The following is a 72,089-nucleotide window of genomic DNA, read 5'->3' as shown; positions in this document are numbered from 1 at the left end:
AATAAAGACAACACTTATGGACAATGTATAATGGACAATTGGAGCATAAAACTCATGTCCATTTAGCAAAAAGGAAATCGAGTAAGAAAAGCAAAAAATAAATAGAAAATATAAGTTTCCATATAATCTTTTCATTTAACAAACCACATCCACACTTCCCATTAAAGCAATTATAGCAATTTATCTGCACTAAAATGGTGAAAGGTAAAAAAAAAAAAAAGACAGAAAAAAGGATTAATATCTTTATATTGGAAAACCCAGCATAGGGTCTTTCCTGGGTATGCAGTCGGGAAGCCGGCGGACCTAATCCCGACAGCCGGCTTCACGACTGTCATATACCGGCAAGGGTCTAAAGAGAGGGGCCGATATACCGTCGCCTTTCATTAGACATACGCCAGGAGCCCGACGCCCGGCATCCCGATTGAATGGACGCCGGGTGCCGAGCGCGGATAGCCGCGTGTGGGGGGGAGGGTTAAGTTTAGGGTTTCCTGGGGGGATTTAGGGTTAGGCTAAGGGAAGAGGGGTTAGGTTTAGGCACTTATAGGGGGGGATTAGGGTTAGGCACCCCTAAGGGAGGCTTAGTGTTAGGGGGTAGAAATAGGTTAGTATATACTTACCTTTGACGATTGGGATTTCCTCCTCTGCCAGGATGCTGCTGTCAGGGATTCCAACCGCTGGGCATGGGTCCGGCAGTAAATCATACCGATTCCCATTCCTGCAGCCGCAAGATTTACCTATACAATATGAACAGAGAAAATCAGGCGCTGTAATTTCTATAAAAATGAAAGCAGCTTTTTTCTTGCAGCTTCATAGCAAGTCCACTTTTTCCTAAAATTTTTATTTTAAGGAAAAATTGTTGCCCCTGTAAGTGTGTGTGAGACCACTATCTCAGCATTGAAGCCCAGCATCTCTGGGTTGATCTGCTGGGGTAGCCGACCATAAGAGCCAGGTGGCTCTTTTGGTCGCTGCTGGGGCTGGGGACCAAGAAGCTCTGGCCCTCATTCAGAGCCGCTCACAAGATGCGATTGCTTGCTGGCAAAAAGGGGCCGGATATTTAATTGAAGCACTCACACTGCGTCGCGTAAGGACGCAAACTATGTTTTAGCAAGCTACGTCTAAAGCCAGATGATTAGCTGAGACCAGATCTTAAAATTAATATAGAGCGACGCCATTTTAGGTTGCCTCTGAGGACGCCATCTTGCATCGTCAGCATGAAACCATGGTGTGTGATGCTAATATGCTATTATTAGCATTGTGAGATCGCATTACCACTGCATACTGTTTAAAATCCTATCATACCCCATACGCACGGATACACATATAAATATATATATTTAGAGACTTCATATATTCAGTGATGACAGACTTGTCTTGTAGACATATCTGTGACAAATAATCAAGAATACACAAAGATACTGTTAGTGTTTACTTCAAATATATACACAGTATGTCTGTGGAAATTGAAATGTAACCCAGACACTGATATGCACAATTGAAGTGTCCTGAATGCAGATTTATAAACAATTGCCAGAAGTGTAGCTATTGTTAACAAATGTAGGCCTTGTATCCAATGCTGATGTATTTAAGTAGAACTAACAGTTGTATTAAGTGAGCCTTTTGTTAAAATGATCAGATTGTTTGCCAAAGCTTGCTCCATCCATGAACAGGACAAAACCCCATTGTCTCTCATTCTTTTAGTTCAGACAGAAGTAAAATAAATAATAACCAACCTGAGGATATATATATGTGGATATGTATATGTGAATGTATATATATATATAAATTATATATATATATATATATATATATATACACTTAAACTATCACATGGGTATCCACAATGCGTGCACATATATATATATATAGTTGCAATTATTAATAGAAACACACAGCGCACCTTTTCCACTGCATGTAGACACACAACGCATACTTACATATAATCATAAATATACACGCACTCAAAAAGGGTTCCTGCACATTATGGTTTATATTAAAGTTATTAATTATGATGTAAAATGCATGTATTTGATATTTATGGTATACAACATGATAGACATGGCATGTTTGGTACTAAACTGACACACTGTTTATTTCCAGATATCTGAACCTATCAGCGAGGGAGCCGCATCTTCCGCTCGATGGTTATGGAATATAGGAAATTATTGGTTAGAATGTATACACTGTAATGTAGTGTCTCTATCTAATTGGGACATACCCCTAGTGAACTGTCTTATGAACTACAGCGTACTACAAAGACCAAGAGCAAGAACCAATGGAATTATGTTTGTCTGTCTACATTGTTGTTATCATGATCTGTTAGGGTATATAGCCTGTGTCCCGGTCCTAGTAAGTAGCCATTCTCTTGGATGACCACAGACCTCTGGATTGATGACTGTAACTGGGACCGGTGCGCTTGCGCAATGTATCGACTATACCTTGTTTATGTATAAGCTTTTGCGCTAATAGTATTTAGATCACAGCGTGTAACTAAATGCTTTTTATGTGAATAATATCTTTTTGTGCTTTGGAACCACACTCAAAGTCTGGAAAGCAATTATTTCTTGGGCGTCTTAAAATGCTAAATAGCGACATTTAGGTATATAGATCATTAGGAATTCACAAACACCCCCTTGCCAATCGCAACACACGTCATCTCCGAGAAATTAAGGATTAATCAAGACCATCGTGAACCATCGGAGCTGCTCGCAGCCCTTTGGGTTGCCTTAGCCTGCCACAAGCACAGCGATCAGCGCGGGCTGAAATTCATGCAGGTGACGTGTACAATGATGCTACTTTGATAATTATGCACGCCCTTTAAATGCTGTTTTGGCGGCCAGACATGCCAGCGTTCGCACATCCACTACCATGTTTACAAGCACCTTCCCCTGTTACCACCCACAAACGGCACTATCTGTCACTCAAAGCAGCGACCTGATAGTGGCTTACGAGCTACCAAAATCAGATCGCAGTGAATGGCTTGCGCACGCGCACTGTGAATTATACGCATGCGCAGATGGGAGAAAATCGCTCAGAGCGAGCGATCTGAGCCTTAGCGAGCAGGTCTGAATCAGGTCCTCTGTCTGTACAATCAGACAGATGTGTTATATGCGGGGAGCCACACACAGACCAACACCAAGGGAGGGAGTACTCATCCTTGTGGTGCCATATTGGAGAGTTTCTGGGTACCTCCTGAAACTGCTGACAACCCTTCTGGAATTTTTCCTATTGGAGTAGGCTGCACCGCCAGCAGCCAAACAGCCAACAACAGTTGTGTCTTCGCTACTGATATTCTTTCTTTCCGCTTGTGAACTGCACTTTTGAGTGGTGGTATATATCATCCCTGTGAGTTAAAAAAACAATATATGGAGCGAAAGAGCTTACAGTATCTACTGATTCTTAAAGCGCTGGTAGAGAAGTATTCTTTGATTTGTATGTGCATCAACTACAGGGAGCACTGCATATGGGCACTAGAACAGGGGGCACTGCATATGGGCACTACTACAGGGGGCATTGCATAAAGGGCACTACTACAGAGGGCATTGCAAAAGAAGCACTACAACAGGGGGCATTGCATAAGGGGCACTGCTACAGGGGGCATTACATAAGGGGCACTGCTACAGGAGGCATTGCATAAGGGGCACTGCTACAGGGGGCATTGCATAAGAGGCACTGCAAAAGGGGGCCCTGCATAAGGGGCACTGCAAAAGGGGGCATTACATAAAGGGCGTATGCAACAGGGGGCATTACATAAGGGGCACTGCTACAGGAACCCCTGCATAAGGGGCATCTGCATAAGGGGCACTAGTATAGGGGACATTGCATAAGGTGCACAACTACAAGGGGACTACTACAGGGGCACTGTATAAGAGGCACTAACTTGATACATGCAGTTTACAGGTTAAAAGCTATGGCCCTCATTCATAGCCGCACGTTAACAACAGTACGCTCGTTGCGTTCCGATGTTGACTAACCGCGCATGCGTCGGTGTTACACCGCGCATGTGCGTACGGCAGATTGCAAGCTTTTTTTCTCTCGTTCCTAAAATAGCGTACAGGAAGTGACATGTCAAATGTGATTGACAGAACAGGGCGTTTTTGGGTGTTGACGGGGGTGGAGATGAAAAAACGCAGGCGTGGCGAGGCGTTTTTGGGGCGTACATACATTAGCAGATGCGAACGTCAAATGTGTTCGGACCGTCTCATACGTCACTGAAACATCCGCTTTCCCTTCAAAATGCTCGCACAGCTTAGGGTCAGGATTACTCGACCACATTGGCGATGGCCTTCTCCTCCGTCCCGGGACTCCACGATGGTGCAGCGATTAATCGCGGCTGGTCAGTAAAGTAATTAGTGTTGGATTGAAATCCGGCTTGGTATGTGTTTGGAAAGCAGTTTATTGGGATAGCACAAAAGCGTACGCAGGTGGAAATCAGAGCTGCTAATGTCATGATTACACAATCAATTAGCGTACATTTTTGTGGTTTTATTTTGGCCACAATTTGGTGGTTATGGCCTATTGTAACAATAATGTCATCATCTTTTAATTAGCTCCCCTTTGTTTTGGTTTACTGTGGAATTTGCATCGCTATGTGATTTTTTAAACGTTCCTTAAAGAGGCCTTTTTTTTTTTTAAAGAGGGTCAGTTTTTGCGTTTAAGGCCAGGATTAAATGTAACCCATTTGTACAATAATGTCACAATACAATGTCAGTGTTTTGTTTTTAATTTATTGTTTACACACAAACAAATTGGCCTAATATTGTATTGCCTTTTTTTGTGGCCAAGATATTTGATCCAAAAAAAAAAAAAACATAACTACTAACATAAGCGTAAATACAAAATTTAAAAACATTTCACAAGAAAGGAGAGGGAAGTTTTGACCAGAAAGGAATATGAGCCAAGCACAGAAGGAAAGTGGGAAAAGTCGCCATTGCTGTCACCGTTTTCTCGCCCGTTTGGCTGGGTGAGGGTGGGCGCCAGACCGGGTCCGGGATGCCATCGGGCTGGCCTGTCCAGAGGCAGATGTTGTGGCCTCTGGACTAGGCACAGGGCTAGGCACATTTGGAGGATTGCCTGATGTTGTGCCAGAGGTGGAGGATCCGGATGTTCCGGCAGGAAGGGAGGTCGGCTCCACCATGTGCTGGCGAACGAGCTGCTCCAGGGCATCGGTGATGCGGATGTTGGCCCTGGTATTTTCCACCAGGGCCTGACCAATGGTCACGTTGGCCGCAGCATTTTGCTCCAGGGCCTCAGCCACCCGTATCAGACTGGCGTCCATCCTCTGCAGAATCTCCGTATGGCAATCCGATTTAAAATTGAGTTCTGTGAGGAGGCCCACTGCCTGCGAGGGGGCACGCCCTGGACTGGCTTCTGCAGGGTCCTCAGCCGGATGTACTGGTTCCTCCCCTGCAGAGTCAGCAGAAATTCTGCGGCCAAGGCTCCCCTCTGGAGCAGACTCATCCGCCTCTGTCTCTGTTAGGAAATTGGAGAAAAGACTCACATTAGAATCTACATATTGGCACAATAGCATTTCTGAGTTGGTGACATCACAAGACTTACCTTGGCCAACATGAGGAGCCGCAAAGTCTGGCATGTCCGTATCCATGTTGGACACGCCAAACACCTCCACAGCCTGCACACACCCCTGTGCCATCTCTTCTAAGTCTGTCAACTCCAATGACACAGGGGTGGGACCCCCACCTGTCCCCCTTGCATGCCTAGCCCTGTCGGCAAGTTTTTGTTTGAGACGATATTTGAAGTCTGCCCATCTGTGGAATGAATTTGGAACCATTATCCTTTTTTTTACAATGGGGTTTGTTTATAGGATGGGAAAGTGTTTACTTACCGCCGTTTGACATCCCGGGCTAGACGGACATAATCACCCACCCTATTGACAGCAACGGCGACCTCCTCCCACATTCTCCACTTCTGGCTTTGGCTCATATTCCTGGCTGCCTGGGGCAGGATGTCAACGCACTTCTGGATCAAAACCTCCATCTCCTTGCTTGTGAAATGTGGCTGCCTTTTTTTTTTGGCAGCTTTGGCGGGTTGACTGGGGCCAGCAGTCTCTTCCATGTCATCCTCCTCACCTATTTGGGTAAATATGCAGATTTAGCCACTTCACAACTTGCACAATATTATGTTTTAAAAGAATCATTGACACAAAATGCATGAAGGCCTTACCGCCGCAATTTTGACCATTGTTTCCCTGGTTTGAAGCCATGTCTCTGCTTCCAGCATGAAATCATCCAGAAATTCTATGTGATTTTGTGACGTATTTATACATGCGTCCTTAGTTTGCGGCCGCATCATTGATTGTGCGTCCCTATGATTCATCCTTAATTTGTGCGGGAAAATAAACACTATTTATGGCTTGGTGTGTGTGGATTCGAGGTGGGGTTGTTGGAGTGTTGTCGGTTAAGTGGTTTGGATTTGGTTGGTTGGTTGCGTTTGGAGGATTTTGGAGAGTTGTTTTTTTGTTTGTTTTTGCTACATTTCTTTGGTTTTTCCGTTCGCTTTTTTTTCATTTTTTCAACATCCTTTCCTGATTTGGTAAGTTTTGTGCATTCAAATTTGTGGCCAATTGGTGTATTCTTCTGTTTTGTGGTTCGTTAATTTGTTTAACACTCATTTCATCTTTTTTAGTTTTTTTTTGTTTTCGGACCCAAAGAAGTTTTTTGTGGAAATCTTATATATTCGAGTTGGGTAAGTCCATTTTTTGTCTTGCATTTGCGAATGAATTACGGCATTTTTGACTGTTGGTGTAGTGACTTGCATTTGCGAATGAATTACCGCATTTTTGACTGTTGGTGTAGTGACTTGCATTTGCGAATTATTTACCGCATTTTTGACTGTTGGTGTAGTGACTTGCATTTGCGAATTAATGACCGCATTTTTGACTGTTGGTGTAGTGACTTGCATTTGCGAATTATTTACCGCATTTTTGACTGTTGGTGTAGTGACTTGCATTTGCGAATTAATGACCGCATTTTTGACTGTTGGTGTAGTGACTTGCATTTGCGAATTAATGACCGCATTTTTGACTGTTGGTGTAGTGACTTGCATTTGCGAATTATTTACCGCATTTTTGACTGTTGGTGTAGTGACTTGCATTTGCGAATTAATGACCGCATTTTTGACTGTTGGTGTAGTGACTTGCATTTGCGAATTAATGACCGCATTTTTGACTGTTGGTGTAGTGACTTGCATTTGCGAATTTTTTTCCGCATTTTTGACGGCTTATTCATCATATAATCCAGTTTTGCTTTTCCCTTTTCCATTTTTTGGGTCCATTTGAACAGTATTTGACGTACGGTGTGCAATGTAGTTTTCATCGATGGCCAAATGTGTTTTTCCGCTATTTTCTGTGTTGGCTTGCAACAATTTTTAAACAAAAAAAACACCCTCTAAATTTTTGAAGTCTCATTGTTGGCTTTTTTACAGTTTATACGTATCATGACAATACCCCGGCATGTAAGCAGCTATGGATGGTATCAGAAAGCTAAGTTGTTTTTTCTTACTTTTGGGGTGGGTCAAAAGCCTTACATTGTAAACTTTGAATTTCAGGTAGATCTGGGGCGAATTGTTCTGGCCCTGCTCCCGGAAGACGACCAACCTCAAACTCGTCCCAGGCGTAGGCATCGTAGGCATGCAAGGCCCCAGATATTTCGAACACGTGTCACCCTTTTTGGAATGCCCGATGATGAGGTTTTAAGACGCTACCGTCTACCTCCCAAAATCATCATAGACACTCTCTCATTAATAGAAAGTGATCTTGAGCGGCAAATTGACAGTCCTACAGCAATACCACCACTGACGCAATTTATGGCGGTGTTACATTTCTGTGCCTCAGGATCATTTCAAACAATGGTGGGAATAGTGGCGGGCATCTCCCAATCCTCCTTTTCCAGGATCCTGAGGGCAGTGATGGAGGCACTTTTCAAGCACCTCCATCATTTTATTAAAATGCCTTTGGATATGGGTGCCCTTAGTGTGGCCAAGGCCAATTTTTACCAAATAGCTGGCTTCCCACACATCATAGGGGTTGTGGATGGTACTCACATACCACTTCAGCCTCCAGCACGGCTGGAGGCAATATTTAGAAACAGGAAACACTATCACTCCCTGAATGTAATGGTGGTATGTGATGCCTCCCTCCAGATCCTGTCCCTGAATGCTAAATTACCCGGAAGTGCTCATGACTCCTTCGTCATCCGGCAATCAGGGATATGGCAGAAATTAACCAACCTACAAGCTGGTGATGCGTGGCTTCTGGGTAAGTGGAGACCTTTAGTACATAACAATGTTAAGCTTGATACACAGTGTTCCTGATGTGGTCTATTTTTGTTCACAGGAGACAGTGGATACCCTTGCATGTCCTGGCTGCTCACTCCTTATTTGGCTCCCACACCAGGGCCACAAAGTGCGTATAATTCCGCACTTACAGCCACCAGGCAAGTGGTGGAGCGCTGTATCGGCCTTTTAAAAGGCCGATTCAGATGCCTCCACCGCTCTGGTGGCGAGCTCATGTATGTGCCGGATATGGTGTCGAAAATTGTGGTCCTGTGTGGGATATTTCACAACATTGCCATAAGGAGTGGTGTCCCAATGCAGCCAGAGGATGCCTTACCTGAGGATGGCCCCCCCGAGGTTGGTCGAAGGTCAGTATGTGGGGGGGCCATACGCGATGATGTGGTGGCCAGATTTTTTAGGTAAGTTTGAACAAAACTCCAGTGTTTATACCTAATGTGTTTGTGTTTTTTGGCGAACATCTAATTTATTTTAAATTTTCTCACCATCTTCTGTTTGTTCACATAATCTTTGGCACTCCAACGCTCACTACTTCCTGCTACCCTTACCAAACCTGGATCTGGTCCTTTTGGGCATATATTCTTGAACCCATATCGCAACGCCATGTTTGTGGAATCATGTTGGCATGGTCCTTCGTCAACCAGTTCTTGATTTTGTGTTTTTATTTAATTATTTCTTGGTATGTGTTGTATTTGAATTTATCACTGTGTATTTTTTTTGGGAGTGACCACTTTGTTTTCTCTGTTATGTTGTCAATAAATGTTTGAAGAGTGAAATGGTCTTCCTTTTTTGGGACGTTAACAGCAAGTGTAACCAGGTTAACACAAGTTACATTTGACTAAGGGGTAAACCAGTACTGACGCCAGTTGAGCAAAACTGAAATATGTTTTCAGCTTCCCAATCCACACCAAAAGGAAGCCTGGCCCAACCTTGGGATTTGTAAGATTGGCCTAAGCAGCTTGCGCACCAAGTAGGAACCTGGAAAATGTAGAAATCTGAAATTGACACTACACCCAAAAAGGGAAATTACATTGTTACTGTTATGTGTTTCTGGTGTCTGTTTGACATACAAAGACAAAACACAATCTAACTTTTAAAAAAGGGAAATCCTTGCAGGAACTTATGTCAGGCTAAACTATCTTGGTTTTGGTTTTTAAAAATGAGCCACAACGTATATTTGTCTTAATAAATTTATTTGGCAAATAGAACCAAAAAAAAAAAACTAATGCCGAAGGAGGCCAGACAGCCGGTCGAGGGCCACCAGAAGGCCGATTACATGGTGGCGCATCTGCCCCACAACATCCGCCACCTCTTGCCGACGCCTCTGTTCCTCTGTGGGTGAGAAAAGTGTGTGGGTTAATACAACAATAGGGACTCCACAGAAAAACATAAAAAAAAAACCAAATCACTCCTAAACCCAAAAACATAAATAAAAAGGGTGGGCTGGCAAAAATACAAGGCCTAGATACAAATTCCCACAGGTATGATATGTGTATGCTTAAATCACCAGGAAGAGGTAAAGGCAAACCTTCACAATCAACAAAAGTCAAGCCACAAAAACACGAAGAAAGGCACGACACATGATTACATACAAACAGTTTGTGCTTTAAAAAAAAAAATTAAAAAACATACCGGGAAACAAATCGGGAGCTCCGGCCAAACCTCCATGATCCTCCTCGGAGGATCCGTCATTCCCCAAAGAATGGGGCGGAGTTATGCTGGACTCCGGGGAGGGGGTAATTGGAAGAGGGGTGGGTGGAGGAGAGGGGGAAGTGGGACGGAGGGGAAGGAGGCCCGACATTTCCGGGAGAGGGTCTGGGAAGGATGGGGAGGAGTGGGGAATAGGGGAAAGATTTGGGGTGGAGTGTTGGCTGGGGGTTGGGGAGAGTGGGCGGGAACGCCGACGTTGACGGCGGAGTCTTGGCTGTCCCCCTAAAATATGTCAAATAAATTGCGTTTAGTTTATGGACAAATCCGGGCAAACAAACAAAAAAAAAAAAAATAAAACCAAAAAAAATAGCAGTAGAATTAAAAATTCAGAAAAAGAGGGAAAACATGCACACGCAGATATGAGTACAAATAATAAATAGAACAGACAGGAAAACATGCAGACGCAGATATGAGTACAAATAATAAATAGAACAGACAGGAAAACATGCAGACGCAGATATGAGTACAAATAATAAATAGAACAGACAGGAAAACATGCAGACGCAGATATGAGTACAAATAATAAATAGAACAGACAGGAAAACATGCAGACGCAGATATGAGTACAAATAATAAATAGAACAGACAGGAAAACATGCAGACGCAGATATGAGTACAAATAATAAATAGAACAGACAGGAAAACATGCACACGCAGATATGAGTACAAATAATAAATAGAACAGACAGGAAAACATGCAGACGCAGATATGAGTACAAATAATAAATAGAACAGACAGGAAAACATGCACACGCAGATATGAGTACAAATAATAAATAGAACAGACAGGAAAACATGCAGACGCAGATATGAGTACAAATAATAAATAGAACAGACAGGAAAACATGCACACGCAGATATGAGTACAAATAATAAATAGAACAGACAGGAAAACATGCAGACGCAGATATGAGTACAAATAATAAATAGAACAGACAGGAAAACATGCAGACGCAGATATGAGTACAAATAATAAATAGAACAGACAGGAAAACATGCAGACGCAGATATGAGTACAAATAATAAATAGAACAGACAGGAAAACATGCACACGCAGATATGAGTACAAATAATAAATAGAACAGACAGGAAAACATGCAGACGCAGATATGAGTACAAATAATAAATAGAACAGACAGGAAAACATGCACACGCAGATATGAGTACAAATAATAAATAGAACAGACAGGAAAACATGCAGACGCAGATATGAGTACAAATAATAAATAGAACAGACAGGAAAACATGCACACGCAGATATGAGTACAAATAATAAATAGAACAGACAGGAAAACATGCAGACGCAGATATGAGTACAAATAATAAATAGAACAGACAGGAAAACATGCACACGCAGATATGAGTACAAATAATAAATAGAACAGACAGGAAAACATGCAGACGCAGATATGAGTACAAATAATAAATAGAACAGACAGGAAAACATGCAGACGCAGATATGAGTACAAATAATAAATAGAACAGACAGGAAAACATGCACACGCAGATATGAGTACAAATAATAAATAGAACAGACAGGAAAACATGCACACGCAGATATGAGTACAAATAATAAATAGAACAGACAGGAAAACATGCAGACGCAGATATGAGTACAAATAATAAATAGAACAGACAGGAAAACATGCAGACGCAGATATGAGTACAAATAATAAATAGAACAGACAGGAAAACATGCACACGCAGATATGAGTACAAATAATAAATAGAACAGACAGGAAAACATGCAGACGCAGATATGAGTACAAATAATAAATAGAACAGACAGGAAAACATGCACACGCAGATATGAGTACAAATAATAAATAGAACAGACAGGAAAACATGCACACGCAGATATGAGTACAAATAATAAATAGAACAGACAGGAAAACATGCACACGCAGATATGAGTACAAATAATAAATAGAACTGACAGGAAAACATGCACACGCAGTTTGCCCCACAAACACAAACATTAAAACCACAATACATAACACTTACTTGCCAGGATCTGCATGCGAAAGCATGCCAGCAAGCGGGGCGTTCGCCGTTGCAGGTCGGACCACCTGCGCTCCAGCTGCCCGATGTTGCGGCGTGATCCGAAGGACCGCAGGCGGGACCGTACCTCCGCATACGCGGAGCGCTTCTGCCGGTTGGTCATGGGTTCTGGCTGGCTGGTGATCCGGCGATCCATGACCTCCGTAAGCACCAGCAGCTCACGCCTGGTGAATGCGGAGGCTCTCATGATGGCAATGGTGTTTTTCTTAAAAATCATTTTTGATAAAGTGTGTAAAAATTTTCTGATTGGCTAATGTATTTTGGAAATTAACAGGAGCAATTTTATTGGTTAGTGTATGAGTCATGTGTTCGACAGGGCCAGAAATCTCTGGAGAGTTAGGATAGGCTTGATGCAGTGACATGCGTAAGCAAATTTAAATAAAGAAATGAACCCAGGGAAATATGCGGGGATCCACAGCAATAGTACAATTGTTTAATTGTGGTTCACATGTTTTTTGAACAATAAAAGCGAATGTTTCATCCGTACGTATTCTGCGGGTAAACACAAACACGGACAAGAGTAAAGTTTCTTGCATTGTGTTGAAAAAAAACAAACAATTAAGCTAATTGATACATTGATTGGCATGATACGATTGATGGAGGTAGGCAGAATAAAGGAGCAGGTAATCGACATCTGACAAGGCCACTTCCTGTTTATACGTGTGCGTGCGTTCCTTTCAAGCCATTTCGGGGATGTACGCTCGCTATTTCGTACGCTCGTTAGTTAGAGGAGGGGTCGTCAGAGTTTAGGGAGGAATTTTAGATGCGAACGAAAATACGAGCGAGCCATTGAATTTAAATATTTTTGTACGTACGCCTAACGTACGTGCGCCCGCTTGCGAGTGGGTCTGAATGAGGGCCATTGTTCCCTATAATCTGGTTCTACACGGACATAGAAACTGTGCAACCTGTCTTGCGCTAAGGTGACAGAGTGGCAGGAGCAGAGAGGAGGGTTGGTGAAGTAGATCTTTCAGGGTCGGATATAATGGGCATTACTGTGTGGCATAATATGTAAGGGGCATTACTGTGTGGCACAATGGACCTCATTCAGAGGCGGTCGTTAGTTGCAAGTGGTCTCTCTGAATCAGGGCAGCCGCTTGCATCCTGAACGGCCGCCTACTTGTCGATCGTTAAGCTGTGGGTTACCACCCACAGCTTAATGACCGACCAGGTTGATGGTCGCGATGGTGATCACCATCAGGGCTTAGGACCAGACCCTAAGGTTGGGTCTGGGCAATCGTAAGCCCCAGGGAGCTTTCTGCTCTGATGGAGCAGGAAGCTCCCCACTGACATCACTGATGATGTCAGTGTGGCCGCCCACAAAGCGGTAAGCGTTCATAAGGGAACACCTCCATTTTGGAAACCACCCCCCCCCGGCCCGCCTACCAAACGGGGGCAGCTGTCGGTCAACATCGACAGCCGCCCCTTTGGTAACGAGCTCCGGAGGGACAAAGGCCTGATTCAGACCCGCTCGCGAGCGTGGTGCGCTCACAAGCGGGTCGATGTTGGCCCAGTGCGCATGCGCACGAGGGAGCCGGCTCTGTCGTGCACATGTGCGAGACCTGGATAGCGACGGCCAAGCCGTTGCTCCGGGTCTCGCTACAAAGTGGGAGTGCTGTCGATGGTGAGTGACAGCACGCCCCCTTTGGTGGGCATGCCGGGGGCATGGTTGGCCAGACAGAGGCGTTCCCATGGGAATGCCTACCATCTGGGGCCAGCCCCACTGACATCACAAGTGATGTCAGTAGGAGTGCTCTCGGCTCTGATAGAGCCGAAAGCACTCCAGGGCTTGTGGCAGATGAGACCCTACCACAAGGGTCTTGTCACAAGCCTGATGGTCGCGATGGTCTTGACCATCGCGACCATCTTTTTGGCCACTCGCTATAGCTGTGAGTGGTCACCCACAGCTATGCGAGCCGCAAGGAGGCTGCTAAAAAAAAACCAGAGGGACGGTCCTGAGTCAGAGCGAGCGCTCTGTCAAGGAACGGCTAAGGTCCTCCCCTATGTTCATGACTAGTGGTTCAGCTTCACATGATGAAAGAAGCCCTCCTCCGGCTACAAAAATCAAACGAGTTAAGCTGACAAAAGCACAGCAAAGAACTGTGCTTTCTAATTCTAAGAAGATATCACAAATCCCCATGGAGAGTCCAAGTGTGGCAATGGTTGCGATGCCTGCCCTTCCCAACGCTGGATGAGAAGAGGTGGCTCCTTCCAGCATTTGCACGCCCTCTGCAAGTGCTGGAAGGAGCACCGACAGTCCACTTGCTGATATTCAAATTGAAGATGTCACTGTTGAAGTACAACAGGATGAAGATATTGGTGTAACTGGCACTGAGGAAGAAGTTGATGAGGAGGATTCTGATGGTGGTTTGTTTAAATCAGGCACCGGTGGAGACAGTTGTTGTACGTGGGATGAAAAAGCCCATCACGGTCAGGCCTGGGCAGAAGACCAAACATTCTAGCTCTTTGGTCTGGCAATATTTCTATCCAAATCCGGACAACAACTGTCTTGCCATATGTACCATATGTAAAGGTGAAATAAGTAGGGGTAGGGACGTTAACCACCTAGGAATATCCTCCCTTATATGTCACCTGCAGCACGTTTATAAAAAGTTACTGTCAAGTTCAGAAACTGTGGCTAAGACCGTAAGCAGTCCAGGGACACCTAAATCCCTTTTTCCTGTTGTATCCAAGCACCTGCAAACCACACCGTCAACTCCCTCCTTGTCAATTTCCTCCTCAGTCAGGATCGGAAGTTGTCCTGCAGGCCATGTCACTGGCATTATTATTATTATTATTATCCTTTATTTATATATCGCCACAAGGGTTCTGCAGCGCCTCACAAAGTACATTAACAAATGAGTAAACTCGTAAAACAGCGACTTACAGTACAAGACAATACAGAGTAAGAACATGGTTTATAAACATTGCTGCAGCGATCATAAAACTCAAAAAAGCAGTAGGGTGTCAACTACCAAGTGTTAAGTGCCCTTGTGGAGAGTTTTGAGTAGATGATCGTATGAGTGAGGGAAGGAAAAGCACATAAGGGAAGAGGGCCCTGCTCGTGAGAGCTAACATTCTATAGGGGGGGGTGGCTTGACTGACTCTCCTATCCGGGATTCCTCGGGAGGATACTGCATTGCTACGCCAACTGCTGCCGCTGCTGCTGTTGCTGCTGGGAGTCGTTCATCATCCCAGAGAGGAAGTAGGAACACCACTAATATTTTACAAATTGACCCTCCAACAGTCCTTAGCGAGGAGGATGAAGTACGACAGCAGTCATCCTGAAGCAAAGTGGATAACTGAGGCCTTGACAGCTATGTTGGTGTTAGACGTGCATCTGGTATCTGCCATTAGTGCAGTGGGATTTAGACAATTGATGGAGGTAGTGTGTCCCTTCTAGATTCCACTTCACTAGGCAGGCGATACCGAGAATGTACAGAGACGTCAGAAAAAATGTCCTCGGTGTCCTAAAAAATGCGGTTGTACCCAATGTCCACTTAACCACGGACATGTGGACAAGTGCAACAGGACAGACTAAGGACTATATGACTGTGACAAACCACTGGGTAGATGCATCGCCTTATGCAGCAACAACAGCAGCGTCACCAGTAGCAGCTTCTCAGAAACGCCAGCTTGTTCCAAGGCAGGCTACGCTGTGTATCACCGGTTTTAGTAAGAGGCACACCGGGACAACCTCTTAGAGAAACTGAGGGAAATCATCGGCCAATGGCTTACCCCACTTAGACTCTCCAGGGGATTTGTGATATCTGACAACACCACCAATATTGTGCGGGCATTACATCTGGCCAAATTCCAGCACGTCCCATGTTTTGCTCACACAATAAATTTGGTGGTGCAGAATTTTCTGAAAAATGGCAGGAGCATGCAGGAGATACTTTGGGTGCCCCGAAAATTTTTTGGACACTTTCGCCATTCAGTGACTGAGTGCCAAAGACTGGAGCGCCAGCAAACATTCTTGAACCTGCCCCGCCATCACCTGAAGCAAGAGGTTGTGACACGGTGGAACTCAACCCTCTATATGCTTCAGAGGATGGAGGAACAGCAAAAGGCCATTCAAGCCTATACATCCACCTATGACATAGGCAAAGGAGGGGGTATGCACCTGACTCAAGCGCAGTGGAGAATGATTTCCGTGTTGTGCAAGGTTCTTCAGCCCTTCGAACTTGCCATATGTGAAGTCAGTTCAGACACTGCCAGCTTGAGTCAGGTCATTCCCCTCATCAGGCTTTTGCAGAAGCAGCTGGAGAAAGTGAAGGAGGAGCTAAGATGGAGCTCGGCATGTGGGACTTGTGGATGAAACCCTTCATTCGCTTTGCCAGGGTTCGAGGGTGGTCAATCTGTTGAAATCAGACCTCTACATTTTGGCCACTGTGCTCAATCCTAGGTTTAAAGCCTACATGGTGTCTCTTTTTCCGGCCGACACAAGTCTGCAGAGGTGCAAATACCTGCTGGTGAAAACACTGTCAGCTGAAATGGAACGTGACACGTCAACAGCTTCTTCTTCATTTTCTCCCGCAACTGGGGCTGCCAGGAAACAACTTAGATATCCTAAGCAACCCGCTGGCAGTGATGCAGGGCAGGCAGGACATGTTTGGACATCTGGTCCGGACTGAAGGACCTGGCAAAAATTTCTAACATGTCTACTGTCACTGCATATGATGCTGTCACCATTGACAGTATGGTGGAGGATTACATCGGGGACAGCATCCAAGTAGGCATGTCAGACCTGTACTGGCAGGAAAAAGAGGCAATTTGGAGGCCCCTGTACAAACTGGCTCTATTTTACCTAAGTTCTCCCCCCTCCAGTGTGTACTCTGAAAGAGTGTTTAGTGCAGCCGGGAACCTTGTCAGTGAAAGGTTGCTTCCACAAAATGTGGAGAAGATGATGTTCATCAAAATGTATTATCAATTCTTCCAGGGAGACCAGCCTCCAGAAAGTACAAAGGGACCTGTGGTGGTGGATTCCAGCGGGGACGAATTAATACTCTGTGAGGATGAGGATGTACACAACACTGAAGAGGGTGAGGAATTGGTGGATGAGGAGGATGAGGACGACATCTTGCCTCTGTAGAGCCAGTTTGTACAGGGACAGATTAATTGCCAGCTTGTTTTGTGGGGGCCCAAACGAACCAATCATTTCAGCCACAGTTGTGTGGCAGACCCTGGCGCTGAAATAATTGGTTTGTTAAAGTGTGCATGTCCTGTTTATACAACATAAGGGTGGGTCGGAGGGCCCAAGGACAATTCCATCTTGCACCTCTTTTTTTTCTTTGCATTATGTACTGTTTGGGGCCAAGTTTTTCAAACTGCCATCCTGTCTGCCACTGCAGTGTCACTCCTAGATGGGCCACGTGTTTGTGCCGCCCACTTGTGTCGCTTTGCATAGTCATCCAGCTACCTCGGTGCAACCTTTTTGTCCTAAAAACAATATTGTGAGGTGTTCAGTGTTCAGAATAGACTGGAAATGAGTGGAAATTAAGGTTATTGAGGTTAATAATAGCACAGGAACAGAAAACCCACAAATTCTGTGCTTTTAGCTGTTTTTATACTTTTTTCCAAAAAATACAGATCCAAAACACAAAACCCAGAACCCAAAATACGGAAGGGTGGTTTTGGCAAAACCAATCCAGATCCAAAACACGAAGAAAGATCCAGATCTAAAACCAAAACACAAAACACGAAAAGTGGCCGGTGCACACCCATACTATATAGCTTCATTAGCTGGACAGTGTTATTCTGACAAGTTTATATGATACAACATTGTGTGGGGTTTCTATAGCAACAGTCTATTTCTCATTTTTCATGCTCCTTAAATTTGCTGCTTAAATTTACCAGACATTGCTGGTCATCGCTGCTTATGGCAGAGCAGCCTGCTGCTTAGTGTGATATCTACCTATGCCTACACTCGCCTCACACACTTTCTTAACACCCACAACTTATTAGACCCACTTCAGTCTGGCTTTCGTTCCCAACACTCCACAGAAACAGCACTGACTAAGGTAGTAAATTATCTGGTCACTGCCAAGGCTAAAGGCCATTATTCACTTCTAATTCTTCAAGATCTCTCTGCTGCCTTTGACACTGTTGACCACTCTCTCCTCATACAAACACTACAATCCGTAGGTCTTCAAGACACAGCCCTTTCTTGGTTCTCATCCTACCTATCTAATCGCTCCTACACTGTTCGCTTCTCTGATTCTACCTCCACTTCACTACCTCTATCAGTGGGAGTACCACAAGGCTCAGTATTAGGTCCTCTGCTTTTCTCAATCTATACCACCTCTCTTGGCAAACTAATTAGCTCTTTTGGTTTTCAGTATCATCTGTATGCGGACGATACTCAAATTTACTTATCCTCCCCAGATTTGTTACCATCCATGCTGGTCCGTGTCACTGACTGTCTCTCTGCTATTTCATCTTGGATGTCATCTCGCCACCTCAAACTTAATATATCCAAAACACAATTAATTATATTTCCACTAGCCAATTGTAGTTACCAACCTGATATCTCTATCACTGTTGACAACTCGACAATCAACCCCACCCCACAAGCTCGCCCGCCTAGGTGTCATCCTTGACTCTGAACTGTCTTTTGTTCCCCACATTCAATCTGTCTCCAAATCCTTTTACATACATCTAAAAAACATATCCAAAATTCGACCATATCTTACGCAAAACACTGCAAAAACTCTAATAAATGCACTCATTATTTCCCGCATTGATTATTGCAATAGTCTGCTTATTGGTCTTCCCAAAAACAGGCTCTCCCCACTACAATCCATTTTGAATGCAGCTGCGAGGTTGATCTTTCTCACCAAACGTTCAGTGTCTGCTGATCCACTCTGTCAGTCCCTCCATTAGCTGTCGGTCTTCTACTGTATTCAATTTAAAATACTTACATTCACACTTAAAGCTATTAACCAAACCACACCAACATACATCTCTTCACTTATCTCAAAATATCTTCCAACCCGACATCTCCGCTCTGCACAAGATCTGCGTCTCTCATCCCCGCGCATTACTTGTTCTCATGCACAGTTACAGGACTTTTTTCAGGCTGCACCAACCCTGTGGAATGCCTTACCATGCACAATAAGACTTTCCACTAGTTTCCAAACATTCAAGCGTTCTCTAAAAACTCACTTCTTCAGACAAGCTTATCAGATTCCAGAACCGCCCATCTAACCTTTTTATAGCATCCCTATCTAACTCTCTTCTCATAGTAAACACCCATCACATCTTCTCCTTCTTCAATTTTACTTCCTTCTAACCCTAGGCCAACTTTCCAGTGTGATTGGACTATACAGCCCACCAAGAACATCTGCAATCGGGCTGGACCAATTTGCAATATATAGCACCTATCCTTGTGTATCAACACCTATTTCCCTACAGATTGTAAGCTTATGAGCATGGCCTTCTTACCCTTACGTATGTGTCTTACCTATGTCATGTATGTATGTCTTTTACAACCCAGTAAAATGTTAATGTTGATTCAAATTGTAAAGCGCAACGCAGTTTGCTGCGCTATATAAGAAACTGTTAATAAATAAAATAAATAAATATCTCTGCAATAATCGGTGAATAGGCAGATATTATCATTAGGGAAATTTCAGTGATAGATCTCTGGGCAATAAATACACCCAATCCTATCCCCATTCAAGCAAAGTGCTTTCAAACATACGTACATTACATACTATGAAGGTAACTTATAAATGAGCTAGTGTATATTGGCATATGAGTTTTGTTCATGATACTCTACCATTCACTGCTTAGAGGATTTGAAGACTAATCAAATTGCATTCGAACTAGAGATGTGCGCTGACCCTCGTGTTTTGGTTTTGGATCTGGATCTCCCCTGGTTTTGGATCTGAATTTGGTTTTGGATTTTTTTCCTTGGTGTTTTGTTTTCTTGTTTTGGTTTTGGATCTGGATTTTTTTCTTAAAAAATCATAAAAACAGCTAAAATCACATAAAATGGCCCTGTTTTTGTTCCTACAGTATAATTAACCTCAATAACATTTATTTCCAGTAATTTCCAATCAATTTTGACCACCTCACAATATTAGTTGCTTCATCTAGTTAAGGCCAAAAGATTGCATCCAGATAGCTGGCTGACTAAGCTAAGTGACACAGTGGGCGGCACTAACATGTGGCAGGTTTACTGGCTGTGTCGGCAGAGCAGGGGTGCCAGCGGTGTCCTCAGTGCAGGTTTGCTGACTGTGTCGGCAGTGCAGGGTTGCTGGTGGTGTCCTCAGTGTGGGAGTGTCGGCAGTGTGTGGGTCGCTGACGGTGTCCTCAGTACGTGGGGCAGCACTGCAGGAGTGTCGGCAGCTGTGGTATCGGCAGCGGAGGATGCTGCCAGTGGGGGTGACGGCGGTGTTGGCAGCGGGGGGTGCCGGCGGTATCAGGCGGCGGGGGATGGATGGCGCCAACTTTTTCTCTCTCTTGGTGCATTTTCAATGGGCTTAACGCTGATTGGCTGAGAGCCGTGACAGACGGCTCTCTCAGCCAATCAGCGTTAAGCCCACTCAAAACAAAACCTTGCGACAGCGGGGTTGCAAAGTTTTGCCTCGGGTGAGGGATCCAGGGGAGGCAGGGAGATCCGAGCTGCGCTTGGATCGCGGCGGATCCCCGAAATTCGGGTGGGTTCGGATCTCTGAGATCCGAACCCACTCATCTCTAATTCTAACCCATAGCAGGCAATGATTTATTATCTGTGATTAATCTATTATCTAATCATGTACTAGACTGTGCAAGCTGATTAGTCTTTTTGATGGGTAAAATCACACTGTGCTCTGTGTTTTGTTCTAATGCTACCAAACATGAACTGTAAAGTAGAGATGTGCGCTGACCCTCGTGTTTTGATTTTGGATCTGGATCAGTGGTCGAAGTGAGAATTTTGAAGTGGGGGTATGGAAATTTTAAGGTTGTAGGGGGTGTGACCACTCAGAGGGGCGTGTCCACAAGACACCCCTTTTATTCAATATAGTGTACCACACTCTAGTATCCCTTAAACACATTATGCCATTCAGTAGTAGTACCCCTTATACATTTTGCACATTGAATTCCCCTCTTATGATTCACATTAAACAAAAAAAACACACATTAAAAGAAAAAAAGCAAACAAACACAAGGAACATAAAAAATAAAACACATAGGCTTCACATGAAAAAAAAAACACACGCACACGCACACACAAATTGTCATTGATAAGAAAACAAACAAACACATTGCCCACAGGAAAAACACACATAGACATAGGCCTCCACTGGAATAAACACACAGGCCCACACAGGAAAAACACACTCACAAATAGGCCCCTACAGGAAAAAAAACACACTCACATATAGGCCCCCATAGGAAAAAACACACACACATTTAGGCCTCCCACAGGAAAACACACACACATATAGGCCCCTAACAGGAAAACACACACATAGGGCCCCCACAGGAAAAACACACACACCACACATATAGGCCTCCCACAGGAAAAACACACACATACACATATAGGTCCCCCACAGATAAAACACACACACACACACACACACACACACACAGATATGCCCCTCACAGGAAACACACACACACATATAGGCCCCTAACAGGAAAACACACACATAGGGCCCCCACAGGAAAAACACACACACCACACATATAGGCCTCCCACAGGAAAAACACAAACACATACATATAGGCCCCCACAGGAAAAACGCACACACATATAGGCCCCTCACAGGAAAAATACACACACATATAGGCCCCCACAGAAAAAAACACACACACATATAGGCCCCCACAGGAAAAACACAGACACATAAGCACCCTGGTTGGTATTACTCACCAGGTGCTTCTATAATAGCCAGCAGAGCTGAGCAGACATGCTCCAGGTAGGCAGGCTGTCTGCGAAGATGGTGTCTGTGGGTGTCAGAGTTATAGAGGAACCCAAAGGCAGTAGGGGAGATGAGAAGGGGAGCAGGAAGCGGAGTCCCTACCATCGTTAAGCTGCGACCCGCGGGAGCCAGAAGCAGCAGCAAAGTGAGGAGCAGGTGAAGTTAGGCACAGAGGGAGTGGAGATGTGATTGGGAACAGGGACTTCCATCCAGCGCCAACCCGCACCCCCATGGGGGGCCTGGAACAGGGGGAGGCACAAGGGGAGATGAGAAGGGGAGCGGGAGCAGTATGCGCAGTTCCGACCATCGTTAATCTGTAACTCCGCAGTAGTCGAGCATCAGTATCAGCCAATTGATGAGGAGTGGAGGGGACACACAGAGGGAGTGCTGATGACGAGGCTAGGAGCGAGAACCGGAGATCCATCCAGCTGCAGCGGCAACCCAAGAGCAACAGTAGCGGTAGTCAAGGGCCTTCCAGCCTCCAGCCAGCAGACACGGCATTATACAGGATTGCGGCACTGCAAGGGTTCCGGAGTGTGTGGCTGTGTGAGTCACATATGCAGCGTTAAAGCCTCACCCACTGTACAGGCGCCCGCTCACTGTACAGACACTTCTGGGTCAGTGCAAATGGAAGTGCCGGTATATCATACCGCCGCATACCGGCACACTTCGACCACTGATCTGGATTCATTTTTGTGTTGTTTTTTTGCAAAACCACCCTCGAGTGTTTTGGTTTTGGATGTGTGTTTAAAAAAAAAAAATTATAAAAAGCTTTTAAAAGCAGCTAAAATCATGTAATTTTTGCAATACAAAACCCAAAATTCAGATTTAAAATCCGAGTTCCGAACCGCAGGAAGATCAGAACCTTGACTCAAATCTGTCCAGATCTTCTCAGGAGATCAGAAACCTTGTCTTGGACTGTCTGGATTCACGAAATTCAGGTGGATTTGAATTTCTGGAGAACGAAAGCATATTTCTACTGTAAAGCCTGCACAGTAATTTATTTTATTATTATTTTATTTACATTATTTGTTCTATTACATTTTATAATTGCATCTCTGTCAGTGTGCTGTATTGCACACTCTAGAGCAGGCCTAGCCAACCTGTGGATCTCCAGCTGTTGTGAAACTACAAGTCACTGCATACCCTCCCACTGATTAGCTGGTAAGGTATGCTGGGAATTGTAGTTTCACAACAGCTGGAGTCACAGATTGGCCAGGCCTGCTCTAGAGGTTCTCAACTCCAGTCATCAAGTACCACCAACCTGTCATGTTTTGAGGATTTCTTAAAGCACAGTTTAGTTCATCTTCTTCAATGGGTCAGTAATTATTCCATCTCAAAACATGACCTCTTATGCCCCTTTCACACTGATCCTCTGACCTGGGATATTGCCGGAGCAACCCAGGTCCTGGCTTGGTTTGAAAGGGCCAACCATGGGTTGTGTGTCCAGGGTCGAACCGGGGATCACCCTGGATACGCTGAGGTGTGAAAGGGGTGACCCAGATTATTCTTTATATAACTCATGTTTACAAACTGCTCATTGGCAGATAGAAAGTGCCCACTTTTCAAGACTCATCTTTGTGAGCCTGTAATGTCCATTTCTACTGACATACACAGGTCTGCAGGGCTGGGTGCAGTGTGAAAGGGGACAACCTGGGACTAACCTGGGTCCAACATACCATGTGAAAGGGGGTTGAGCAGCTAGGACACGGATTTAGGTGTGAAAGGGGTATTAGTGGTACTTAAGGATTATGGACCTCATTCAGACCCGCTCGCTAGATGCGTTCACTCACTCGATGTGTATGCAAATTCGGGAAGGCAGGTGACCGCAAGGCATTAGCACGCCCACTATGTCTTGGCGTGCGATCGCTTTGTGCATGCAGACGCCCACCAGCCAATCTAAAGACGCCCACTTGCACACGTCATCTCCAGTAAGTGTATGCAACCATCGGTACATCGAGTACCATCGAAAGTGAACGCAGCGCTTGTGGTTGATTATACCCTACCGCAAGCACTGCGGGCACTTCAGTGTGAAATACAACCAGGTGATGTGTACTATGAAGCTACCTGTTAATTATGCATGCCTCTGAAACGGCGTTAAGACGCTCAGGCACACCTGCGTTCGCACCTTCACTCCCCCGTTTCCAGTGGCCTGCCCCTTTCACCACCCACAAATGGCCTCTCCTGTCACTCATTTTACAGGGCAGTCTATGCAGGGGCAGAACTACGGGAGACAATGGAGGTACCTACCGCCAGGCTCCAGCACTGAAGGGGCACCTCCTCCATTGCCCTCAATATATTCACCCCACTTAGGGCTGTAACTATGTACCCGGAGTGTACCATTACGTCCGCACCGCTTCCTGCAGTGTCAGACCATCAGCTGCCGCCTCCGCCTATCTATAGCCTATATCTATACTCATTAGTGTTGCTGCTCCTCAGCAGATTCTTTTATCAGTGTGACACGTCCGGTGCCCCCCTTACCCACAACTACCTCACTCCTCCATGGCATGCCTATATTCTGTGTGCAACTGTGGGTGTATCTGCTTGCGAAATACTACATTACAGTGTCAGCGGCTGTGTCGGAGGGGTACCAAATTATAACTTGCCTCCGGGCGTCTTCGATGAGCTTATGCGCAGCGAGCATTCACTTCCCGATCGCTCACACTGGTTCGCACATGCGCACTGCGATGCTTACGCATGCGCAGAATGCAAAAATCGTCTGGCTGTGTGTGAACGCTTCCTAGCGAGCGGGTCTGAATCGGGTCCTATGTTTGATAGTTCCTGAATCGGGTTCTATGTTTGATAGTTCCTGAATCGGGTCCTATGTTTGATAGTTCCTGAATCGGGTCCTATGTTTGATAGTTCCTGAATCGGGTCCTATGTTTGATAGTTCCTGAATCGGGTCCTATGTTTGATAGTTCCTGAATCGGGTTCTATGTTTGATAGTTCCTGAATCGGGTCCTATGTTTGATAGTTCCTGAATCGGGTTCTATGTTTGATAGTTCCTGAATCGGGTTCTATGTTTGATAGTTCCTGAATCGGGTTCTATGTTTGATAGTTCCTGAATCGGGTCCTATGTTTGATAGTTCCTGAATCGGGTCCTATGTTTGATAGTTCCTGAATCGGGTCCTATGTTTGATAGTTCCTGAATCGGGTCCTATGTTTGATAGTTCCTGAATCGGGTTCTATGTTTGATAGTTCCTGAATCGGGTCCTATGTTTGATAGTTCCTGAATCGGGTTCTATGTTTGATAGTTCCTGAATCGGGTCCTATGTTTGATAGTTCCTGAATCGGGTTCTATGTTTGATAGTTCCTGAATCGGGTCCTATGTTTGATAGTTCCTGCTCTAGTCAACCAAACTGCTGTGTGAACAATTTGTTCTACACCCTTTCCTCTCCTCGTGATGATGTTGCAAATGAAAAGAAGCCACATGTAGGCACACTACTATATTTACTTATTTATTGATATGCATGATGTTGGTAACAGATACGTAAAAACTTTTTACAGTCAGCAGTAACACTTCAAAGAGATGTTGTTTTAAAATATATGGATTTTTAAACCACAAATGTGACACTCCACCCTGGGAAATGGTAATCGGTAAAAGCAGAAATAAACTAAATTGCATTTGAAATTTTCTTTTTTCTGGGATTTACTGCTAATTTATTGCTAATAGTTTAATCAATGCCGTATCTTATTTTAAAGACATTTTTCAAAAACAATATAAATAATTTATTACAGCTACCAACTTGACAAGCATAAATATGTAAAATGCAAGACATAAATAATGGATTCAGTAATAGGAAAACTGTTGATTTAAGCGTAATACATGGAAAATTAAATTACAGGTTTGTAAATAATTGATTAACTCAAACATATAGGACAAGGCAAATATTATATTTTCATTGGTATTCATATTATTTGAAAAATAAATGTATAAATAAATTCTCAATGTAGTGAATAATATTAAAAAAATCACAAAAAAAATTTCCCCACACTTAAAGAAAAGTTTTTACTTGAATGAATAGTTGAAAAACAGATGAAGTCATATAATTACTGATTTATTCAGTGTGGTCCCACATTATTATTACTAGTAATGAAACAAACACAGCATATGCCAGGTCTTCTCAGTCTGCCGCCCCCATCTCTGTCTGGCCCCAACCCCACTATGACCAGTGCTAATGTGCTAATTCTCCACCCAACCTAACCACTCCATACCGTCCACCTCCCCCCCTTTGTCCACCAAACACATCGCTGCTTTGTCTTGTTCGTCTCCACCCACCACCTCCCTCACTCCGCTCTGGCCGTCACCCCCCCACTCAGTCCACCAAGACCCTTCCCCACTCCTCCCCATCCCACTCTCCTCTCATACTTACCAAGTTACTGGCTCCTCATTCTAGGTCTGTCCCATCTCCCTTACAGTGGGAGCCATTAGGACATGTACTCCTGCTCCCACTGGATACAATAGTGTCCAATATAAGTGACCCACAATAAAACATTTAAAAAGTCCCCAATAAATACTTAACTAAAATCTTCTTTTTCCCTTGGAGTACAGTAATGCCAACAGAAACTTTGCAATCCATAAACTCTAGAAAAAACAGAAAGTGAATGGTCCAGAGGAGCAAATGTCACAAAATGACACAAGCTTCAGTGGGCACAGTTAGCAAATAAAGCAGGTAGCAAATAAAGAAAGATCTTTTACGTTGCACAGCCTATAACTCATGTTTACTCTGTAATTGGCTGAGCTACCTTGCTGAGTTTAGGGGGTAAATTTACTAAAGTGAGAGTTTTTAGAAGTGAGTTTTAAACGTGATGTTGCCCATAGCAACCAATCAGATTCTAACTATTATCTTCTAGAAGGTACTAGTTAAATATTATGTAGAATCTGATTGGTTGCTATGGGCAACATCACTTTTAAAATTCACTTCTAAAAACTCTCACTTTAGTAAATTTACCCCTAGGTGTCATACGACCATAATGAATTTGCAACTACTTCATGCTACTTTTATAATGTTGTAGTCTTGTGATCAGGACAGGGACGGGCTCGGGTACTGGAGGGAGCATGGCCAAATTGTGGAGGTATGGCCACGCCACCTACTAATTAATGATCGAGGGTGTGTGTGATAAGTGTGATCCCCCCCCCCCTCATACATCATGCAAGAAGTGTAACAGGGGTAGGGGAACAGGTCACCCATCAAGCATCAGCGTGAGTAACTAGTACCCACTTATCAAGCCCCCCTCTTGGCATACCTGCATGTAATGGTAACTAATACAAACTTTTTGTTTGTTTGACAGCAATTTTTCTGATTATTTTGTATTTAACAAATCTTATCTGATTAGAGCCTGTATGGGAAATTATTTGTAGGACTAGAAATTAAGAAATTATAAAAGTGAACAGATTGTTTAGGTCAACTCTGACCAGTACCTTTTAATGGACCAAAAAAACTAAGCTATTGTAGCTCTAAACATAGCAATATTTTTGATTCTCAAAAATTTTTTAATCACAAATTTATATGTTTAGATCATCTATTCTTATCATTTATTTAGGGAATTACTAATGTTTGTATTTTCAATTTCTACTTCAGGGTCCATAGAAGGTCCACAGGAAACCTTGGGGTATAGGTGATGACGAAGACATCCGTGCGCCATGCAGTTAATATTTTTTCTCCCAGGATGCACCGGGTCCTCCCTCTATACTCCACCCCCGGGCTGGAGGCTCCTCAGCTTCGTTTGGTGCCCGGCCGGAGTCGGGTCACTGTATTGCAGTGGGGCTGTTACTAACAGCCCTGAAAATGTAAAGTTTCTTCTAAGTGCGGTCAGTGTGAACAGTCCAGTGGAAGTTCGCACGGCCGCATCATCACCCCGCTGGTGCTGAGATGCCGATACTGATCCGTGCCTCTCGGCGGGCCTCAGGGGTCTTGGCTAGCAGGGACCCCAGAGGATTCCTAGACTGCGGCTGGACGCTATGGGGTGCAGGTAAGCGACATGCACCACGGTGGTGCATGCCAAGACACAGTTTTTTCCTCCAGGGTTGGAGAACACCCTGGTGATGAGTCCTGCATCCACACTAAGCTGCCTGGGACTAGGGACTGGAGTTCTGTGGAACACTCCAGAATCCCAGGGTTTAAACGCTGGCCAGGGGAGGCAGCCTTCCCTGTCTAACAGCCGGCTCCTCCCCGCTGCTGAACACGCCTTTCCACTGTAGTCTGACTTGATCTGTGACTGCTTCCTGTTTCCGGCTCCGCCTCCCCGTGAGTTCTTCGACGGTCATTCTCCTGGCTGTGTGTTGCTGATCTCCACAGGCAGCGTAGAGTATGGGTCCCCCTACATTCCTCTCCTCTGGTTGGTGGTCAGTGTATGTAGCACTTTTTGTCCTACTAGACCCTAAGTCTCTGTTGTTGATTTAAGGAAGTGCCATTAAGTGCAGGTATTATTGTTTTCTGCATTTGTTTGCAACTGTATGCTAGCTCTGTCTGTTTTCTTTGCTAAAAACTAACATTCTTTTGTTGCTATCCCTGTACCTATTTTGGGCCATAAGCACAGGTGTGGTGCGGGTGTGGCACGAGTCGCAGCTGAGACTCAGTCTCTGATTAAGTGATCCTCTTTACTATGTCTGGCAGTGAGAGTGATATGACTAAGTTAACCCCTATTAAACTGCTCTGTAAAAAATGTACAGCAGTGTTAGGGGCACGGGACATAGCCTCTGAGGAGTTATGTTTCCTACCCCAGGTCCTTCTGAGGCTTCAACCATTCAGCAGGAGCCGCCATGGGAGTGCTTTGCAAAAGCACTACCAACCATTGCAGGTCATTTAGCAGGCCTTCCTATGTATCCACATTTCAGTTTTCAACAACAGCACCTTTTGCCAGCGCATAACCTGCTGCAACTTCCTTCACCTTCACAGATGTCGCCCCCTCAGTGGGTTAATACAGTTCCTGCTATATTGCAGGGTGCAACTGAGATACGTCAGCAGGATGGCCCTATCAGCAGACCAGCTAAAAGGGTATTGCAATTGTCACATTCTACTGTATGGGATGATGATGATGTGTCATCTGATGATGGACTGCTTCTGGATGAGTCTGACTCTGGGCTACCTCCACTGGAGGCGGGGGTCAAGTCTAATATATATATTCCAGGGCTAATACAAGCTGTAAAAGCAGCCCTGATCATTGAGGAGGATAAGCCTCCTGCGCCTAAGTCTAGGCATGCATATTTCATGGAAGAAAAGGTGACTGAGGCTACATTCCCATGGTCTAACCAATTGGTGAATCACTTGGAGGTAGCTTGGAAAATGCCTGGAAAGCGGTATCAACAGCAGAAGCATCTAGTCTCTGCTTACCCTTTTGCTGAGAATATTTTTTCCAAATGGGAGACTCCACCAGTGGTTGATTCCCATGTCACGCGCTTGGTAAGAAGCACAACACTTCCTATCAAAAAGATATATAACCCAAGCGCCAGTAGTGGTATGTTGTCAGCTCCCCTCCTTGTGTAAATTGCAGCACGCCCACAGGAAGTATTGCCACACTTCCAACAAAAACAAAAATATACACAATAATAGTAGGCGGCGTCTAAGAACACATATCAGGGAGTATAATTTTAAATCACCTTCATTAAAAACTCATTAATTTGAGTATATGTAAGTATTCAAAAACATCAATAAAACTCCCGGGAGTATAAGAGAATTACATACACACAACATGTGTTTAAATGAACAGCATGTATTTACATGGAGCACAGAATCACAGTTCAATATTGATGTCAAATAAACAACTGCAATAAAAAGTCTCTATTATTACTTAGTTAATGAATATGCATCTGAGCTGCGATGCATCAGTAAGCCAAGTTAAAAGCGGCCCAGTTAGCAGCAATATATCTAATAACTGAGAAACAAGCTACTATGTAGCAGTAGGTTGAGAGCTGAATGGCCCAGTGTAACTAAGTAGCTGACAATGTTCCACAGCAGTTAGCAACAGTGTATCTGATGGCTGAGAAAAAAGCTACTATGTAGCAGTAAATTGAGAGCTGAGTGGCCCAGTGTAACTAAGTGGCTGACAATGTTCCACAGTGCGCTATTGATATGCGCTTCCAGTGTAGCAGTGCGGAGTGAGAAAACTCAGTTCTCTGCTGTACTCACTCCCCTCTTAACGGTCCCCCTGCTCCAGCGGCTTTCAGATGGTGGTAGCTCCGGCTCCAGCTGCGTAAATGGATAATACACACAGCAACGCTGTGCCTCCAGATGGAAGCTCCAACCGCAGTCCTCCGAGTGTCTCACTCACAGGAGGCTGTGCTGGTCACATTGGGCTTCAGCTGTTTGTTTGGTGTGTGAGCGGGAGAGATAAATGGAAATGATCCCAGAGAATGAGTATACGGTAATAGTTGGGCTTAGCTCTCAAATGTGGTCTGTGTCCTTAATGCGTTTCTCCGCACAGGAAATCAATGCGTTTCTCAGCACTGGAAATGCGTTGAGGACACGGGCCACATTTGAAGCCCCATGTGACCCGCGCAGCTTCCTGTGAGTGAGACACTCGGAGGACTGCGGATGGAGCTTCCATCTGGAGGGCAAGCGTTGCTGTGTGTATTATCCATTTACGCTGCTGGAGCCTGAGCTACCACCATCTGAAAGCCGCTGGAGCAGTGGGACCGTTAAGAGGGGAGTAAGTACAGCGGAGAACTGAGTTTTCTCACTCTGCACTGCTACACTGGAAGCACATATCAATAGCGCACTGTGGAACATTGTCAGCCATTTAGTTACACTGGGCCACTCAGCTCTCAATTTACTGCTACATAGTACCTTTTTTCTCAGCCATCAGTTACACTGTTGCTAACTGCTGTGGAACATTGTCAGCCACTTAGTTACACTGGGCCATTCAGCTCTCAACCTACTACTACATAGTAGCTTGTTTCTCAGTTATTAGATATATTGCTGCTAACTGGGCCGCTTTTAACTTGGCTTACTGAAGCATCGCAGCTCAGATGCATATTCATTAACTAAGGAATAATAGAGACTTTGTATTGCAATTGTTTATTTGACATCAATATTGAACTGTGATTCTGTGCTCCATGTAAATACATGCTGTTTATTTAAACACATGCTGTGTGTATACAACACTTCCTATGCCTTCCATGTCGTCCCTGAAGGATGTTACAGATAGGAAGGTAGAGGTATGGCTTAAATCTGTTTATTCCCTTTTGGGGGCTGTGTGTAGACCAGCTATGGCCATTTGCTGTGTGGCTCAGGCCATGGAATGTTGGGCTAATAACCTTCAAACATCCTTAGCCTCTAATGGTACCAGGGAACAGCTGAATCTGGTTGGAAATCTATGAGATTCGACTACCTATACAAATGAGGCAGTTTTGGATATTGGTCTACTAAATGCCAGGGTTTCTTCGGCGGACATTGCGGCTTGCCTGTTCTCTGTGGCTCCATTCTTGGAGAGCTGATGCAGAATCCAAGAAGGGGTTGGAATGTTTGCCTTATGATGGCAAAGTTTTGTTTGGCCCTGATCTGGACAAGATTGTGAATACCTTTGCAGCAGCTAAGTCGGTCTGTCTGCCTTCTGCTCCGGCCTCTTCGGGGGTTCGGACTCCGTAATATCGGGCCCCAGGTAAGGCTAGAACTCAGGGCCTGATTCAGAGCCGGACGCTCTGACAGAGTGCTCGCTCTGAATCAGGGCCGACCTTCTGTTTTTTTAGAGCGGCCTCCTGTTGCCTCAACGTCTGGACCTGTTGTCTCAGGGTCATTGTCTGTTTTTGATGGTGTGGCTCTTGAGACATCCCTCTTAAGGTCAAAAGGTTTTTCCAGCTCTGTGGTTAACACAATGCTCAGAGCACAGAAACCTGCCTCTGCCAGGATTTAACACAGGGTGTGGCATACCTATTTTGAATGGTGTCAACCCAGAGGTTATGACCCCCAAGTGTTTAGGATACCCAGAGTGTTGGTTTTCCTGCAAGCGGGTTTAGACCTTGGTCTCCTCCTTGCTACACTGAAGGTCCATATTTCAGCCCTTTCAGTGTGGTTCCTGCAGTGGATCTCAAATGGCTTACTGTTTTTCTTCTGGCTATTGCTTCCGCCAGAAGAGATTCTGATTTAGGGGCTCTCTCTTGTCATTCCCTACTTCTAGTTTTTCATAGGGACAGGGCAGTGCTTCAAACTCGCCCTGGGTTCCTTCATAAGGTGGTATCTAGTTTCCACATTAATGAGGAAATTATTGTGCCAGCCTTTAATTCCTCAGACCTTTCGGCAGGGGAGGCCTCATTGGATGTGGTACGTGCTCTCAGGATTTATGTGGATCGTACCAGGTCTCTTCGGAAATCAGGCTCCTTGTTTGTTCTCTATGGTTTCCACAAGAGAGGATGGCCAGCCAATAAACAAACTTTGGCTATATGGCTTCGCATGACTATCTCTGAGGCTTACATTCATGAGGGCCTTCCATTGCCGCCCTTTGTTACTTCTCATTCTACTTGGTCTGTATGCCCTTCGTGGGCAGCTAGTCGTGGTGCCTCGGCTGTACAGCTTTGTAAGGCGGCCATGTGGTCTTCAATACAGACCTTTTTGAGGTATTATGCCTTTGATACCTTTGCCACTCAGGATTCTTCCTTTGAATGGCGGATTCTCCTTTCTGCACAGGAGCATCCCCACCCTTGAGGGTACTGCTTTGGGAATCCCTGTGTTATCTCTTTTTCTACGAGGTCCATAGGGTCCACAGGGCACTCACCCTGACACACCTGTGCTTAGGATGGGCTTCGCTCTGGTCACCGGTTTTCATTCTCCTTCTGTGTGAGAATGTGATTCTAGTGTGTTCAAGACTTTCTTCTCTCCTTAATTTTCCTCCGGCCTTTGGCTTGCTACGTAACTGAGGAGCCTCTGGCCCGGGGGTGGTGTATAGAGGGAGGACCCAATAAAAGAGAAAATGAGTGGTGCTGACCAATCAGCAGATGTTAAAATAGGAGCTGTGGAACTCCCAAGATAAATGAACAACCAGAGAGAGAAGCAGCGCCATGTGGACAACACAATCAAAATGATTCACGGGCTAATATGTGGCTTGATAGAAACAAATATTTAATAAATACAATGTTGCATAACAATTATAAACTATATATATATATATATATATATATATATATATATATAAATAGCCATATAGTGATAGGTGAGTAAAACATGTATCAGAACCTGTCCAAAGATTTTCAAGTGTGCACACTGTAACTGGGAAATCCCAAATCCTGTTATCATATAAAAAGTCCTTTTATGGAAATTGCAGTAATAGATGTATAGATAAATAAGACTGAAATTGTCCGGCGTATTATCCAGTCACTGTAAGATGTATGTTACCCTTTATGATGGATCTTCTTTAATTAGCAAGGTGTCCTCGCAAGTGTTCTGCTTGGTAGGAATTGTAGACCTCCAGGGCTAAACATCACAAATGTCGCTGGACCCAGTGACAGAACTAGAGAGTGGTGGGCCCAGGTGCAAGAATATGCTTTGGGCCCCCCCTGCCCATTCCTGTCACCCCACACCCCAACATTTTTTCACCACCCCCCACTCCCCCCCGTAATTAGATCCAGTGTCTGTCCTGCTGCCCAGCCTTGTTTTTTCACCACCCCTCACTGCCCCGCTAGTCAGTAAATCCAGTCTGTCCAGCCCCACTGTGTCAGTCTCATTCTCTCCCCCAGCCACAGTGACCTCATTCCCCCCAGCCCTAGAGTGTCAGCTTCATTCTCCCCCAAGCCCCAGCATGTCAGCCTCATTCTCCCCCCCAGCCCCAGCGTGTGTCAGCCTCTTCCTCCCCCAGCCACAGTGTGTCAGCCTCTTCCCCCCCAGGCCCAGCATGTGTCAGCCTCTCCCCCCCAGCCCCAGTGTGTGTCAGCCTCTTTCCCCCCCAGCCCCAGCGTGTGTCAGCTTCTCCCCCCCCAGCCCCAGCGTGTGTCAGCTTCTCCCCCCCCAGCCCCAGCGTGTGCCAGCCTCTTCCCCCCCAGCCCCAGCATGTGTCAGCCTCTTCCCCCCCAGCCCCAGCATGTGTCAGCCTCTTCCCCCCCAGCCCCAGCATGTGTCAACCTCTCCCCACCTTCAGCCCCAGCGTGTGTCAGCCTCTTCCCCCCCACAGTCCCAGCGTGTGTGTCAGCCTCTTCCCTCCCAGCCCCAGTGTGTGTGTCAGCCTCTTCTCCCTCCAAGCCCCAGTGTGTGTGTCAGCCTCTTTCTCCCCCAGCCCCAACGTGTGTGTCAGACTCTTTTATTCCCCAGCCCCAGCGTGTGTGTCAGCCTCTTTTCTTCCCCAGCCCCAGCGTATGCTTTCTCCCCCATACTACCGCAACTTACTTACCTTATTTCCTTCCTCTTCTGCTCTTCTCGATCCGCGGCTCCTCTCGATCCTCTCCAGCAGGCCGGCCCCTTGTTATGACACGGCGCATGTGATGTCATGACGTCACGCACGCCGTTTCTTAACAAGGGGCCGAGCCGCGGTGGGTGTCTGTCATATTGGAGCCGGAGCGGCCGAAGTGGGAAGAGGCTGACACACTGGGGCTGGGGGGGGAAGAGGCTGACACACGCTGGGGCTGGGGGGGAGAATGAGGCTGACATGCTGGGGCTTGGGGGAGAATGAGGCTGACACCCTAGGGCTGGGGGGAATAAGGTTGAGTCACTGGGGCTGGGGGAGAGAATGAGGCCAACACAGTGGGGCTGGACAGACTGGATTTACTGACTAGCGAGGCAGTGAGGGGTGAAAAAATAAGGCTGGGTAGCAGGACAGACACTGGATCTAATTACGGGGGGGAGTGGAGGGTGGTGAAAAAATGTTGGGGGTGCGGGGTGCCAGGAATGGGCAGGGGGGGCCCAAAGCATATTCTTGCACCTGGGCCCACCACTCTCTAGTTAAGTCACTGGGACAAGCGACATTGTGATGATTCATGACGTCACGCGTGCCGTGTCTTAACAAGGGGCCGAGCCGCGGCGGGTGTCTGTCATATTGGAGCCGGAGCGGCCCCACTTCGGCCGCTCCGGCTCTAATATGACAGACAATTGACAGGCAATTTTTGTTAATGGGGAACAGGTCGGCGGGCAACGGCGCTGTCGGATGCAGGCGGCTATGGGCCCCTGCACCACAGTGGGCCCAGGTGTATGGCACTGGCTGCACCGCCGCTAGTTCCGCCACTGGCTGGTCCGGAACATCAACAGTCACATACCCGAAGCGCAGCGAGCCCGCGAGAGAACAAACAAACTTGTGTAAGTGGGGACAAAGTACTTCTTTAGCTGGCTGTCATGGACAGGAACTGCACTTCCGCCCTCACTCACGAGTCCCAATAAAAATATTCCAAATAGGCTCTGCGCGTTTCCAGGTGGTATTGCCCCACACCTTCCTCAGGAGCAAATGAATACATCTCAAGAGAATTTGTGAAGCTAAATAGCACTCTTGATGTTGATGAATACATCCAATGCAGGTGTACATGTATATCACCCAATTAATCAAGTCGCACTTAGAACTTCAAAATAAAAATATGGAGAGTAAGACAATCATACGTTAAGAATAACTTATGTTTGCAAAATCAAAAACGAGTGTTACTTCATTATAAACAAAGCTGATTACTTTGTGCAGCATAGTGCTAGTAGCGTTCACGTGATATGTGCCCCGATCATGTGACCATGTCACATGTGCTCTGTCAACAGAGCTAAGGGGCAGGTCTCATACCCAGAGGCTGTATAAATGAGTCACGTGATCGGCAGCACTTGCGGTCATGTGGTCAGTGACTCATAGATAGAGGAATAAACTCACAATCATGTGACTGACTAGTGGCTCAGATATGAGAATAAACTACATTTACTACAATTTAAAAGGAAGGAGATAAATAACTCATCTATATACCCATTCTTATCTACACATTTGTCCTCATATTCATGGATGTTTGGACCAATCAATTATTGGTATACATCATTAATAAATTGTAAGTAGATTTTACAGGTTGAGTCTCCGATATCCAAAATGCTTGGGACCAGGGGTATTTTGGATAATGGATTATTCCGTATTTTGGAATATTTGCATATCATAATGAAATATCTTGGGAATGGGACCCAAATATACACACATGTGTTATATACACCTTATACACACAGCCTGCAGGAAATTTTATACAATATTTTCAATAATTTTTTGGCTCAAACATGGTCTGTGTACATACATAAAATTCAGTTATGTTTCATATACACTCTATACACACAGCCTGAAGGTAATTTTATACAATATTTTTAATAATTTGTGCCTTAGACAAAGTTTGTGTACATTGAACCATCAAAAATCAAAGGTTTCATTGTCTCAGTCAAGCCAAAAAAATTCTGTATTTCGGAATATTTGGATATGGGAGACTCAACCTATAGTAAATAGAGAGACTATCTATAGATAATATTCCAAATTGGATCATGTGACACATTCTATTTACATATATAATGAACCTTTATTGGAGAACAGTCCCATAGGGATATAATGAAAAGGAAATTGCTTATATCGATTATATAGCAAATTACCAAATGGTACATTGGGTAGAGTTTATATGAACATTTTATAGAATTACAATATAGTTAAATGGAGGGAATTCCTTCAGCAATAATAATAATAAAATAAATAAATAAAATAATTAAAATAAATAATAATAAATAATAAAAGGTAATCAGGGAAAAATCTGATGTTTATATAAATACATATGTGCACACATATATATCACATACTAAAGGTATTAATCAGTCAGGTTCCCCATCACCACACCAGATTTTCTATCTCCCATACTAGAAATCTAAAGTGAGAATGGATTTAGTCAATACAATTGAGTTCAACGGACTCATTTACGCCGTCTGGATGTAAGGTGTTTAGTTTAAACATCCAGAGGACCTCTAGGCGGCACAGATTCTTGTATCTGTCGCCACCACAGATTGTTTTAGGAACATGTTCAAGAGCAATAATAGTTAGATCTTTAGGGTCACCATCATGTGTTTTGGCAAAATGGCTAGAAACACTATGTTTTGGAAATGTTTTCAAGATGTTACGGCGGTGTTCCATAAATCTTCTTTTAAGGGGTGCGGTGCGGCCGCATCCACATCTCAAAAGATATATAATATATGTGTCGCAGTTGATAAAGCTGCTGCTAGTGTGGATTTTTCCTTTAGCATTGATCTCTATTGCATTAGTCTTCCTAGGTATGAGGGAGGCTCCGTTGCATCCTGGGAGAAAAAATTAACTGCATGGTGCCCAAATTTCTTCGTCATTACCAATACCCCAAGGTTTCCTGTGGACCCTATGGACCTTGTAGAAAAAGAGATAACAAGGGTAAGTTCTTACTATATCTCTACTTTTTTGTAAATACATAATGCTCCATATAAAGATATCAGACCCATATAAGAAAAATTGGACAAGATAATTAACATGTGATAGAGATTTTTGTTTTACTTAATAAATAAGCAAAATAGTCCCAAATGTCATTTAAGCAGCATTAATTAATTAGTTGTCTGAGAACTACAGAACCTTTTAGATCTGTGTGGGTTTGTAATAGAATGATCTGTTGCATAACATTGGTTCAATAAGATGCCTAATTATTTTCTTATATAATTGATGCAGCAGCGTGCTTCTTGTAGATTCCTTGCCAATTCTTAATCTATTTTCTTTTTTAAAAAAATCTATAAATCAAATAGCTCGGAACTAAACTGAAGACAAAATATTCACCAGGTAGAAATTATTTTCTTGGGAAAAAAAAATGTTTTGAATTAGGATCGCTGACCATGTTCTTTCTTTTTAAAAGGTGAGTCATAAAGTGCTGTGTGCGTAGGAGTTATTTAATTGTAATCTCACAGCAGTCCACATTTCACTTATACACTGCAACACATTTATATGGTAGCTGTAGAGCAGGACTATAAAGCAACGCTTCTGAAATTGGCATTGATTGCAAAGAAATGCTCTTACTTGTGAGAAATGGTACCATTTAGATATTCATGTTCTGGCTGGTGTTCACAATGTCAATATCTAACTGTCACCATGTGAAATGATGACAGTCTGAGAATGCTGACATTTAGGATTAGGCTGCCGGTTGGGGGGGAGGGTTAGGGGGTTAGGGACAGGGTTAGGGACTAGGTGGAGGGTTAGGGATTAGGATTATGTGAAATGCCACAGATGAGCCCTGATCCTTAGAACTTGGTACTTATGTCCATGGCTCAGGTCTTGTTGTTATTTTGTTTTCTGAAGACATGGATGCCTACATCGGGAGGAGGACGTGAAAGGCTATAGGGATTGTAGGTGAGTGTGTGAGTGTAATAAAGTTGTTCTTTCACAGTGTGTGAGTCTTGTCTTTATTTTAAGATTTCTTTTGCAGGTGAAATAGAGGTACCAGCTGGCCCTTAATGCCCCGCATGCTGGTACTTGTGGTTCTCCAAGCACCAGCATACAGGGGAGGCTTGCTGGGACCCCTAGTTCTACTGTAAAAGACAATATTAATTAATAGATTTTTTGACACAATCAACCCGGCACACACCATGTAGGGGTGCTCGGAATAGACCCTGGCTATCAGCTCAGGCCTGAGATGCCCTGGAAAGGGGGAGCCCCTTTATTTGGTGGTCCCCACCTATTCAGGGATCCCCAGCCTGGGCTTACTAGCGGTCTGGTGATAATGCTTTGGCTGGGAGAAAGGGCTCTATGAGTGCGGTATTACACCCCCCCCCAGAAAGTCTGGTGCTGGTTTTGTAAAATACAGGGGACCCCGACTCATTATGTCCCCCATATTTCTAAAACCAGGACTTGAGCCTGGTGATGGTTGATGAAACTATGGGGGAACCCTACGTCTATTTTGCCCTGTACTTTCACAACCAGGACTGGCTCAGAAAAGCCCAGTGCTGGTTGTGCAGTTAGGGGGGGGGAACCACACATCATTTTATTTAACATTTTTTTCACACAGAAGCATGCACAGATTTTGCACCTGCTCATGCTAAAATCACCAGCATTAAACAGGTCTATTATTTTAGGGATTTTGGGTTACTTTTTATGGGCATCCAAAACAAAACAAGAAATCACTAGTTAAAATTGAACCACACCAAATTCAATTTAGAAAAGACTTACCAAATCAAATTTTTGTAAATGTGAGATTTTGACAGTGATATCTACATTCAATTTGATCCGATTTCAGGTGAGCTAAATCGAACATAAAATCGATTGCAAAATCGAACTTTGATAAATATACCTCTTGCTCTTTTTTTGTGCGATCAAAAAAACAGATGGTACCAGTGGCTTCACAAGGGAGGTATGGGGAATGTAGGGCGCACCTGGATGTCACCTGCTGAGAGGTGACACCAAAGTGCCGACACAGTGAGGGAGCTGGCACTGCACACAAACTGGTCCCCAAGGGCATGCTGCATCTCCAGAAACCTCGGAGTGACTAAAGCGGGGGTTCGGGCCACAAGGCCATGCCCCCTACCAGCCAGGTCACACCCCTACCCACAAGGCCACACCCCCTATTTGCATTACAATCCTGTTCGCATCGGGTGAGGGACGCCACTGGAAGGTACCACATGGTGCATGAGATTAATTGGGCATGTTGTTGCTTGGGGAAGAGGCTACATTTTCCTATTGGATCTTATAACGCACGCTCAGACTGATAGTAGTGATAGAAAAACTGTCTAAAATTAGAAGCAGGATGGGCTAAAAAAGGAGCTACTGTATACAGCAATGCTGAATAAATGACTGTATTACAATTGTAAAATACACTGGATAGAACTACAAGACAAGTGCCATTTTCACTGCATCGTTTGACCAAGTACAATTCACTGCTCTCTGATTCATTGTGCTTTGTATAAAGGGGTAGGCAATGTAATGAACTCCAGCTGCTGTGGAACTATACATCCCAGCATGCCCTGACACATTTAGCATGCCTTAACAGCAAAACTGTGTCAGGACATACTTTGGTGTGGAGTTTCATAGCAGCTGGAGTGCCACATGTTGCTTACCCCTGACCTGTAAAAAAACAACCCCCAACTTTTAATGAAACATCTATCACGCACTTGTGGGTTAATTCCCCCCCACCCTTACTCTCTAATTAGAGATGTGCACTGACCTCCTTGTTTTGGTTGTGGTTCTGGATTAACTTGTGTGTTTTGGCTTTGGTTCTGGTTTTGCAAAACCACCCTCATGTGTTTTTGTTTTGGTTTTGGATATGTATTTTATACAAAAAATTATAAAAACAGCTAAAATCACATAATTTGGGCCTGAGTTTGTTCCTACAGTATTATTAACCTTAAACACATTAATTTCCAGTCATTTACCGTCAATTTTGACCACCTCGTAGCTCACAATATTGTTTTCACTACATTTCACCAATATAGGCCAAAGGCTGCAGCGAGCTGGCTGGTTAAAGTAAACGACAGAGCAGCAGCACAAAAGCACAACAGTTTAAAAAAAATATAGGATATCTATGCAACATTACCATACAGCAGTGGCAGACAGGATGGCAGTTTAATAAACTATAAAAATATCAGTCAGCAATGCTCCAAACAGTGCATAATGCAAAGAAAAGAGGTGCAAGATGGAATTGTTCTTGAAAAAATGTTGAATATTAAACAGGACATGCACAGTTTAACAAACCAAGCACATCAGGGATAAGGACTGACACTTTTGTGGCTGAAGTCCTTGGTTTGTTTGGGCCGCTTCAAAACTAATTTTTGGAAGGACTACCTCCAATCATTAAGGAGGAGGTTGCTAATAAGGGTGTTGGCAGTCCAGGTTGCATGTGCTGTCCTAACTGCTGGTAGCTGATAATGGACTGCGTGTTACTATTTTACAAGTCATTATAATTTTGTCAAATAAACTGCATGAACTAGCTGCAAATTATTTAACATTGAGGAGGTGTCTAGATGGTTATTGTCCCTACCTCTACTAATTTTGGCTAAACAAATGGTACAGCTACCTTCACAAATGTTATCAGGATTTGGGTTAAAATAATTCCACACTCAAGAAGTGGCTTTTCTGGTCTTATGCCCAGACTTGACAATGGCTTCCTTTTTGTCATGTGCAAGAACTGCTGCCACTGGTGGCTGATTTCCTCATCATCAACATCCTCCTTAGCATCAGATTTTACACAAATATCCCCCACCTTCTCCTGTAGCACTTCCTTCACAGTCACACTATCATCCTCAATTTTTATTATTTCACCATCTAATACTAGCATGGCTATCATGGCATCAGGGATCCACTATGCAACTGGGTGTTAGCTGTAATACTTGCTCCCTCTATCAATGGGATTGTTTGACAGTTAATTGTTTTTTTTTTTTTTAATTACTATTAGTAGTAGTTTTCTTGGTTCCCTGCTGGGATGAAGATCCACCGCCGGCAGCAGAAGCAGGCCTAGCAATCAAGGATTCTTCTGAGGAATAACGTAAAAGGTTCCTACAGTAGATGGTTTAAGTCTCTACCTCATCTTATGCCCAGGCATGGCAATGGCCTTCTTCTTATCACATGCAAGAACTGCTTCCACTAGTGCCTCACTTACACAAAGAACATCCTCATCATTAACATCCTCATTAGCACCTCTCATCAGCTACACAAATATCCCCATCATCCTGTACCACTTCTACTGTAGCATCCTCAATGTCTAGGTCAGCAACTTCTTGACTTGTGCTGCTCATCCCCATATTGGCAGAGGGTGCAGAAATGGAGGAAGGAGGCTTCTCTACAAGTTCAGAAAAGTCAGGCTTACACATAGCACTCGGGGACACACTTTGATTCTCCTCAGTGATTTGTGGCATTTCTGAACACACAATTTGTTCTACTGGCTTGGTGGTTTTACTTTTTTTTTTGCACTGATTTTCCGGATTTAATTTTTTTTGACACCTCTTATACACTCTGAGTGAGAAGGGCTTGCATCATCATCATCATCATGAGAGGCAGAAGAAGATGGCTCACTGACAGCAGTTGGAGAACCACCACTTATAAATAAAGGCTAAGGCCTGAGCCTATCCTTGCCTGCGTGTGGTGAATGACATGTTGGCAATTTTATATTTTTCTGCTATAAACTCTTTTTTAGAGGTGTTTTTCTCTTTACCACTGTAACATATTGATTTTTGCAGGGTCTCGCGCATTCGCACGCCAGAGCTGGTTCCGGTGTGCACATGCACAGTGAGGGACCATCAACCCACTTGCGAGCGCTGTACGCTCGCAAGCGGGTCTGAATAAGGCCCATAGTACAAACAACAATAGAGAGAAATATTTTTTTACACTTTTTTAAATTCGCATCTCCGCTGACACTGCTTTTCTTCACAGCGCTTATATGTAAGTGAACAAAATGCACTGGGGACAGCGCACAGATGTAGTACAAACAATAGGAATAAATATTTTTTTCCACTTTTTTAAATTCACAGTTCATATGAACAAATACACTGGGGGACAGCGCACAGATGTAGTACAAACAACAATAGAAATAAATATTTGCTTTAAACTTTTTTAAATTTGCAGCTCAGCTAACACTGCGTGCAGTCACAGCGCTTATATGTGTGTAAACAAAAAACACACTGTGGGACAGCACATAGGCTAAGAATAAATAATAGAAAAAAAAATTCCACTTTTGTAAATTTGTACCTCAGCTAACACTGCATGCAGTCACAGTGCTTATATGTACGTGAAAAAATAGACTGAAGGAACAGCGCACAGACGTAGTACAAACAGCAACAGAAATAAATATTTTTTTCAACTTTTTTAAATTTGCAGCTCAGCTGACACTGCGTGCAGTCACAGCAATTATATGTACATGAACAAAATGCTCTGGGGGACAGCACACAGATGCAGTACAAACCACTATAGAAATAAATATTTGTTTTCCCACTTTTAACAGTGTTTAACACTAAAGAAACTGGCATGGATAGCAGCCACTGGAGGTGGAGAGGATGGACACAGCACAGCAGCCACTGGAGGTGGAGAGGATGGACACAGCACAGCAGCCACTGGAGGTGGAGAGGATGGACACAGCACAGCAGCCACTGGAGGTGGAGGGGATGGACACAGCACAGCAGCCACTGGAAGTGGAGAGGATGGATACAGCACAGAAGCCACTGGAGGTGCAGAGGATGGACACAGCACAGCAGCCATTGGAAGTGGAGAGAATGGACACAGCACAGCAGCCTCTGGAGGTGGAGGGGATGGACACAGCACAGCAGCCACTGGAGGTGGAGAGGATGGACACAGCACAGCAGCCACTGGAGGTGGAGAGGATGGACACAGCACAGCAGCCATTGGAGGTGGAGAGGATGGACACAGCACAGCAGCTACTGGAGGTGGAGGGGATGGACACAGCACAGCAGCCACTGGAGGTGGAGAGGATGGACACAGCACAGCAGCCACTGGAGGTGGAGGGGATGGACACAGCACAGCAGCCACTGGAGGTGGAGAGGATGGACACAGCACAGCAGCCACTGGAGGTGGAGAGAATGGACACAGCACAGCAGCCACTGGAGGTGGAGTGGATGGACACAGCACAGCAGCCCCTGGAGGTGGAGAGGATGGACACAGCACAGCAGCCACTGGACACATTAGAAGCGCTCTTTAAGTTACATTGTATACTATATTGTTTTTTTAAGTGATAACAGAATCACTATGTAGGATCTGCTATTTTGTTAAGGTAATTATCAGACATACCTTTCTAACAATACCATTGGTATAGTCTTATTGGTGGTTAACTGGACACGTTAGGCTAGACTGGAGTCAGTGTGAAATGGCACCTGAATCACCATGGAAGGGACTTATATAGAATCCAAAACCTGCGAGAATCCAACTCTGGGATGATGACGTTTTGCCTCGATTTAGAATAATAAGAAAGGCGGGAAAACCCGAGCTGCCGCTTGGATTCACTCAGATCGGGGTTGTTCGGGCGGGCACGGTTTTCAAAAAGCCGAGCTCTCACATCTCTATTTCTAATATACCCCTCATTTTGATGATGTAATAGTAAAACTAACAATATTGAGATATAACAGGAGTCTCTAAAGACAACAGGTGGAAATATATATTAGAAATATCAGGCAGCAAAAGAGCTAATTTCCCATTTATTAGTTAGTTTCCCTAAATTAAAATTGATAATAATATGTATGCTGATTGCTTGAGAGGTTTTTACTATTTGGATTCCTTTCATCACATTTGGAGATGGTGTCCTTTAGTTAATAAGCTTTAGAAAGACTTTAGTACAGCAATAAGTACTGTGGTAAATAGTGACATAATTCTTGGCCTCTAAAAGCTTTACTGAGAGAACCAATCAAGATTTGATAAAAGCAGAGAACAGACTAGCTAAATACTTTGTTGCTGATGAATGCAAACATATAATGGATGACAAATTACCTCTTGGCTCTAGATGTTATAACCATAGTGTTTTCTAGTGATCTATGTTATTTACTATCTAACATCATTTCACTTCCGACACATTTGATTTTAATTTGTGAATTTGAAAAAATGTAATATAAAACAGTTTTAAATGTACACATCAATAAACTTCTGAAATGTTCTAGAGAGCTTATGGTACCTTATATTGTACATTTTTTATTAACACAATTAATTTTTTTCATATGACTACATAGTTAATTACCATAGTGGGACAGACTACATGCTTGAAAGGCTTGTTATATGCTCACTATAATTATCTTTGATGTACAATACATGTTATTGATTTTGAAGTAAAGTTTCTTTATCTTAACATAATTTATGATTTTCCACCCCCTGCTTGTGTTTTCTTCTTTGTACAGATTTACAGTATGCCTTCTGGGGAAGATAATCAAGACGATGCTGCACTACATAGATAAAAATTTGGAATCTACTTTATACATAAAAGACTGATTCAATTAAGCAACAGAGCAGTGGCACAAACACATGGCAGTTTAAAAAAGAATGTAGCACATTTAGGAAACATAGTGGCACTGCAGTGGCAGACAGGAAGGCAGTTTAATATAAACTATATTATGCTATATAATGTTTTCATTAATCAAGAACTAGATCATAGGCCTAAGGCCTGCACAGGTAAATAGAGGTGGATTATTTACTGGAAGCCAGGTAAAGCTTTCATTGATTGATTGATCACAGTGTTATTATAACTATATATAAAAAAAATAAGATAAATGGAAAACACTTTAAAAAAAACAAACATCCAAAATGGATGGCATTGCGAGATAAAAAACAACACTGTAAGATATAGTAATGTACACTACCTTTCAAAGACACACAATCTTGGCAAAGCCCATAATGAAAAGTGGTGCACAATGGAGTTGTCCTTGGGCTCCCCACCCACCTGTATGTTGTATAGTATATTAAAAAGGTAATGCATAGTTTAACAAACCAAGAAGTTCAGCGACAGGGACTGCCACTTTTGTTGCTAAAGTGCTTGGTTTGTTTGTGCCCCCATAAAACATGCTACCAATGGGCTTAAGGTGGCTAACAGTGTTTTGAATCATCTCTACAGTGGGAAGATGTCATTATCATTCTCACCCTCATTGGTGTTGTTAATATCATAATTTCACAATATTAGCTCATCCCCACTGGAATCCACCATTATAGAAGCCTCTGTACTTTGTTGTATTTGACGGCAAAGGTATTCCTCATAAAATTTGTAGTTAATTTTTGTGAACATCAGTTTTTCCACATTTTTCTAGCTTCCTATTCACAAGGATCTATCTGTGCTAAACACTCTTACCAAGTACACACCTGAGGGTGGGCAGCTAAAGTACACCAAAGCTAGTTTGTAATCTGGGCTCAAATTGCCTTTCTTTTCCTCACAGTAATCAAAAAGACTGTGCGACATGCTAATTTAAACATTGTCATTAAAATAATCCTCCACCATTCTATTGATGCTTAGTGTATCAGATTGAGTCATGGTAGAGGTGTCAATAATTATGGGCAATTCTTTTAAGCCTGACCAGATGTCCAAATGGTGTTTAACTTTGGTGTTCTGAATAGACCCATCCTCATCACCAGTGGTTCTCTTGGAAAAGGTCAGTTTTTTTCCTGGCAGCAGCATTTGCAAGAGAAACTGAAGCTGATTTGCCTGTTTTAAATGTGACACATGTAAACTTAGAAGCTGTTGCATGTGAGGTTTCAGAAGATGCCTGACTGTGCATTGCCCTGGCTTTTGCAATAGGCTTACTAGTGCATGAAACAGCAGTAGCAGGACCACCACTTGCAAAGGAAGGCCATGGTCTGAGTCTTTCCTTACCACTTTGTGTGGTTTATGGAATGTTGTCAATTTTATGTTTTTCGGCAGTAAAATTTCCCTTTATTATTACAGGTGATGTTTTCTTTAACTTTCTGAAACATTGTTCAGATTTCAGGTGCCCATTCTTAAACTTTAGTAGATGTTGAAGTACTATCATGACTGTCAGCAGCCACAGCACTAGTACTGGGTTGCTGCTTCTGCTCCTCTATTGACTGATCCATATCATATGACAGTGATTCTAGTAATGGCACACTAATGATGTCATTTTTTAACACAATGCCAGAACACACAACCATTTTAATTTTATTTAATATTTTTTTTAACACAGTGCTTCACAGCACTCATAGTAATGGAACCCTAATGATGTTATTTGTGTATATATATATATATATATATATATATATACACAATACTCATAAAAATAACTTATTGTGATGTGAATACTTTATCATCGATTTCTATACATACTATAATGAATATCCTCATTTTTCCTATGTGGGATCCACTGATATATCATAATATTGAGACTGTAGCCATTTACTCCAAATCTTTTCATATTTGTGACCAGAATTCCAAGAAAGATATACATACTTCTTGTGAGACGATGTGCAATTGACAAGTGGTTTCCAAGCATTAAAATCTGGTCCAAGAGGCACCATCCAATCACCTTAGCTAGTATACATAAATGAATAGCATATTTCTTAGCATATTTATCAAGACCACCCAACTCTGATATGTCAAGAGAACAGAATATAGGGGGTAAATTTACTTAGGTGCAGAGTCCTATTCTATGTCATCCGAGATCAATCTCGGATGACATCGTCCGGATTCATGTGTTTCATTTTTCAAACAGGTTACTGAATTTATGTACTAAGCTGCCAATTTGGTCTCATTCGTGTTGATCGATGGTATTTTCATTCTAAACCTTTTTTAATCTTCATTCGCATTTTGCATTTGATTTTGATCATCTTGGCCGAACATGGCAAGATTTTGCATCCGGTCATATTATGCCAATGCATGCACTCTAATTTGGACGATTTTGCAAGTCCCGAAAGACACTGTGCGTAATTAGTTTAAAGTGTCATACGTGTGGGTGGCACACATCTATGTATGGTGTTAGTTTGCTATTGTGTAATGTAATGTTTTGTTATTAAATTAAAAACTCTGGGAACTTACAGATGTGTCCACATACATCCATTCTCCGTGCGCTAAAAGTCATGCTACACATAACACGCGTCTTTTGTGCAAATTTTTACCTTCAAATGCATCTTATTTACACAGTGATGTGAATATGTAGTAGAAGCAGCTGCTGCTGATTAAAATGTTATGCAGCATGCCTATGTTATGTGTTGCTCACAGAATATAGGCAGCTGCATATTTTACTGATTCTCTACCCACAAATTTCATTAATCTAACTGAAGTAAGATATGTCCTATGTAAAATAAACAGCTGTATTTCCTGGAAGCTTATCGAGTTGCTAGAATCTCAAGGGGATGCCAACTCACTTGCATGCTTCCTCACTTAATTTATCTTTTAGCCTAAAGAGGTCTTCACAATGGTAAGCATTTACTAAAACACCATAAATACGTGAAAGAGTTTTATGTGAGCCAAGAGCCATTAAATTTTTTTAACTGGTGAGTCTACTATATATGGGGTAGCTTCCAAAAACTGTTAAGACAATGCATGTGGTAATTGTAGATATCTATAAAAGTATGAAGCTGGTATACCAAACTCTTGGCAGAATTGGGAAAAGGGCTTCAGAACATCGGATTCATATAATTGACCTATAGAGACTATACTTTTAGACCCCCATATTCTATCAATTTGTAAGGAGCCTAATTCAGGCTGCCCCTTAGATTTCCATAAAGGAGTATCCCAATCTAATCCCTCATATTTTAACAGTTTGTCTGTACGTGAGGATCCACTTGTAAAGGAGCATGTCTCGGTGATGTCTGTGAAATTTACATATGTATCCATACGTTCTCTAAATCTCCCTTTATCCACAACCGTACAGGGCAGCATAGTAATATCATTTCAAATTAGAGAGGGCCAAGCCTCCAATTTGCCTAGATCTAGTAAGAGTGTTTAACTGAATTCTCGGGCAACAATTGCTCCACACCAATGAAGATATCATATGATATAATTTCTTAAATAAATGCTCTGACAGAAAAACAGTAACTATTGAAATATATACAGAAATTTGGGTTGAACTACCATTTTCACCAAATTGACTCCAATTACCGTAAGTGGTAATTTAACCTAAGATCTAATTTTTGCCATCAAGTACTCAAAGTGGCTGTATATTCAAAGGAACAAAATCCCTTGGGGAATTTGTTATCCAAATGCCCATATATTTGAAACAATTAACCCATTGAAGAGGGAAGTTGGTAATCAGAACAATAGGACATGCACCTTCTAGTGGAAAAATATACGACTTTTCCCATCTTATTTTCAAGCCAGAATACTTTCCAAATGTTTGAATCACTACACAAGTTTTATTTTAACTTATCCAAAACACAAGCCCTCATGATGTTATTTTTTAACACAGTGCCTAAACACACAACACAGTGCCTCACAGCGCTCCTAGTAATGGTAGCCTAATGATATTTTTTAACACAGTGCCTCACAGTGCTCCTAGTAATAGCACCAACAGTGTTTTATTTAAGTCTTTTTAACACAGTGCCTGAAGAACACAAAGTGCATCACAGTGGTCCTATAGCAGTGGCACCATAATGGATTTTTTTATTTTAATAACACAGTGCCCCTTTAACACAGTGCTCTGAATGGCATTTTTTAATAACACAGTGCTTCTTTAACACAGTGCTCATAATGGCATTTTTCAGTGCCTGAAAGGGACATTTTTTAACAGCGATTGGCTGTAAATACACAACACATTGCATCACAGAGCTGCAGCCCTCAGTCCACACCCTCTCCCTCTGAACTTTTAGATGCAGTCCAAAAAAACGTGAGACCTGACACCAGGAAGATGATGCAATCCAAAACATGCTAGATCTGGCACCGTTAAGTGACAATCTGCCTGGTTTTGGGATCCGAATTTTGAAGGAAGGCCCAAGCCGGGACTCTTTTCGACTCATAACCTTTAAGATGCATGTGTTCGTATTCCAGAATCCAAACCCACACCACTGTAATATAAATGCCCCTATTATGTGACAGGGCAAGAGAAGATTTTGGATGACATCCCAACTGAAAATAGTTTAGTAAAATACAAGTACTAGATAAAGGACATGAAATGGTTACTATAAATAAACAGTTGGGACTTATGGTGGATACAGACTAGATTAAATATAATTCGTACAGCCAGCAAACTATATATCATCCAGATCATGGGTCAGCATGCACACAATATATCTGTGAACGATGTAGTTCACATATATATCGCATAGTGAAGATATATTATGCCCATCATTTGGTGTGTACACATGACCAAACAACAGAACAATATATTGGGTGCATAATCAATTGAATAAGTGGACAGGCATATTCAAATGGTGTCTACTGGGTCGAAATATTGGGCGGACGATTGGATTGTATGCACAAGATGATTTGTGCATAAACTTTATCAATCATTGTATCGGTCATCTGGTAGTTTGGGAGGCCAATCCATCGGCCCAGTGTATACCCCATATAACACTGAATTACAGGTACACATTATAGCGTGATAGTCCATGGAGGGTAGTCATCATGCTTGCAACATGGAAAAATGAGAAAGAGGGAAAACAATTAGGCATAGGGGGAAAAGGGGGAGAGCAGAAAGAGGAGGATAGAAGATGAGGGGGCTGGAGAGGAATGGGTAAGGACAAATGGGTAAAAATATTTCAAATTATAGGAAATTGTAACAATCTTTTTTGTTTCCCAATTGTGTATTATATAAAAAAAGAGAGTATTTTTAAATAAACATAATTTGCTCCAGTTGCCCTACTGCAAATTATATTTGTACAGCATGCATCATTTTTTTTGTTGCAACACAAATGTTTTGAGAACATTAAGTGTTCCTATAAAGCTTTGTAAAGATACACTTTACAAAATCAATAATGCAAAGTTCTTTGCCCTACATATGTTATTGGGGGCAGTAAATACCCCAAAAATCTATTATAAATTCCACAAAATCGGGCTGATTGTGAGTTGCATGCAAAGGGACTTTTTTGTGGGCTGCCACAGAAGCCTGATTTACTTCCTTATGCTAATACAACTATTCAATCAACTAATGCAGGGGTTCATGTGTGTGCAGAAACCAGTGTCGCCCATTGATTTTACCCCAGCATCTGCAACCATAATCATTAGTATCTGCACGTGCACCAACCCCATGGTAGGTGCAAGAGATCCATCAGAAACAGGCTTCACTTAACCGTACACATGACTCACACAGAACTTTTGAATCATGCTCGCAACACTCCCATGACACTCCCACATGTCATGGTGGTTCCGTGTTATCACTTTGCTACAGCCAAGTTCCTGCCCATAAACTCCCTATTTCACGGAAAGACAAATCCAGCCACTTTGTATACCACTCAGAATTGACATACACGAAAATGCTTCTGCACATGCAATGTATGCAAAAACTCACAATCTAGAGAGAGCTCCGTGAAACTCAAAATCAGCCCCAATTCACTAAGGGAGGATATATATAAACCTAGAAGAGAGATAAAGTGGAGATAAAGTTCCCAAAGCATCTAATCAGCTTTTTTCGATTATTTACCACAGTCTGTGAAATGACAGTTAGGAGATGATTGGTTGCTTTCAGCAACTTCTCCACCTTATCTCTCTCCAAGACTTTGACTTGATAGAGTAGAGCTGTCTACTCTCCCTGGACAACCCTCCAAATTCTTTAGTCTCCAATAATTTCCTGGAGAGTGGGCAAATATGATTAAAACATATATAGAAATTTAAATTAAGTCTCTTGTATAAGTAATCTTCGTATCTTGGTAAGTTTTGGCTTAATTGTTATGCATTTCAATAAACTCTTAATTGACACAAATATGCATAGCCCATCTGCTCACAATAGTTGTGTTTTTGGTACAGATCAACCAGGTTGGGTACGGGATGCTGGCTCTCGAGATCCCAGCGGTCAAAATCCTGACGCTGGTATCCCAACAGAGTTAGGATACTAACACCTGGCGGTCAGTATACTAATATTCCACCTCTCCCTACCCTAACCCTCCCTCCATGGTGCTTAACCCTAACCACCCCCCTAGTGCCTAAACCTAACCTTCCCCTCCCCGCAACGTAAACCTAACCCTCCCCCTTAGAGCCTACCCTAACCCTCCCCCCTTAGTGCCTTCCTTAACCCTCCCCCTAGTGCCTAACCCCTAACTCTAACTTCCCCCTTAGTGCCTAAACCTAACTTCCCCTCCCTGCAACCTAAACCTAATCCTCTCCCCTTAGTGCCTAACCCAACCCTCCCCCCTAGTGCCTAACTCTAACCTTCCCTCTAACCCCACTACTTACCTTCGGGATGCCGACACCAGGATTCTGACAAATGTCGGGATTCTGGCGCCGGTATTCTAAGCACCGGCATCCTGCACGCCAGGATATTGACCGCAACCCAATCAAACACCTAATTAGCAGAAGGTACTGATTCTTTTTTTCCATAAAATTGATTGATGAAGTGAATGTTCCAATTAAATTAAAAGCAAGGACAGAAAAGAGAAATGTTCCTTTTTCTGAGGAATTATGAAAATAATGTCATCATATTACATTTAGGGGACAAATGTTTTCTAAATAGATTTTTGCCTTTTCAAGGTTTGCCTCTGTATTATTGTTACTGTGTGATAAGCAAGTTTCCTAATACGGTTAGAATCTTCTCAGTTCATTTGTTATTTAATAAAACATTGCATATTATGAATATGCATTTTCACATTGCATTTGTCATTGATGGCTGACCACTTAAATAGGCAGTGAACAGATTACAGTATGGAATTTTAAAACATGCTGCTTAGTGCCTTAGATTAATTGTTATGTGTTTTTATAATTCATGTTAATTTAGATAATACATCTAAAAGGAATTATATGCTCATAAATGTTCAGTCTTAAATCAATTATACCAGTTTATTGGATAATAAAATACAAATTAAACAGTTTACAGAAGACATAGTGTGTTAATTAGATTTTATATCTATTAGGATAATTTAATTGTGGAAACAAATTACTATGTAACTAAACTCTAAAGCACAACTCCTGGGGTGCCTACTCTTAAAGAGGATCTAAAATGATATACATCAATCAGCCATAACATTAAAACCAATGAGAGGTGAAGTGAATAATTATCTTACCTGTCAAGAGGTGTGATATATTAGGCAGCAAGTGAACAGTCAGTTCTTGAAGTTGATGTTTTGGAAGCAGGAAATATGTGTAAGTGTAATGATCTAAATGACTTTGACAATGGCTAAAATGTGATGGCTAGATGACTGGGCCATTGCATCTACCAAACGACAGGTTTCGTGTGGTGTTCCCAGTATGCAGTGATTAGTACCTACCAAATATGGTCCGAGGAAGAACAACTGTGAACTGGTGACAGGGTCATGGGCCCAAGGCTCACTGATGCACGTTGGGAGTGAAGGCTAGTCCTATCCCAGAGAAGAGCTACTGGATCACAAATTGATGAAAAAGTTAATGCTGACTATGATAGAAAGGTGTCAGAACACACAGTACAGTACATTGCAACTTTCTCTGTATAGGGCTGTTTAGCAGCAGACTGGTCAGAGTGCTCAGGCTCACCCCATCCAAAAGTGCCTACAATTAGCACGCGAGCATCAGAACTGTAGCAATGATAGAAGGTGGCCTATTCTGATGAACCACATTTTCTTTTACATCATGTGGGTCAGAGCTGTTTTGGCGATACAAGGGGAACCTACACAATATTAGGCAGTTGGTTTTAATGTTATGGCTCATCAGTTACCAACTATCCCTAATTTACAGGGACATTCCCAGTTTTTGTTGTTGTTGTTATCACTGCCAGTGTCCCTATTTTCAGTATTGACCAACTGCACAATAAAGTTAATATTTTCCCCTGTTATTACCTTATATTCCAGGTCATATGATTTAAGATTTATATTTGGTTGAGTACTTTAAGGTAAGAATAGTACATTATAATCCAGTTCTGTAAATATGACAGAATAGGAATTGTATTGATCCAAGGGCCGAGTTACGTCACTAGATGCAGCATCTCAGCAATGTTACCTGAAGTCCTCCAGCTAGAGACAGAGGGCACTGGGTGTAGTGAGTAGCGCTGCATTGTATAACCAGTATTTTATTGCTTGTAGCTGGATATATCCTACAGATTGAGGGCCTGATTCAGAGATGGACGGAATTGCAGAGCCGCACACAAGAGGCTGTGAAATTCTGTCCATCTCAAATGCAAATGCAGCAGGAGGTGTCTGTAGGAAACAGACACCTCCTTGCTGCATCTGCGATCCCAGCACTGTGACCTAGATCGCAGCCTGGAATCACTATTGCAACCATTGCTCGTTTGGTTAGGCTGTGGCAACTGAAGTTTACTGCAGCCTGGTCGGGTCCTGGCCGCTATGAGGCCAGGAAATCTGCATCCACCAATGCAGACCCTGGCCTCGTTCTTCCCAGAAAACATTTCTGTGAATGGTGGCCAACCACGCCCCTGTTTTGACTCCCAAACGTCATAGCATGTCAATCATGTTTGGGAGGTGTCTGCACAGGGCCAGATTAAAGGAGGGGCAACAGGGGCAGCAGTCCCGGGGCCCCCATCCCCAGAGGGGCCCCCACATAGGGTTGGTGTGACCCTACTGAGAACAGGTGCCTAGTCAATGCACACACCCCCGGTGGTCAGAGGTAGCAGTGTGAAAGCGGCCGTCGCAGGGCATGTGGAGGTACTGCAGGATCACATGATGACGTCCGTGCACACACCCCATGCCCCGGTGGTAGCTGCATGGAGGCGGCCATGGCATTGGAGCACACTGGCAGGATCACATCCATGATGACTCCCCCGAGTCCCAACTCCCGGAGCTGCCCAGCGCAGACTACAGATAAGGGGTTGCCCTGGGGCCCCCACAAGCTTTAATCCGGCCTTGGGTCTGCAAGCGAGATTGCAGAACCCATTCTGCACATGCACAGAATGGGTCCTGTGCATGCGCAGACCCTAAACCATCAGAGATGTACGGTAACCATCAGGTTAGCGTACATCTCTGAATCAGGCCCTGAGCCAGAACTGTGCTTATGTCACAGACTGAGCCTGTTTAAGGAAATAATGTGTTCCACTTTTGATGGATTGAGTTATTATTTATTAACAGTTTGTTATATAGCACTTACGTATTACACAAAACTGTACAGAGAATACTTATTCAATAAGATCAGCACCTGATGTTATAATAACAGGGGTCTAATTACTAAGCAGTGTTAGGAGACAGAGGGGCCCATTTATCAAAGTTAATTTGAGGTAAATTCCCCGAAAACACCTGTTTTGCTTACCTCAAATATTAAGTATCCCCCGGATGTATAAAAGAGGGACCGATACCTGCTGTGATCCCTCCATTGCCACCCGCAGCCGCCTCCCCCATAGGTTTCTATGGGGGATGCGATGCTGCCAAATGTATCAATATCGGGAATGCGAAGCATTCCCAATATTGGCCCCAGCAGCTAATGCCATCTGATGATAGCGTTAGCCGTTATAGTCTATGGGGACTTACCGCATTTCAGCCAGTGGAGGGATCTCCCAGATCCCTCCGCCAACAATGGGCGCCGCTCATGTGCAGTCCGCTGGACTGCGCATGCGCAGCAGTCCCGCATGCACTCCGGCCACATCACAGGGATGGGCTACTTTCGGAGCCCGTCTCCCTGCATGTGCCGGTACATACATTCAGCCGGTATGATCGCATTTTGCAATGCGATCATGTGCTGTACTGGATGCCCTGATCGCATTGCAAAATGTGATCATTAATAAATGGGCCCCAGAGTGAAAAGTGATAAGTCTGTGATAAGGTGCCAGCCAAGCAGCTCCCAACTGTCATTTTTCAAACATAGCCTGTGAGATGACAGTTGGGAGCTGATTGGCTGGCTTAGTAAATAGACCACAAAATATCCTATAACTATAAGGAAACACACACTATAGGGCAGAAGCTAATTAAGCTATAAATATGTCAGAATTGTGGTAGAAAACCAGAGCATGTGGAGGACACCCACGTAAAACAAACGCCACACAGATAGGGCCCTGGTTACCCATAATACCAGTCCTTTAAATTAGCAATTCTAAGCACTGTACTATAATCATTTCTACCTTATGCCATGATACACCAAGATTACAGACTGAGAGGGTTATTCAGCATCGGCCAAAATTGCAAAGCTGCACGCAGACAGCTTAACTGTCCTGTCCTTGCTAATATGCAAATGCAGCAGGAGGTGTATGACACCCTCTGCTGCTTTTGCGATCCCAACACTGCAACCGAGGTCGCAGGCTGGGATCACCATCGTGACCATCGGTGGTCGATGGTCGCGATGGTGGACAGCGCTGGGCCACTGGCCAGCTGAATAAGCCTCAGTTTACTCAGGTTGCAAGGCCAGGAAACTGCATCCGTTGATGCAGTCTCTGGCCTTGCCAATCCCGGAAAACGGAGAGGACACGCCCCTGTTTCCTGGAATGCCATCCGGCCCCGCACCGCGCCACACCAGACCTTAAATGCCTCTGTATGTCAATCGTGCAGAGGCATCAAAGGGGCTGGATGTGATGATGCAGGTCCCATTCTGCACACTCGCAGAATGGGTCATGGCACGCGCAGATTCCCAATGATCTTGCGTGCAATGCTGAATCAGCCTCTGAGTTCCTGTATTCTATTGTCAAGATATTCAATTTAGTCAAAGAGCACCACTGAGACAGGGCCGGATTGAGGGCCACATGGGCCTGGAGCTGAAAATGACCAAGGGCCTATTATGAGAAGCAGAGGAGGCGTGACCACTGCTGTGAGGGTGTGGCCAGTGCCATGTGGGCGTGCACACCCCTATACCCAATGTAAAAGAAAAAAATGCTTAATTTTGTGAGGTAAATAGAAATACAATTTTACTACTTATGATTTATGGCTGACCGTGTGGAGAGCAGATGGCCAGTCAAAATCATGTTGTCATGACAATGGGCCTATTTTTATATGGAGGCCTGGAGCTGTAGCTCCATCCGCCCCATTGTTAATCTGGCCCTGCTGACAGATCAACTTCTCCTTTACTTTTCTAGTGCCTAAATAGTGAGGATATAATTCTACAATGTAAGTGTGAGTTGTAACCTAATTGTTCTTTAACTAGAATGATTACATTCTTAGCATCATTATTTGTTCCCAATAACAGTTTTTTGTCAATTGCACTGATTTGTGAGAATATTTTATCCTGTTACTTGTACAAGCTATTCCATGATATTACTACCAGTTAAGCTATAATTATTTATTATCCCCTTATAATAAGTAGACTGCACTGCCAATTCTCCCACTCACATGTGGTTGGGTGACATGCGTAACGTATCAGGTAGGGAGTCTCCTGAGTTGACCCCTGATAGATGAAGTTGCCATCTACTACTTGCTCTAAGCTACATGAAAAGACCCTGGTGTAGGCACTGCCACACCAGTGGTGACTCATATCCAGGGATTAAATTGGACTGTAATGAGTTCCATCAGTTGAATTTTGAAGGGGAACGAGTTCCGCCTTCACCTGCGGCCTTGCACTTATGCACAATTCCAATCAAAAGTGACTCCTCTGCTGAAAGAAGTCAATAACTTCTCACCCCATGCTGCCTGCAATCAGTTGGCCTGGGCCTGGCCCGGCCAGCAGGCTTCGCCTTTCCTTGGCTTGCCGGGAATGAGATCATAATGTCCTGATGTCTGGCTCATTCTCACGAGAGCAGAACTCAAAGAGGAAGAGCATCTAAGCGGCAAAGGAGAACAGAATGACATCCAATAGTCAACCGCATAAAACAAAGAGGAGCAGAAGAACAAGACACCTCTGTGGCATTTACATATTGTCACACAGCGTACAAAGATTCAGCGGCTGACACAATAGCGTCCATCTTTGAATCAGGCCCGGAATACCAGCTCAATTTCTTCAATGGTTCTCTGTTGCAGAAAAACCACCATATAGGTAAGGAAAGAATAATTTGCCGAGCGCGTGTGCAAGCCAGTCTTTGCGATCTGATTTTGGTTGCTCGTAAGCCACTATCAGGTCGCTACTTTGAGTCACAGATAGTGCCGTTTGTGGGTGGTAACAGGGGAAGGTGCATGTGAACGGGGGAGTGGTGCTGCGAACGTGTCAGGCCGCCAAAAACTCTGTTTAAAGGGCGTGCATAATTAGCAAAGTAGCGTCATTGTACACATCACCTGCATGTATTTTAGGCCGCACTGATCGCAGTGCTTGCGGCGGGGAAAGGCTACCTCAAGGGCTGCGAGCATCTCCGATGGCTCTTGATGTTACCGATTAATTCTACACTTCCCGGAGATGAAGTGTGTTGCGAGTGGCAAGGGGGCGTCTTTATACACTAGCGAGCGTTCATTGCCACAGCTCGCTAAGACATAGAGGGCGTCCTTATGCGCCGCAATGCAAGCGCTTAATTTAAATATCCGGCCCCTTTTTGCCAGCGAGCGACCGCATCTTGCGAGCGGGTCTGAATGAGCTCCATGGTTCCATATCATAGATGGGAGAAAATGTTTAACTATTATCTACAATAGACTAAGAAGTTATAGGTACCCAACTAATCATGCTAAAAATGTATTACTGCTTATCTTATATATAAATTTCATTGGTCTGTTTTTTTGTCTGTCGGGTTATGCATTCCGGCACCGTTGCACCGATTGGGATGAAACCAATGCTCGATGGTCCAGTTGAATGCTGGTCCAGTTTTAGGGAGGTTAGGGTCCTGGGAAGACCTCCTGTTGGTGTACGCTGGGTATAATCTTGACCTGGGGAGCCTGTTCTGGGCCATCCACTGGATTGATTTGGATGAAAACTTCACAGAGGGGTGGCAATTTGTCTGGGATACCTGTCAATTGGTCTGGGATGCATAACTTAATAACTTGAAGATTAGGTCCAAATCGTACCTCCCGTTGGTGTATGCTGGGCAGAACTTTGACCCGGGGAGCCTGTTCTGGGCCTTCCACTTGATGGATTTGGATGAAAACTTCACAGAGGGATGGCAATTGGTCTGGGATGCCTAACCTAATAACTTGAAAATATAAACCCAGGCAAAGCTGGGTACTTCAGCTAGTATATATATATTTATATATATACTTATATATATATTTATTATTATTAGAACTAATTTGGGACAAATAACCATTTTATTTTACATATTATCATTTGCAAAAATGGATGCAAAAACTGGGGCAGTTTAGTGAAGACTGGAACACATGGTAATATATATATATATATATATATATATGCGTCTATTAGGTTTTTATAGCGCCAGTGATGTATGATGTACCAAAACAATCAATAAAATGTAGATGTGTATACAGTCACTTGATGAAGACAAAACTGAAGGGAAAATGCCCCAAGAACAAGCAGGAACTGAAGACATTTGAAGTAGAGGCCTGGCAGAGCATCACCAGGGATGAAACCCAGCGTCTGTCTATGCATTCCAGACTTCAGGCTGTAACTGCCTGCAAATGATTTGCAACAAAGTATTAAAAAGTGAAAGTTAGATTTAGGATTGTTTAGTTTGTCTCATTACTTTTGGCCCCTTAACAAGTGAGAGGCACATATAGACACCGTTGTAATTCCTACACCGATAACCTGATTTGGATGTAATTACCCTCAAATTAAATCTGAAAATCTGTAGTTAAAGCACATCTTGTTTGTTTCATTTCAAAGCCATTGTGGCGGTGAATAGAGGCCAAAATATGAAAATTATGTCCATGTCCCAATATTTATGCACCAGACTGTATATCTCATAGCCTCCCTCCACAACAGTGGGGTGTAAGCTCGACCTGATAAATTCGAAGTTGTGGTTAACAATTTCTAAAATGATGTATAGACAGTGTAATCAAGTCAGAGCGCCTTGAAGTGCTAGATAGTGTAAATAAATTATGTGCAATAAAAGAGCAGTGAACAAGCAAGAGAGTTAAGACTAGATGTAAAGGACTTCTTACTAAGGTCTATAAACAGACAATAGATCTAGACCATGAATATATGAAGTAAAAAATACATATTTAATAATGACAGTGGACATAAAAACATGAATAACAGGACATAAAAAATGATAACTAGCAATGATAAAGTAATGAAATAGACAAAGTGCATGTGAATAAATAAATATAGGGCTTATCTTATTTCATGTATAGAGGAAGGTAAAATCAGGTAGGGTACAGGCTCCCAGGTGACTCACAATTACCATCAGCTTGAAAAAACAAAAAAACGGAGACTGTACCCTACCTGATTTTATCTTCCTCTATACACAGGGACGGCGCTTCCACTAGGCAAACTTAGGCAGCTTCCTAGGGGCGCCGGCCACTAGAGGGCACTCGGCCCTCCGATCACCCCCCCCCTTTTGCCAGGTGCCTGCTGAGATTGTGTTACCAGCGGGCACCCAGCTCCTTCTCTACCTACTCCACCAAGGGGCACACGGCTTCTGACCAACCCCCCTCCCCCCGCGGCAGCTGCGTAGGACGGAGCTCACTCCTGAGCTCCGTCTTCCGGGTCCTGCAGTGCACTATGGGAATGACGTCATGATGTCACTCCCATAGTTCCGAGGAGAGGGCAGGGGACGGACGGCAGCAGGTACTGGAGAGGGGTTTAAGGTGTTTTTTTTTTAATGTGCGTGTATGTGTGTGCGCGGGGGCACTATTCTTGGTAAATTCCTGTGTTGTATTGCTGTCTATGGAAAGTACCTGCGACTTTGGCCGATGATATTTTTTATTTCTATTTGTGTTTTCACGCTTGTTTTGCAGAGAGTTTAAAGATTTCTCAACTGAGTTTGCCTTTGGGCATTTTTTACAACTCACAAATTTAATAAACATACCTGTGATTGACTTCTCCACCAGACACGATTCTTAGTAAATTTACCCCTAAAGCTGGCCATCCACTATACAATTTTCTGTCAGATATCTGTCCAATCTGGCTGGTTGGAATGAAAACCTGGTAATGTATGGGAGCAAATGACAGTTGATCATATGGTTTTAAACACTGAAAAAGGGACAAAAAAATTGTTCACATTGGTTACATTTGTGTGTTTTAACCAATTTGTCTGAACAACCATTTTTGGCTATTTTCCAGTGTTTGTGAGCAAATAGTTGATTGCCATTTGCTCCCATACATTACCAGGTTTTCATTCCAACCAGCCAGATTGGACAGATATCTGACAGAAAATTGTATAGTGGATGGCCAGCTTAAGTCTTGCAGTTGTTAATGTGTCTTTTTATTCACTTCCATAAAACTAGATTTTTCATTTCTCGTCAATGCACTGAATACATAATTCAGAATCATTCAATCATAAATCATTAAATTATATTTATTACATACAGTACTTTTTAAAAACGTATGAGAACCATCAATCGAAAATGATTTGCAGATAACTAATATTATATCAAGAATTTATTTAATATCTCAGTTAAAAAACTAAAGAACTATAAAATCAAGGCCCTGACATTCTGTAACAACCCACACAATGGTTAATGTTGACACGTTCCTAAATGGGCTGATTTCTGGGGTGCTTTAGAATGTCGAGATGCATAGAAAATGTTACGACATCCTGCAGGTGAGATCTAAGTTTTGTTGGGTTCCTCTGTGTAGTAGCCAGAGATTTTATTTTATAATTTACATAGTTCACACTAAACAAATAAACATGATAACAGAACTTTTACATAATCATCTTGGCATTCCTGTGTCAGTTTAACATCACCTTGGCTTTTGGCCATGAAACAAATGCAAGAAAACTGGATTTTTTTTCTTGCCTCGCCTTATTAACACTTTCAAGAACTTTATTATAATTGTTTGTTTTGGAAAGTCATCACCTTTGACTTTTAAAGACGATGCATTATAATCTTTAAACACTTTCTGAAAACTCACATCTTTATTAGAGTCTACCTTACTCTCACCAATACTACTCACATTAGTTCACCTGAAAACTGTCCCAATGGCAGGGTTTATTTATTTTTTTTATTAAAATTTACATACAGTGCATCTAGAAAGTATTCACAACGCTTCACTTTTTCCACATTTTGTTATGTTACAGCCTTATTCCAAATGGAATAAATTCATTTTTGTCCTCAAAATTCTACACACAATACCCCATAATGACAATGTGTAAAAAGTTTTTTTGCGATTTTTGCAAATTTAATTTAAACAAAGCAACTAAGAAATCACATGTACATAAGTATTCACAACCTTTGCTCAATGCTTTGTTGATGCACCTTCAGCAGCAATTACAGCCTCATGTCTTTTTGAATATGATGCCACAAGCTTGGCACACCTATCTTTGGGCAGTTTCGCCCATTCTTCTTTGCAGCACCTCTCAAGCTCCATCAGGTTGGATGGGAAGCGTTGGTGCACAGCCATTTTCAGATCTCTCCAGAGATGTTCAATCGGATTCAAGTCTGGGCTCTGGCTGGACCACTCAAGGACATTCACAGAGTTGTCCTGAAGCCACTCCTTTGATATCTTGACTGTGTGCTTAGGGTCGTTGTCCTGCTGAAAGATGAACCGTCGCCCCAGTCTGAGGTCAAGAGCGCTCTGAAGCAGGTTTTCATCCAGGATGGCTCTGTACATTGCTGCATTCATGTTTCCCTCTATCCTCACTAGTCTCCCAGTTCCTGCCACTGAAAAACATCTCCACAGCATGATGCCGCCACCACTATGCTTCACTGTAGGGATGGTATTGGCCTGGTGATGAGCGGTGCCAGGTTTCCACCAAACATAATGCCTGGCATTCACGCCAAAGAGTTCAATATTTGTCTCTCATGGTCTGAGAGTCCTTCAGGTGCATTTTGGCAAACTCCAGGCGGGCTGTCATGTGGTTTTTACTAAGGAAGGAGTGGCTTCCATCTGGCCACTCTACCATACAGGCCTGATTGGTGGATTGCTGCAGAGATGATTGTCCTTCTAGAAGGTTCTCCTCTTTCCACGGAGGAATGCTGTAGCTATGACAGAGTGACCATGGGGTTCTTGGTCACCTCCCTGACTAGGGCCCTTCTCCCCCAGTTGCTCATTTTAGACGGCCAGTCAACTCTAGGAAGAGTCCTGGTGGTTCCGAACTTCTTCCATTTACAGATGATGGAGGCCACTGTGCTCATTGGGACCTTCAAAGCAGCAGATATTTTTCTGTATCCTTCCCCAGATTTGTGTGTCAAGACAATTCTGTCTCGGAAGTCTACAGACAATTTCTTGGACTTCATGCTTGGTTTGTGCTCTGACATGCACTGTCAAGTGTGGGACCTTATATAGACAGGCGTATGCCAATCAACTGAATTTACCACAAAATCATGTCCAATCAACTGAATTTACCACAGGTGGACTCCAATTAAGCCGTAGGAACATCTCAAGGATGAACAGTGGAAATAGGATGCCCCTGAGCTCAATTTTGAGCTTCATGGCAAAGGCCATGAATACTTATGTACATGTGATTTCTCAGTGTTTTTTTTAAATTAAATTAGCAAAAATTGCAAAAAAACTTTTTACATGTTGTCATTATGGGGTATTGTGTGTTGATTTTTGAGGATAAAAATAAATGTATTCAATTTTGGAATAAGGCTGTAACATAACAAAATGTGGAAAAGGTGAAGCGTTGTGAATACTTTCCGGATGCACTATATATAGTGCCAGTACATGATATTCATATGTTTTGAAAGGCTATAGTACAATATATCCATATGCTTTAAAAGGTTCACTGTTAGCACATAGGTGTCAATATTTAAAATCACTTGTTTTTCCAAAATAGCATAGCTCGGAGGTTTCCAAACTCTGGGCCTGATTCAGACCCGCTCGCGAGCGCAGGACGCTCGCAAGCGGGTCGATGGTGCCCTACTGCGCATGCGCATGACGGAGGGAGCTCCGTCGTGCGCATGCGCAAGACCCGTCTAGCGACGGGGTAGCCGTCGCTCCGGGTCTCGCACCAAAGGGGGCGTGCTGTCGATGTTGATTGACAGCACGCCCCCTTTGGTGGGCGTGCAAGGGGCTTGGCTGCCAGACGGAGGCGTTCCCATGGGAATGCCTACCGTCTGAAGCCGGCCCCACTGACATCAGTAGTGATGTCAGTGGGAGTGATTTTGGCTCTGATAGAGCCAAAATCACTCCAGGGCTTGCAGCAGCGAGACCCTACCGCAGGGTCTCTGTCGCAAGCCCGATGACCATCGCGACCATCATCATGGACGCTCGCTATAGCTGTGGGTGGTCACCCACAGCGATGCGAGTGTCCAAGAGGCCGCTCCATTTTCATGTAGGAGGGCCCTGATTCAGAGCGAGCGCTCTGGTCAGAGTGTCCAGCTCTGAATCAGGCCCTCTGTCCTCAAGGCATCCTAACAGTCCAGGTTTTAAGGATATCCATGCTTGACCACAGGTGACTTAATTAGTATCTCAGTTAATTTGATTTAACCACCTATGATCAACCATAGATATCTCTGAAACCTGAATTGTTGGGGTGTCTTGATGACCGCGTTTGGGAACCTCTGGCGTAGCTGCTGTACAGCTGCAGACATGTGGTTTTTATTGCTACCTGACAACTACAATGCTCAGAAAGTTTCTATACGGCTAATGTTTATATTGTGAACCCATACTGTGCACTATAATCTTGTCTCATTGTATCAAATATATCCAGCAGTATTGTGGAATGAGCAAACGCTGACCGTTGTATATAAAAAATACCTGCATAACACTGACTTTCATAAATCTGATCACACAGTTTCCCGGTTACTGCGATAGCTAGCAGATGCGGCCGCGGCGGGAGAGACTATTTAGCATGACACTGGTTTTCATCACTCTAATCAGGTAACGACCCCACAGCGGGGAAAGAACAGTGGAAGTGTCCTGGTCACTGCGACAGCCAGCGGACGCGGCCTGGGAGACTGTCTAGAGTGATTGAACTAGATAGAGATTGCCTTTGTGCAAAGTGAAATTAGGATATATATACTCTTTACATGTTGAATATGAGTGATACCTATGATTAATATACAGTATGAAGTTCTGCATGCAGAAATTAAGTGCAGCATATAATAACTTATTACAATAGGAACATATTTTATAGTATGTACATAATACCTGGCACAGACTTATAAATTATATGTTGGATATACAGTGATATACTCCAAGTGTAATAAGAAGTGTCTTCCTACATTACTAAAATATTGTGGAAGTGAAATTAATTGTCATGACATTTGGGTTTATTAAAAGTTAAGTGTTTTAATTATTATACAAAACTATACTGGAAAACCATTACTGACACATTGTAATGTTGGATTAGAAACAAAATAACTACTTGATGAATGTCACTGTTAAGTTGGCCACACACATAGAGATTTTTTACCCGATCTGGCAGATTCCGACACATTGGAAAGACAGATCGTGTAAAATATGGCCAAACTGAGAGTAAATCGTGAGTCCCCACTCATGATCACGATGTGATGTGTGTCCCCGCTGGTCGCATATTGCATTGTCAGATCTGCCGTGCAGTAGGGCAGATCTGACAATCTGGGACACAATGCACTGGAAAAAGAAAAAAAAAGGATAAGATGCAAGAAAGGTCTTAAGTCAGATTGGTTGCTTTTTACTCTAAATCGTATGTAAAGCTGCCGGGGATCGTGTGCAGATCGCTATGTGTGTGGGCACCTTAAGAGGATCAGGCCCGCCAAGAGCCACGGCGGGCCCGGGTAACAGGGGGCGTAGCTTAATCGCGGGAGACGTGGCCATGCCCCTTTTCGAAAAAGAAAAAAAAGATTTTCTGCGCCGCTGAGCGGCGATGTGCGCTGGTGAGGGGGGCGCTCTGAGCCCCGTCAGCCCGGCGCAAAGCCAGGGGGGGCGCGATCAGTGTGATCGCTCCCCCCCACAGGTATAGGAGACTGCTGTGGCAGTCTCCCACTGCAGCTCAGCACACGCTGTGTGCTTGGCTGCTGTGAGGGAGGGGGGGCGGCGTCGGACCCAGGCCCCGCTGGGACCCTCAGTAAGCACGGGCCCGGGTAATTTGTACCTGCTCCCCGCTATCGGCGCCCCTGAAGAGGATACAAGTGTAACACTTAGTAGCACAGTTCTCACAGAATATAAGCAATATAACTTCTTTACTATATGAGAGAAAAGAAGGTTTATAATAAAAGAGCATTAGCTGGAAAAATTTAATGTAAATTTAATACACTATTTTTTCTTTTGCACACTATATATTTTAATATTTCACCATTTTTATGAAACTAAACGGTATTGTTAAAGCATATCAATAAAATTTTATTTTTTTCACATATTATTTGGTTCAGAGTGCATCCACAATGATGTTTCTTTGTCTTCTTTCTTGAAATTATTGGTCTTTGACTTACAGCATCAGGGTAGCACCTCATTGAGACCTTGTGTGAATATTAACCTCAAAAATATGATTATTGGATAATTTGAAATGTAGGTTCTTTGGATACTGCAAATAAAACAAACTAGAATTCGGGGTGCATATATAATACAATTATAGAAATATAAAAATATTCTGAAATTTAATTAAAATAATATTGATTCTCTGCTGCTCTTACAGAGTAAATATGTGATACTCTAGACATGTAAACAAAAACTGTTATTAATCAAATAACAAGGAGCGCAGATAGATATCAAAGGTATCAAACAGCTTTTACTATAAAATATATTCATAAATACATTAAATAATAAAAAAAATGTTTTATTAGATTGCACAAATACATTGCTACACAATCAAAGGAATAATATTGTAACTTCAGAAACAATTAAAAAAATATATGCTAATTATAAATGAACTCCGTCTAATTGAAAGCCCAATATTGGGGGCAGCTAGATTAGTATCCTTTGAGACCAAATAATGTTCAGCAGTCTTTAAGAAAAATAGATTCTTATCTCCAGAGAAAAGAATTAGTCTCAGCATCTAAATTAAAACTCCACTTTCTTAGTGTTAAGTAACCTTTATGTCAGTCCAGGTTAGCAGCCCATATATAACAAAAATGTTAGGAAAGATAACACAGTCTCCTAATTACTTTCTTACCACTGCCGCTGTTGAAAGCAGTGAGGGCTCTGCTTAATCGATCTCCACTGAGCCATGGAATGCAGGCTGTTGTTAGAAGCAGTAAGGACTCTGCTTAATCAGCTTCACTGTTCTTAAAAGCAGGATGACGGTGGAGAGAACGGCACACTTCACGAGAGGGAGTCTGGTGAGAACTCACGCTGATCAGCTGTTGGTCAAAAGAGACCTAGTGGTCTGGCAGTATATCGTTTAAGGCAGCTGCTTTGAGACGGAGTGTCCCTACTCCTTAACGCGTTTCTCCGCTGTTAAGGGTAGTGGTTTCCTCAGAAGGCAAAAAAGAAAGGTAATGTGTAATCCCTATGGTGTTCCTATTGAGTATTTAAAGGGATCATGTCCAATCCAAATGTTCCGCTAATTAGATACACCTATAATCAGGTAATTAGTATATAGAGACAATGTCCGTTTATTTAAAAAAATCTCTCATAGGGATAAGTTAAGCACATTCATATTGATACAGTTAAAAAGTAAGAATACATATCGACATATATAATACATAGTTAAAGGTCTCTGACCAATGGCATCTAAAGAATATAATACTAATACTTAAACCTTCTACTAGAGTTAAACTCTCTGATGTTAAATGATAAGTATACCAAAAAAATCCTCTAGACCCAGGTTGGAAAGGAATTTGTTATTTTTATTTTAATATTATTTTTAGTACATTGTATTTTTATTATTACCAATTTAATAATGGTCATAACAGTATTTCACAGTAAGATGATCATTTTTATTAGGGGTGAGCGGATTCAGTTCTACTCGGTTCCGTTCGGTTTTAAAAACCGAATCTTATTGGCTATCCAAAACTCATGACAGCTGATACCCAAGAAGATTCGGTTTTTAAATCAGAACGGAACCGAGTAGAACCGAATCCGCTCACCCCTAATTTTTATATCCATATATTCATTCATATGGAAGTTCTTATAGGTGAATATAATTTACCATTGTTATCCCTTCGTATTCACATTTGTACGCCCATAACATAATCCATAGACTAAAAATGTGTGATGTGGAAAGAACCACAATCATATAAAATTGCAGATAACTATATATACATATACACACATGTATAAATAAACATGCATATATATATTATGCATACGTACATACGTGTATAAATAAACACACAAATAGACAAACAGCATAAGCAGAATAAAGAACTAATGATTAACCCATTGTTACTCAGAAAAAAATCCCAATGACATAATTCCCTAATTAATAAGCTTCTCATATATTATTGAGTTCCATACATCCATTTAACCCTAGAGGTGACAATGTTCCTAACAAATAGATCCAATACGTTTCTTTTTTACAGAGAATGGAGAATATATATCCTCCTCTTTCTGTGGGTTTGACCATCTCGATGCCCTGAACAATAAGCATCTTAACATCACCATTGTGGCAGTTCTTAACATGTCTAGAAACACTGTGTTTCAAATTACCTTTGATGACGCTTCTCCTAAGTTCTAAAAATCTTGTGTTTAATGTTCTAATTGTGCGGCTTACATATTGTAGACCGCATTTACAGGTAAGTAGATACGCCACATAAGTTGATTGACAGTTAATCAAACTTTTAATAGAGAAGGATGTTTTTAGAGAAGTTGACACAAACTCTTTACTTCTATTTCTGATATGTTCACCTGTCACACAATGATTTCTCCCACATTTAAAGCATCCTACAGTTTTATCATTAAGCCAGTTGGATGTATTTGGCATCCCCAAGATAGTATTTCGAAAGTGGCTTGGTGCTAGATGTTCTTTAAGAGTGGTAGCCTTTCTAAATACTATCTTGGGTTCTTCACCTACATAGTCAGTTACAGTTTTATCCAGTTTCAGTATTGGAAAGTTTTTCTTTATAATCTGTTTGATCTCTTTGGACCTAGAGTTACATTTTTAAATAAAAAGTGGAGCTTCTTGTAAATCTTTATTTTTCATCTTGGAGGATTTGAATTATTGGTCTTGACTTACAAAATCAGGGTAGCACCTCATTGAGACCTTGTTTGGATATTAACTTCAAAAATATGAAAGCAAGCATATAGATAATGAACCATTGATTATTGGATAATTTGAAATATCGGTTCTTTGGATACTGGTGCGAGATTGGTTTATTACGATTGTCTCAATGCTCAGAAGGAGTCTGATACTGCTGGACTCAGGGTCTCATTCAGACCAGCTTGCAAGCGCCTATGCACTTGGAAGCGGGTCGATGTTGAGGCCCTGTGCACGCGCAGCGGCCGCACTGCATGTGTGCAAGCCCCGGAGCGAGAGAGAAATTCTCTCGCTCCGGGGCTCACTACAAAAGGGGTGGCAGTCGATGGTGATTGACAGCTCGCACCGTTTTGTAGATGGGGTGGGGGGGTGGCTGGCCAAACGGAGGCGTTCCCAACGGAACACCTGCCATTTGGGGGCGGCCCCACTGACATCACTCGTGATGTCAGTGGTGAGCTTCCGGCTCTAATTGAGCCGAAAGCTCACAGGGGCTTGCGGTAGATGAGACCCTACCACAAAGGTCTCGTTGCAAGCCCCGATGGTCACGATGGTCTTGACCATCCAGACCATCAACCTGGCCGCTCGCTAAAGCTGTGGGTGGTCACCCACAGCCTAGCGAGCGGCCAGGATGCCAGGAGGCTGGCTCAGAAAATAGAAGCGGCCGCCCTCATTCAGAGCGAGCGCTCACATTTTGCGAGGCGCTCTGAATGAGGTCCTCAGACCATGAACTCTGGCTTTCAGCAGTGGATCCTCTGTACAGTGAGCCACAGGCTCAGGTAACAACCTACAGTATTGCAGCATTTTCATTATCACCTCATCTGAGCAGACCTGCATGCTAGTAATGAGTTTTCAGCACCTGAGGCTTGTGACCACAGTTTCAGACCTGTACAAGAACTTCTTATAAACAGAGCATTGCCAGTTTATTCACTTGTCTTGGGAAACCAGCACTCTGTATTTTGTACCTTTCTGTATTTGAACCTGGTTTCAGATGAACCTCACTTGCACAACTGCCTCTCTGGCTTCTGACCACAAGCTCTCATATGTCTACCTATCTGCTGCTGGACCCCAAACTCTGAGACTACTGGCTCACTGGCCCTGGACCTCTGGAAATTATCCAATCTTGCTATTACTAGGGGCTGCAGTTATAATCCTGGCATGTGGGAAGGCTGAGCTCAGAATGCCGGCACTGGATGCCGATCACCGGCATCCCGACGGTAAGTAGTGGGATTAGGGAGAGGGTTAGGTTTAGGCACTATGGAGGGAGGATTAGTGTTAGGGGTAGAGTTAGGATACCTACAGACAGGTGTCAGTATCCTAACCCTGTCGGGATGCTGACAATGGGATTCTGACTGCTGGGATCCCGAGCGCTGACATCCCATACCCAACCCATTACTAGAGTCTCCAGGCTCATCATCTGTACCTAAGAGTAAAGTACTCCATTTCTCACTAAGATTGACTATTGGAATCCACCAATCAGTGTCTGCTATACAAAAAACCCATAATTCTCATACTGATTGTATCTTAGTGGTGTTCTTTCTCCACCAAATTAAAATCCCTCTCTTTAGTTCTCTAATTCAATTATCATTTGTTTTTACCTTAAAAAAATATTTATTTTTCAAAGTCATAAGGACACCAAATATTGAAAAATAATGGAGGATGTAAAGAGGCCCTAGTATAACAATAGTGTCAAAGTATATATTGGAGGTGGCTTTTTTAAATGGGATTGTTTAAAATTATAAATTTTTCTCATATTTTATCAAGACTGTTCTCTATAATGTGTCTTATGAGAAGTGCCGGCTCCAGGGGTGGGGCTGTAGTGCAGTCCAAAATTCATATAGCGGAACCACACCAACTGCCACCCCAAATGCTGCCAAACATTGGCATCCGTTACTCACTGGCAGTTAGCGTGGCTCCCGCCGCTGCTTATGCGAGATGTTTTTTTTAAAAGAGAGTATGCCTCTTTTTCTCAAATGCCTGGAATATGGATCTTAGCGGCTTTGAGATGGGGTAATCAGACTAATTTGTCATAACACTAGGATAGGTGTAATAGCACCTATCCTAGAACCGTATTTGGCTGTTAGTTGCGTGACAATTGCAGTGGTAAGCTAAAGCTGTCCTACATGTCTGGGCTACATGCAAAAGCAGCCAGTATTTACTCTGCTTGCAAAAAAAATGTAAATAAATAAATAATGTATTTGCACCCCTTTATTATTATTATTACTATTACTATTATTATTATTATTATTATTATTATCCTTTATTTATATGGCGCCACAAGGGTTCCGCAGCGCCTTACATAGTACACAAACATAGTACATAAACATAGTACATAAACAGTTGAGCAGAACAAGAAAACAGTGTCATACAGTTTAGGACACTGCAAGACGGGTACATGGTATATAAACATTGCTGCAACAGTAGCAGGATGGCAAAAGTCACGGGTTAGGTGCTTCACCCCTTGCTTTGCATCATGGCTTGTCCATGTATATAAATACTTAGGGGCCTATTTATCAAGTAATATTTGCAGGATATTCCCCTGAAAACTGATGTTTTAGTGGAATACCAACAAATATTAAGAATCCCCCAAATGTACGAAAGAGAGACTGCAGCAGATTGTGGTCTCTCCATTTATGAGGGTTGTGAAGATTTACCAAAGTCCGGAATACAAAGCAGGCTCGATATGTAATGCCATCTCCAGATGGTGGTATCCTATAGCAGCTTATGGACTAATATGTGCAGACAATACCAGGAGAGGGGTACCTCCCCGGCAATGGCTGCCGCACATGTGTGGTGAGTGGACAATGTATGCACAGACCGGACCTGGCTCCCCATATAGAAGAGAATTGATTGCCTTTGCGATCATTACTCTTCTTTACACATCACAGGAATGGGCTCCTATCAAAGCTCCTCTCCCTGCATGTGATTTATATTAAATTTGGGCAAATGTGAATTTCTTATTGCCGCAAATAGCAGCGATAAGAAATTCTAATTATCATGTCTGAAACCCCATAATTAGTAAATATGCCCTAAACTATATTTTTTTTACTTTACTGCTACTCAGAATTAGGCTCTTAATACCTCTGAGCTTCAGGCATTGCTAAAGGATGATAGGAGATGAATAAAGCGGGGAAGAGAGGCAGCAAGGTTACCAATCCTGTAAGGTGTCAGCGAATATTGCCATTTTGCATCCTACATAATATTGTGTCCCTTTATTTGTCCTCTCTACCAGCAAAGTTTCTATGGTAATATACTTTTTAAATGACTGCATAATTCCTTGTACAATATGAAATGTGTATAAGAGTACTTTGAATTACAATATCAGTGGGACAAAAGCATTGAATACTGATACTATTTAGATGTAAATACATTTCCATTTCATATGATAATACAAATCAGAAAAACAACTCATAGACGGAATTCTTGGTTACAGTATACATTATTTCTCAACTACAGTCTTTGCGCCTGATTCAGACACAATCGCGGCTGAGTCTTTTGACAGTCGTCCATCAGCAACTTTATGTAAATGGGGCTATAAAGTCCTTCCCAGGTGTACATTGGTGTGTATGACTGTGCCTAGGAATGTGCATATGAAGGACCAAGGTGCCCACTTTGAGTATTTGTTGGTGCTTTAATACCGCCTGGTGTGTCCATTTGTTGCACCATCAAAGCTTGTTCCAGTCCTACAACAGGTGTAGATTTCCCATGCGAGTATGGCTACCAAAGTGAATGATTG

The sequence above is a fragment of the Taudactylus pleione genome, unplaced genomic scaffold (genome assembly GCF_031769625.1).
Source record: "Taudactylus pleione unplaced genomic scaffold, aTauple2 ptg000016l, whole genome shotgun sequence".
NCBI classification, from domain to species: Eukaryota; Metazoa; Chordata; class Amphibia; order Anura; family Myobatrachidae; genus Taudactylus; species Taudactylus pleione.
The sequence above is the reverse complement of the archived record's forward strand: the minus strand, read 5'-3'. Positions refer to the sequence as shown.